Raw genomic sequence first — 72,089 nt, 5'->3', positions numbered from 1 at the left:
TATATTTATTATATGTTTTGTATATATTAATTGTATGTTTTGTATGTATTAATTATATGGTTTGTATATATTAATTATATGATTTGTATACAGTGATGATCATATTTATTGGCACGGTAAAATAAAAGTTAAATTTTGTCTAATAAATTCTAAAAAAGGGATTAAATTAAAGAAAATAATAAAGTATATTATGTATTTTTAACTGGCCTTTCCGATGCAGCAATCGGATTTTAGAAAAAATAAATTACAAAGGAACAACAAACATAATTGCAAAAAAACCTTGTTCAAAATTATTGGCACGATTTATTTAATAATCAATTGTATAGCCTTTGGCCTTGATTACCTTTCTTAGTCGCTTTTCATAGTTTACAACCAAGTTGTTGCACTCTTCAGTAGTAATTTTAGCCCACTCTTCCTGACAATAATCCTCCAATTGAATAAGATTCTTAGGCTTCCTTTGCATTACCCTCAATTTTAATGTTCTCCATAAATTTTCAATTGGATTAAGGTCTGGGCTTTGTGATGGCCACTCCAAAACATTAATATGATTGTCCTCAAGCCATTTCTTAGTCAGTTTAGCCGAATGCTTTGGGTCATTATCTTGCATGAACCACCAACGACGACCAAGTGAGAGCTCTTTAGCAGAGTCTTTCAGGTTTTCATCCAATATTTTAACATAATCTTCCTTTTTTAACAAGTCGCCCTGGTCCAGAGGCAGCAAAGGATCCCCAAAACATCAAACTGCCTCCACCGTGCTTCACTGTGGGTATGGTGTTCTTAGGCAGGAAAACTTCGCCAGATTTTCTGTAAATGTAAGACACTTTATTATGGCCAAATAACTCTATTTTCGTTTCGTCAGTCCATAGAACACGTTTCCAGAATGCAACATCTTTATCAATATGACGTTTTGCAAAGGCTAGCCTTGCTTTCAGGTGCATAGGCTTCAATAAGGGAGTCTTTCTCGGACGACATGCTTTTAAACCAGCTCTCTTCAAAACTCTACCAACTGTATGTCGAGATACATTCACTCCAGAGGTGCTCTGTTCATCAACAATCTCCCCAACAGAGATCCTTGGGTTTTGTTTTACTTGTCGAACAATTTTCCGTTCATCTCTTGGGGAAAGAATCCTTTTTCTCTCTCTACCCTCTAAACTCATAACGTGGCCTTGCGATTTGAACTTGTTTATTATGGCTCTAACAGTGGATTTGGGAAGGTTTAGCTTCTTTTAAATCTTATCATAGCCCTCCCCATTGGTATGGCATGCTACAACAAGCTTCCTGACGCGGTGTTCCTTAGTTTTAACCATGGCGATTGAAAATTATAATTTAGTCACTTATAATAGTTTAAATAAATCGCTATCTAAAAATTATCTGAAAAAAATTATTCACTGAATTAGCGTTAAACAAGCATAATATGGCTATAAAAAAGTTCAGAAAGCACGTAAACCGGAAATTGATTGATATTATACTGATACTTAAAGAAAAACAAAGCCGTGCCAATAATTTTGAACAAGGGTTTTTTGCAATTATGTTTGTTGTTCCTTTGTTATTTATTTTTTCTAAAATCCGATTGCTGCATCAGAAAGGCCAGTTAAAAATACATAATATACTTTGTTATTTTCTTTAATTTAATCCCTTTTTTAGAATTTATTAGACAAAATTTAACTTTTATTTTACCGTGCCAATAAATATGATCATCACTGTATATACATTATATGTTGTCTACATATTAATTATATGTTTCGTATATATTAATTATATGTTTCGTATATATTAATTATATGTTTTGTATATATTAATTATATGTTTTGCATATATTAATTATATGTTGCGTATAGATTAATTATATGTTTTGTATATATTACTCATATGTTTTGTATATATTATTATATATTTTATATATATAAATTATATGTTTTGTATATATTAATTGTATGTTTTGTATATATTACTAATATATATATTTATTATTGTATATATTACTGATGTGTTGTTTATATATTAATTATATGTTTTGTATATATTGATTGTAGGTTTTGTATATATTAATTATATTTTTGGTATATATTATTGTATCTTTTGTATATATTACTTATACGTTTCGTATATATTACTTATATGTCTTGTATATATTACTTATATGTCTTGTATATTTTAATTATATGGTTTGTATATAAAATAATATGTTTCATATATATTAATTATATGGTTTGTGTATATTAATTATATTTTTTAAATATTATTTATATGTTTCGTATATATTAATTATATGTTTTGTATGTATTACTTATAGGCTTCGTATATATTATTTATATGTGTTGTATATATTAATTATATGTTTTGTATGTAGTAATTATATGTTTTGATTATAATTATTGTATGTTATTATGTATTAATTATATGTTTTGTATATTAATGATATGTTTTGTATATATTAAGTATAGTTTTTATGTATATTAATTATATGGTGTGTATAAATTACTTATATCTTTCGTATATAATTATTATATGTTTTTATATATTAATAATATGGTTTATATGTATTAATTATATGTTTTGTATATATTAATTATATGTTTCGTATATTTTTTATATGTTTCGTATATATTAATTATATGTTTTGTATATATTAATTATATGGTTTGCATATATTAATTATATGTCTTGCATATATTAATTATATGTTGTGTATATATTACTTATATGTTTTATATATATTACTCATATGTTTTGTATATATTAATATATATTTTATATATATAAATTATATGTTTTGTATATATTAATGTTATGTTTTGTATATATTAGTTATATTTTTTGTTTATATTACTTTTATATATATATTACTTGTATATATTACTGATGTCTTTTATATATATTAATTATATGGTTTGTATATACTGATTGTATGTTTAGTATATATTAATTATATGTCTGGTATATATTATCGTATCTTTTGTATTTATTACTCATAGGTTTTATATATATTAATTATATGTTTCGTATATATTCATTATGCTTTGTATATATTAATTATATGTTGTGTATATATTAATTATATGTTTCGTATATATTAATTATATGTGTCGTATATATTAATTATATGTTTTGTAAATATTAGTTATATGTTTTGTATATATTAGTTATAATTTTTGGTATATATTAATTATATGTTTTGCATATATTAATTATATGTTTTGTACATATTAATTATATGTTTTGTATATATTAATTATATGTTTCGTATATATTAATTATATGTTTTGTATATATTAGTTATATGTTCCGTATATATTAATTATATGTTTTGTAAATATTAGTTATATGTTTTGTATATATTAATTATATGTTTCGTATATATTCATTATATGTTTTGTATATATTCATTATGTTTTGTATATATTAATTATATGTTTTGTATATATTAATTATATGTTTTGTATATATTAATTATATGTTTTGTATACATTAGTTATATGTTTCGTATATATTAATAATATGTTTCGTATATATTAATTATATGTTTTGTATATATTAGTTATATGTTTCGTATATATTAGTTATATGTTTCGTATATATTAATTATAGGTTTTGTATATATTAGTTATATGTTTCGTATATATTGATTATATGTTTTGTATATATTAGTTATATGTTTCGTATATATTAATTATATGTTTCGTATATATTAATTATATGTTTTGTATATATTAATTATATGTTTTGTATATATTAATTTTATGTTTTGTATATATTAGTTATATGTTTTGTATATATTAATTATATGTTTTTTATATATTAGTTATATGTTTTGTATATATTAGTTATATGTTTTGTATATATTAGTTATATGTTTTGTATATATTAGTAATATGTTTTGTATATATTAGTTATATGTTTTGTATATATTAATTATATGTTTTGTATATATTAATTATACGTTTCGTATATAAATTATATGTTTTGTATATATTAATTATATGTTTCGTATATAAATTATATGTTTTGTATATATTAATTATATGTTTTGTATATATTAGTTATGTGTTTCGTATATATTAATTATATGTTTTGTATATATTAGTTATATGTTTTGTATATATTAGTTATATGTTTTGTATATATTAATTATATGTTTTGTATATATTAATTATATGTTTCGTATATATTAATTATATGTTTATTATATATTAGTTATATGTTTTGTATATATTAGTTATATGTTTTGTATATATTAATTATATGTTTTGCATATATTAATTATATGTTTTGTATATGTTAATTATATGTTTCGTATATATTTTTTATATGTTTTGTATATATTAATTATATGTTTTGTATATATTAATTATATGTATTGTATATATTAGTTATATGTTTTGTATATATTTGTTATATGTTTTGTATATATTAATTATATTTTTGTATGTATTAATTATATGTTTTTATATATTAATTATATGTTTTGTATATATTAGTTATATGTTTTGTATATATTAATTATATGTTTTGCATATATTAATTATATGTTTTGTATATATTAGTTATATGTTTCGTATATATTAATTATATTTTTTGTATATATTAATTATATGTTTCGTATATATTATTATATGTTTTGTATATATTAATTATATTTTTTGTATATATTAATTATATGTTTTGTATATATTAGTTATATGTTTCGTATATATTAATTATATGTTTTGTATATATTAATTATATGGTTTGTATATATTAGTTATATGTTTTGTATATATTAATTATATGTTTTGTATATATTAATAATATGTTTTGTATATATTAGTTATATGTTTAGTATATATTAATTATACGTTTTGTGTATATTAGTTATATGTTTTGTATATATTAATTATATGTTTTGTATATATTAGTTATATGTTTCGTATATATTATTTATATGTTTTGTATATATTAGTTTTATGTTTCGTATATATTAATTATATGTTTGTATATATTAGTTGTATGTTTTGTATATATTAGTTATATGTTTTGTATATATTAATTATATGTTTTGTATATATTAGTAATATGTTTTGTATATATTAGTTATATGTTTTGTATATATTAATTATATGTTTTGTATATATTAATTATATGTTTCGTATGTATTAATTATATGTTTCGTATATATTAATTATATGTTTTGTATATATTAATTATATGTTTCGTATATATTAGTTATATGTTTTGTATATATTATTTATATATTTCGTATATATTATTTATATATTTCGTATATATTAATTATATGTTTCGTATATATTAGTTATATGTTTTGTATATATTAATTATATGTTTTGTATATATTAGTTATATGTTTTGTATATATTAATTATATGTTTTGTATATATAAATTATATGTTTCTATATATTAATTGTACGTTTTATATATATATTACTTATATTTTTCGTATATATTACTCATATGCTTTCGCATATATTCCTCATGTGTTTCGTATATATGAATCAAATTGTGGAAAAGTAACACACAACAGACAGGAACACGACTGTTCAGACATTTCAAAAGCAACGTCTTTACCCTTGGGAAATGTCATCCAGTCTGTAGTGGAATACGGGCATAAATGAACTGTTGTAACTCTTCATGTTACGAAGACTAAGCACCATTCTTTCAACAATACATGGTGGAACAATAAAATGTCACCCTAAAGAAAACAACACTACAGTTTTACTTTAAAACTTTTATTGAAAAAATCAGTTCGGTAACTTGATTATTGTAGTAAAGCTGTCATTTAATCAACGTAGCTGACTTCAGCCTCAATCACCGTTTCGATATAGCTCTGGAACTGGGAGCATGCCTTTTCCTCAAGCACCAGCGGGAGTTCGGTGAATACTCGATGGATGGCGGCAATTAGACTGACTTTTGTGTTGTGGTAGGTCATGTTGGTGATGTTTTCGGCGTATGACAAAATTAAGTAAGCCAGTGGGTTCAGGTCGGGGAAGAAGGAGGAGCCAGTGAAAGAATAGTACAAAGTCGTAGCACTCCTTCTCAAACCAAGACTGGGTCTCTTTGGACTTGTGGGACGGCCACATAATTACACCAGGGGATCACCACACTCTTCAGCGCATCCGGGTACACGGGTTTTTACTTTCACGCTAATTTCGAAGTCGTGGGATTGCAGGATGTGGCTCTTACTTGAAACAACACCAAAGACGAAAATTTCGGTGAGCTGTGCTCTCAAGCTTTGAACCGTCAGAATTTGCATTTTGAGAATGTTAGCAATGGTCTTGTTTCATAACTTGGATCTGTAGAGAGCATGAGTTGTACAGCGGCGCATCTCTGATCTCACTCGTTAAAACATTGTCTCACTTTCAGAAATTATAGAAGGCTTCTATCGGTCTTTGGATTTTTACACAACTGGCTAAGTTGTAGATGGTCTGCAACAAAGAAAGAAAACCGATTTTCATGAAACGGAAATGGAATCGCGTCGTCTTTTCTATGTCGACAATTTTATCCTTCCTCTCCTGTACAGATCGCCATGACTAATAGCGCTCTAGCTGAGAGTTCATGATTCAAACCTCCGTCTAAGATTGATAGCTGGAACAAATGCTTACAAGACATTGCGAAAGTTTTCGTAGAGAAGAGAACTCTCTACCGCGCTAGATAACTACTCTAACCTGCAAGTATCCCATAACTCGATTTTACTCTCTATGGCATTTATAATCTATCATTGGTTTGTTTTGTCCAGTGATCATGTGTCTACTTGCGACGTTTCCTTTTTTCATTTAATACAGAATATCTGACGAAGCATGTCGTACGATTTGTCTGTGTTTGCCGAAGCAAACTGTAATGCTCTTTAGATCTACTTCAGTATTGAGCACTTTTTGATCCTTTTTCTGAACACCCTATATCGGATTTTACCTTGGATTATATATTTGTGTCGATTTCTACGTATGAGGTTCCAACAGCTTATTTAAATTAATTTAAGCTTCAGTCTCTGAAAAAGGACGGATACGAACTGCCCAATTGGTCACACGTTTGTGCTAGAACGACCATCTGCCATCAGGTTGCCACTGTGCAGAGCTCCAGCTAGATAACTGCTCACACCTGCAAGTATCCCATAACTCTACATGGACACCATTCACCCTTGCATAAGGTATTTCTTCCATACATGGACTGGTACAGTAACCATGAGTCTTTTTTTATTAGAAAGGTTTCGCAAAAGAGTATCCAATAAAACAACTCATGCACTGTCAACCAAGCTCCAACAACTGTCCTATCGCCACGAAGTTGTTTCTCTATTTAATGTGTTCTGATGAACTCGTAATACTGGTGCCATCTGTATATAAATATCACGACTAACTCAATAAGCAGCAAAAACCCAACGCGTCATTGTAGAGTTTTAAACTTCGGAATTCCCTTCCTGTTTCCTGCTTCTGTCACTATACTAATATGCATAAATGTAAATATAACGTGAACAGAAATATTGCAGTGCATGTCCCTACTTAGAATGACCTCGTAATTCACAGCCCCTTACGTCTTATTAGCAAGGTGCCTTGTTTGGTATGAATATTTTTAAATACACACATAAAATGGAATAAGGATATTTTATTGCAGTATTTCATTAACAGAACAGCAATGTAGTAACTTATGAAAATATATATACATCGCATTTTAGCCTGAAGATACTCTACGGAGATGAAACGCAGAAGACTGTAGCTTAGTTGTCATATATTATTATAACTTACTATACATATGTGTGTGTGTGTGTTTTCTGCACTCAAAGTCGGCAAAACTGATTTTTTGTACTTATCCTCTCTCACAGATAACACGTGTTCATATTTATTTGGTTTTCCGTATCGTTGTCACTATTTATTTGAATAATGTAAATATATTGTTGAAAAAATACTTGCAGGTGCACGAACCTATCGCTCAAGAATGTATTATTATATTTATATATACATATATATACCTACATACATACATATATATATATACATACATACATATATATATATATATATAGTAATGCATCATTTGTATGTGTTTATATGTATACATATATACACATACAAATGTATACGTATATATGTGTGTGTGTGTGTGTGTGTGTGTGTGTGTGTGTGTGTGTGTGTGTGTGTGTGTGTGTGTGTGAATATCGAGTGAACCAAAGCACTTATTCCTCTGAAATTTTAAAAGGATTGTCTAGGCCTAACATTAGGTTACATAGGATATATCTATATATCTGCAAACGTGAAATTGATTCTGTGTGTGTGTGTGTGTGTGTGTGTGTGTGTGTACACGCAGACACACACAGACAATTTCACTTTTACAATATATATTGAGCTTAGGCATTTGGACGATGTAAAAACATCGTTAATTCACTACCCGCAAAGCAGCAGCCGTATAGCGTAATGGTGAGGAGCGTTGACTGTCGTTCAGGCGGTCCAGTTTCGATCCTGGTTCGAGATAGTTGCTTGTCTAGCAGCAGCACTTGCGTAATATTTGCGTAAAAAGATTACAGTAAACACAAACCTCTTTCTATATATATTCATGCATGCGTATATATATATTTGTTTTAAAAATGTTGCCTAATAAATTCCTCTGTAAATTTTTGCTCTCCAGACATGAAACTTAATATATAGGGTATTCGAACTCATGCGAAACTTTATATTTGGGTTTTAGCTGGGCAAAATCGATGCAAAAGTGTGAAAATTAAAAAAATGAAATTTGCCAGGTGAAGGTCGAACGGCGGCCTTCCAAATATGCATACGTAATGTAATAGCTATTGGTTCATGTTTTAATTGTTAGCCTTGCAGCAAACATGTCGTCATAGTTCAAGCATTAACGTCAAAGGATTAAGTAAATCGTAAGCTAAACGTTTCGGTTTCGATTCTCAGTGGTGGCGAACGAGTCATTTTTTTTTTATTTTTTATTTTTTATTTATTTTTTATTTTTTTACTTTTTAAATCATTTCTATGTATTGAGTCCAATATAATAAAATAAATACGAAATCGGCATTAATCAAAATATCGTTTTTATGCGTATTTTACGACCGAACAATGCCGGACGGCCTGCTAGTATATAAATAAATTTATTATATATATATATATATATATATATATATATATATATATATATATATATATATTTAAATAAGGGGTAGTCACCAACAATGTGTATTTTTTTAACATTATTTTATTACTCCGTGTCTTTGTTTTTCATTGAGAATTATGTTTAGATCATTGTAATAATGTTTTTAAATCATTGAAATCGTTTTTAACGCGTTTCAGACGTTCTGTGAGGACGCTTCGCAGAACGTCTGAAACGCGTAAAAAACTATTTCAATGATTTAAAAACATTATTACAATGATCTAAACATAATTCTAATTGAAAAACCAAGACACAGAATAATAAAATAATTTTTAAAAATACACATTGTTGGTGACTACCCCCTTATTTAAATATACATCTTTCTTTCGTTGGAACTTCTTAACCCATTTTATATATATATAAGTATATATATATATATATATATATATATATATATATATATATATAGAGAGAGAGAGAGAGAGAGAGAGAGAGAGAGAGAGGAGATAAAATTTCTATATTTAAATTTAGATATTAGAAAATACCTCCATAATAGGACACAGTGCCAACGCAACATGTAAGAAATATGAGCCAAAAAAAATTGTCTCCAATTTTTATGTTTTAATTTATTATTTTCGACTAACGTTGGGTTTCTTTGCTCGTCATAAATAAATCTAAAATTACTAACTTTTGAAATTATCAAAATAACAGAACCGCATTAGTTACGTCCATATCAGTAATGATATCCAAGATAAGAGTATTTTAACATTCTCTGAGCTTCGCTGGAATCTGCCGAAAATAAAGAAACGGCTCGTCTGTCAAATGCATAAAAATCTGAATACACAAAAAAATTATGTACAGATAAATATTGATGGCGCATGCATATGATACGTCCACTAACCTCAATGATTGCTGCTGTTTTTGCTGTTGTCTTTCGGAATAAATATCAGATTAAGGCAGGGAGACACGGCATTGCCCGAGATTGAGTTATAAAGCATATGCGAAAAGCCTAGAACACCATATTACTATAGTAATTGTCTGTATTTTTTAGATGAGGTGTTTTCATTGATTGAGATTGTCGGACTGACTTCCTCATCTTGGTTGTTATTGTCATAACGTTTCGGCCGTTTTGCCCTCCGGCCTTCGTCAGGTGTTTTGTAATAATAATAAATTAATCGGACAATTATTCTCATCTTGTGTGTTATTAGCACAACGTTTCGGTCGCTGTATCCTGCGACCTTCTTCGGGTTTTAAATACAAGTTTCCTTTTCTCTACTAAGGGAAAGGAGGGGCTAGCGCTGCATTGCAAGAATTCGAACCGTGGGTTTGAGGGTAGGTCCGTAGATTATAAAGAAAGTTCAATCTTCAGGGGTCACTAAAATATATTTTAGCGTTTAGGGTTACTTCAAAAAGAAAACGTTTTCCCCCTTGGAGTTGTCTTCCTTGCATTGTGTTTTGTTTGTTGTTGTTTTTTTCTTTTTATTGAAAATACACTTGGGCATCGACCCTCCGTTTCGTAAAACACTTTTTGTCACTAATATTAACAATTAGAATAGATATCCCGAAAAACTGAGTCATAGGAAAACCCTTAACAAATATCTTAGTGACCCCTGAAGATTGAACTTCCCTTGTTAATTAATTAATAATAATAAAAATATATATTTAGTGTTCCATGAAACTACAAAATGTTGGCGACCGCTGGTCATGATAATGGACTCTCTCTCTCTCTCTCTCTCTCTCTCTCTCTCTCTCTCTCTCTCTCTCTCTCTCCACACACAGATGATAAAATGTAAGTATAAATAGATAGATAGATAGATAGATACGGACTCCTTCAGTCTTTGACAGTAATTGTGTTACATGATAAGGGCTGTCCCCTTTTCATGTAAGTATAAAAAAATAGGGAATTAGTTAAATGTAACTATGAAATAGAATAGTCAAGGATTCGAACTTGCGAAGCTAGATTTGGAATTGAGAATTCCAATCATAAGTTAAAATAAATACAGAATCTTATTGAAAATAAGGAATGTGGAATTGCAATTGTTTAGCTCATACAAAATAGTTAGATATCTGTTTATCGAAAAAGGAATGTAATTATGAAATTTTTTTCTGCGATAATAAATGAAAATTAAAATAAGGAATTTAAAAACGGACAATGGAAAATGTTATTTGTAAAATGGGTTACGAAAATTAGGTTAGAGGGTCGGCTTTGTAGAACCATGTGAATAAAAATGCATGCTTAAACACGGAGGCATGTCGTGCCATGTGTTTTCATATGCACGTGCTTAGTCATGCAGTGACGTCATGAGTTATGAATTTAGTCAGATAAGCCAGAGAAAGGAGTCAGATCAGAGAAGCAGAGGGGATCAGACCGATTTTCCGTTAGAGTCAAGGCACCCTCTGGAAGCGAGAGGGTTTAGAGATAACCATGTAACAACTTTAAATCCCTGAAATGCAAAATCATGTCCGACCGGTCGAAGAAGAAATAAACGTATCATCATGTGTTTTTATAACTGCCGTCTTGTATTGTGTTATTCTACCAAAACAAAATTAAAGTGAAATTGTATTAATATGAACTTTGTGTTTATAAAAATGTACAACTGTCAAAACGTAAATGCCAAACACACTATCTATCGGTCTATCTATCAAGATATTCATAAATCTCCTCTCATTGAATTACATGCTAGGCTCTCGTGTAGTAATATGTATACTACCTGTCTGTCTCGTTATATATAAGAAATGTCTCTCTATATATACCCTGTTTATGTCTCCAATATGCTATCTCCAACAACATGAACACTCTAAGACTGTCTCTATCACTCTAAGACTCTTACTAACATGAACAACAACAAATATATAAGTCGTCATCTAAATAAGAACAACGAAACATATTCGCATATTGTGTACTTCAAAAATGATACCAAGCATTACATAATAAAATAACTATTTTATCTAAAATGATTAATATATATATATATATATATATATATATATATATATATATATATATATATATATAAAAGACTGGTAAATTTAAAAATATATCTATTCTGAATTTGGAAACAGATGAATCTCACATATAAAGAATTCATTTTTATAACAAGAATAGGATAGCCAAATTAATTAAGAATATGAAACTAGATCTAATATCTCTAACATTTTTCTTCTTAAGATTAAGGGAGGTGGTATTTGATCAACACTGCTGGGGAGCCATGATTTAATATACTGTTTCATTTTTAAATCCCCAAAACAGAGTCTCATAATAAACAACTGATGATCCCTTAAATTAACATAAGTACTAGAGTGAATTTGAAATAGCAAGTTGATGCATTGACTTCAGGTAATAAAATGACTCACTGACTAAATAGTTTTCTAATGAATGATAAAAAATATAAAAATTAAATAAGTTTTCTTTTGATATAGTTTTATATATATACAGTGCTGTCTGTCTCTATATATATACCCTGTTTATGTCTCCAATATGCTATCTCCACAAACATGAACATCCTAAGACAATATGAACACTCACAATGAATATATATAATATCTAGCATCTCAAAACATGATCACACACATGAACACACGAAGACTCTTACTAACATGAACAACAACAAATATATAAGTCGTCATCTAAAACATACTCTCATATTTGGTACCTTCTAAAATAACACACATCACATAACAATTGTATTGGAATCGGGAAAAATATTGGAATAGTCCCATGACTAATATATATGTATATATATATAAACAACGGCTTCTTCAGTCTTTGACAGACTATGGATACCCACGAAGGGGTGCCTGCGCGTGAAATTTCTGTTGCAGGAGGTGCGCAATCTCCAACCACACCTCTCCTGAGTCAACATTTTTAAATACAAGTGGCAAGTGAAGTGTATTTACAGGACGACTGGAAACAAATGACGAGATAAGCGGGAAGCACATACATCATCTAGAATTCTTAAATGGTCACCCATCTGGTACTAACCAGGCTCAACGTTGCTTAACTTCGGTGAGCTGACAAGAACCGGTGTGTCAACGCGATTATGCCGTATATATATACCATACTATTTTTAAGTAGATAGATAGATAGATAGATAGATAGATAGATAGATAGATAGATAGATAGATAGATAGATAGATAGATAGATAGATAGATAGATAGATAGAATTAGGCATTTTTATGGAAATCGTTTGAGACAAGGCAAGAGGCTAACAAGAACGAAAGCGGGTTTGTATTACTGTACACATAGATTCGAAAAAGTGATAAAAATATAAATATATAGCAAATAAATGTTATCAAAGGCAAGATAAGTTACTTTTCTACCTAACTGGATATATTTTTGTGTTTTTATTCAATGTAACATGTTTATTCAGCTCGATAAACATACAGTGTTTTCCGATGTATTGGAAAATTTAAAATGGCGGCCGATTCTTTCTTTGACACAGTAACTTTGGGAAAACGAGTTAAAAATAAAATAAATATGCAAAATACTGTTAAACACCCACCGAATATATCTCCGCCTATGTCACGGTAACATATATTGAGCGAGTTTCTAACAGCATTTTGTCTAGTTTTTATTTTTAACTCCTTTTCCCAAACTTACTGTGTCAAAGAGAGAGTCGGCCGTTATTTTAAATTTTCAAATACATCGGTAAACACTGTATGTTTTTCGAGCTGAATAAACATGTTACATTAAATAAAAACACTAAAAACATATCCAGTTAAGTAGAAAAGTAACGTATCTTGCCTTTTTTTAACATCTATTTGTTATATATTTGTTGTTGTTTTTTTTACATCTTTTTCGAATCTATGTGTACAGTAATACGAACACACGAAAGTTAATTGTTGTAAAGACAGGAGATGCCTATTGACCTTAGTCTTAAAAGAACCGGTGTAGGTAGTAGAAAATTAGTGAGCAGGAAGAGAGTTCCACAACGTTGCAATTCTTGGAAAGAAACAACTGGAATAAGAAGCTGTATCAGAATGAGGTATTAATACAAAAGTGAGGGAAACCACTAGACAAACGAGTCAAACGGGCAGAGACAAAAGAAGCAGTGAATAGAATTGACAATTATGACAATTAGACAACTATGGAGATCACGTGTCGTAATAGTATTTATAAAAAATAAAGACTGAGACTAGCAACATTAGTCTTCATTATATAGTACAGGCTGGTGTATAGATAATATAAAGAAATTAAGACAGAATGCTAAATTGACGAAATAATCGTGTGTGATATTCGTTTATTTCACAATTATACAACTATTTGCGGCTGGACTTTTATGCGCAGAGTTTGTTTATCTATTTTTATTTATTTATTTATTATTTATTTATTTATCATTTATTAATTTGTTTTTATTTATTATTTGTTTATTTATTTATTTGTTTATTTATTATTTATTTGTTTTTTATTTATTCATTTGTTTATTATTCATTTATTTATTTAGTTATTATTTATTAATTTGTTTTTATTTATTTATTATTTATCATTTATTTATTTGTTTTTTATTTATTTATTTGTTTATTAATTATTTATTTATTTTATTTCATATTATTTATTTATTTGTTTATTATTTATTTATTAGTTATTTATTTATCATTTATTTATTTATTATTTATTTATTATTTATTTATTTATTTGTTTTTATTTATTTACTTTTTTAAATTTATTTATTTGCTAATTTATTAATTATTTATATATGCTTTATTTATTTATTTGTTTCATTTATTATTATTTATTTATTCGTTTGTGTATTATTTATTTATTATTTATTTAATAGTTATTTATTTTTTATTTATTTATTCATTATCTATTTATTATCTATTCATTATTTATTATTTATTTATTTATTTATTTGTTTCATTTATTATAATTTATTTACTCATTTGTTTATTATTTATTATTTATTTAATAGTTAGTTTTTATTATTTATTTATTATTTATTTATTATCTATTCATTATTTTTTATTTATTTATTTATTTGTTTCATTTATTATTATTTATTTATTCATTTGTTTATTATTAATTTATTATTTATTTAATAGTTATTTATTTTTTATTCATTAATTTATTGTTTATTTATTATTTATCTATTATCTATTCATTATTTTTTATTTATTTATTTGTTTCATTTATTATTTATTTATTCATTTGTTTATTATTTATTTATTATTTATTTATTATTTATTTAATATCTATTCATTATTTTTTTTTATTTATTATCATTTATTTATTCATTTGTTTACTATTCATTTATTAGTTATTTAATAGTTATTTATTTATTTATTATTTATTATCTATTTATTATTGTTATTTATTTATTTATTTTTTATTTATTCATTATTTATTTATTTATTCATTTATTATTCACGTCCATAACAAAGCATATTGCCACTTAGACGTAAAGGGCTACTATTTGGAACCATGCCTAGGAAAGATTAACAAGATGTTGGTTTACATTACATTTAAACTTACGCATATCAGTACAGTCATTGAAGCAGGTAGCAGGAATGGGAATTCCAAAGTCTTGCTGTTCGAGGGATGAAACTATTAGAGTGGAAATTTTTCTGGCATTTAGGGACCTCAACGGTAAAGGGGTGAGATTTTGTTGCTAAACTGGTATGTACGTCGCGGGAGTACAGGTGCAGCGAGTTCATCAGAGCACATTTCATTAAAATATTTGTAAACAGACACTGAGATGAACATTGTGGCGATGAGACAGGGGTTGCAGCTTAGTTGACAAAGTGGGACCTATTAGATTGAAAACTCTTTTTTGGACAACTATCCAAGAGGCAACAATAATTGGGAAGCGTTGAACCTAGATCAAAGCGTGTATTTCACAATCACCAGGTGAAATCTTATATGTTTATAAATATGATGTGTGTGTGTGTGTGTGTGTGTGTGCGTGCGTGCATGATTGTATGTATAAATGTAAGAATAATTATAAAACATAGACAAATATTTGTATAGATGCTATCTATTGTGTTTATGCGTTAGGATTCGTGCAACGGTTTAACATAAACCTTGTTAGCTGATTGCGCGAAGCGTGAAACACGGTTTATAATTCAACACATTTAATAACATCTACAATAATATTTATTAGATTATTTATTTATTTATATTTAATTAGCAGGGAGACCCGATGTTGCTCGGAATTGGATTAACACCAACGAATATTCCACAGTTTCAATATCTTTATTTTCGTCGAAATTGATGAAATCATCCATTTTTCAATCAAATCGATTGATTGTCTGCTTTAGTCGGGAACCCACCGCAGTGTTTCGGTAAGAAGCTTCACATGGCTCCTCGCAGTCCACAAAACATTCTAGCCTACAGACATCATGGTGCAGTTGTGTTCTAAATAGAAACATTCAATTCGAACGCACCCCTACCTTATCAAAGAACCTACTATTAATTTTATACGCCGCCGGGACCTTCTGCTTCTGCGGTGATAAATCTCTTCAAATGCCTTGTGGTGTTAGGCTGTATAAAGGTGTTAACTTTGGTCAAAATCGGACTGTTACTTCTTTAATCGGATTTTTTTCGATTTTCGTAATTCCGACATAATCATAAATTAACAATAGTTGTAAAATGTGTGCTAGACTTAAATTGTCACCGGAATCGATAACTGAATTAGAATAACGAAAAGCCAAGCATTTCAGGCTGACCTCTAAAGTAGTTACGCGTTCGGGCGAAGAAGGATTATAGTGCTTAAGTGGAGAAAATAAACCTTCAAATGCTGCAAGTGTTTCTTCTTTATGAATTAAAAGTCGGACAAACACAAAAATTCAACCCTTTAGACAATATATATATTCTTTTTTACATGGAGGTCACCACTTATCAAGGCCCGGAAGCCACTCGGGGATAAGGGTTATTGAAGTCTCAACATTTTAAAGTACAAGATGAGTGTCGCATCTGAATCGAGACTGGTGCTACAAGATCAGGTTGTCTGAAGATATTGGCTTCCTGAGACAAAATACATTTAACATTGATGCTTTTTGTTTTTCTGCTTCCTTTTGTAAACCTTAATTATGTTCTGCAAAACCAAAAACAAAAATAACAGCCCACTCCCCCCCCTTTTTTCCTTCTCCTCATTTCTCCATTCTCTTTCTATCTCGCCCACTTCCTAACTGGTTTCCAAACTTAAAATGTACGAAACATTAATGCTGTAACCCTTTTCCCTCTTCCATTGCAAAACTCATTCATGTTCTGCAGAGCAAGGAACAAAAACGATAAAATCCACTATAAAACAACCAAACCAAACACTACAAAATAGCGATTGAATATGCAAAGAGCTTGAAGAATAAAAACCTTCTTCAAAATAACTGGATGCAACATGAATACTATTTCTAAAATAACTGGATTTAGCATTAAATTATCCGAAAGGGTTGATATGCCGTGAAACACGACAATCAAACCAAACTAAACTGAATCGAGAGCGGACAAGCAAATCAAGTTACTTATCAAGTTTACGAGAAATCCATTGTCCAAGGAAAGCTTCACTATTTTCCAAATACTTTGAAAATTGAAAGAAATCAAAATAAGTCCCGAAGTCTAATTTTGACAGAGAGAGATGGACCTAGATTTCAAGTAACGATCAAGTTGCCTGCCTAATTTGTTTATTTCATTTTAGATAAAAAGCCCGTTCTATTGTAAGACTTGGTCTAACCTTGAAAAAAAGAACTCGTTTGCTAATCATTCAAACAGTACGATGTTTGACTATATGATTAACTGTTGGTTTTGCTCATTCAGAACAGCTTTAAAGCTTTACCTATCACTCATGTTGCGACTAAATGTCAAACAATGTTTACAGTTCATGGGTCACCTTCTCAGCTATATTTTGAAAAAAAAAATTTCAATTTTCGTTCTGTAAAACAAAAGTTATAATAAAATTACTGTGTTCGAAAATTCTCATAATTTGTGAGGAACGAAGCGACGGTTTTGTTTTCTGATTGGCTGTTGGTTACCATAGAAACCAAATCTGTTACGCTACCTCAAATCGGCTGGAAATGGCGGAGATGATGACGTAAGAAGATATAAAAAAATGTTGCTAATAATTCACCGCTGTTCCGATCTCTCGCTGAGCTCTGCTGTCGCTGATAATTCACCGTCGCTGTGCTCATAAGCTAAACGACCTTTCACCTTTGCTCGCCGGCAAAAAGTGACTGCTGAATGAACGCCACAATCCATAGAGAGAAAACGAGAGATCAACGATAGAGAGAGAGGGGGGGGAGAGAAAGAGAGAGATAAAGAAAGGGGGGTTAACAAGTGAAACAGAGAAGAAAATATTATTTCAAAGCAAAGTCTGGAGAAATCATGGATTACATAGAAAAATAGGAGCATGAAAATAATATGGTTAAGATTAAACTTAGAAAAGTAAAAGGACTAGTTGTTAAAACTGAAAAAGAAAAAGACAAGATATTCTAGTAAAAAATATAATCCATTTATAACTTACAATATCGCAGTATTAATTAAGAATTGATTAAACTGAATTTTTAGAAACATTCTTAATGCTGGATATATTTTTTCACTAGAATATCTTGTCTTTTTCTTTTCCAATTTTAACAACTAGTCCTTTTACTTTTCCATGTTTAATCTTAACCATATTACTTTTCATGCTCGCATTTTTCTATTGTAATATTAAATGGAAAGACGTTTCCTTAAGAAATGAGCAGAGAAATTAAATAGATACTTTTATAGGTCTAATTTTGATGCTTAAAAGCGTAAAGTGATTCATTTCTTTTATATGGTCAGTGCTGTACCAACTTCCGCAAATATTTAAATAACTGTTTTACCGTACAAAAATTTATATATGGCTTTAAAAATAAAGAACGGAGAAACCCTAAGAGTCCCTTTCCCTAGCAAAACCATGATTTAATCGTTGGATACGAATTAACAAAAAAAAAAAAAACTAAATAAATTATCACGTAAATAGCAATGGCTATGGGGATATGCTTTTATTTTTTCATCAAGGAGAAAAAAGATAATCATTTAAGGATTTTAAAGTCGGTCTCGATGCTTTCATGTAAACCTTCTCTCTGTCGACAGAAATAATTTATTCAAATATATTCTTTCCACTTAGAAAATGGATCTCGGATTTCTTAGCTGAGATTTTCTTTTGGCTGATCATTCAGCATAAAAGGTTTAATACCTCCCCACTTTGCCCAACCTTACGTGTCTTCTAACTTTATTAAACATTTGTCAACAACTAATTCAGGTTAAAATATTCCCAATTTTACGTCATTTAACGAAACCTTCAAATATTTTTTCCTCTACTTTTTATGCGTAGTTCCAATTATTTTTATAGGAATCGCTCCAGACAAGGCATGGAGCCACTTGATGTAAGGAGCTAAAAATAGTGCTTCAATGATAAGAGATGGATGGAATAGATTCTAACCCAGAAAACAGCAATTATTCCCTCTTTGTCAGTTACATCTCTTCTGGAATGTGAGAACTAAAGGATAACACTAGGGAAGCGAGTTATGCGGCTGCCGAAAAAAAAGATCCACATACCAATCGTCTTTCTTAACTCGAAGTTCCTTCTTGGCCACTTATACTAAATAGACGACCACACATAGGAATTTGTACCACACTTAAATCTGAGAGCATATTACCGCCAAGTAAGATAAAACCAACAGGGATCGAACTTTGATAAAATTTGGCATTAAAAGTAATGGAAGCGAATCGGAATAAATTGGATATGTGACGCTTAACAATCTTCTAAAATAAGATGTGTCCAATATATTATCTTTAATTTTAATTTGTTGGCTTCATTCTTCATTTCTCTCCATGTATCGAAAATGAGGTGTGTGTATATATCTTCATATGTATAAAGTAAGGTGCCCACACACACACACACACACACACACGCACACACACACACACACATACACACACACTAGGCGCTGTATGTGCTCTCCACTTATTTTGACATTTGTATCCAGTCGTCCCGTACAGACACTTCACTTTCCACTGGTATTTAACAATGTCAACTCAGGAGAGGTGTGGTTGGAAATTGCACACCTCCTGCCACAAAAATTTCACGCGCAGGCACCCTTTCGTGGGTATCCATAGTCTGTCAAAGACTGAAGGGGCCGTTGTTTATATATATATATATATATATATATATATATATATATATATATATATATATGTATGTATGTATGTATGTATGTATGTATGTATATATATTAGTGATGGGACTATTCCAATATTTTTCCCTATTCCAATGCAGTTATTGATTCCGTACTAAATTGTCGATTCCAACACAATTACCGATTCTGATTCTGATTCTTTACAAATCTCTAAATATTTAACTATAAAAGTGTTATTTTGTCCCGATTCCTGTCAAAAAAAAAAACGCATCTTAAATGTCCCTATATTTTCTCAAACGTAAAAACATACTTGTGAGGGGGGGAGGTCTAGAGATTTTAGTCTTACTGGAAGTTTAAATCAATGAATATTATTTTAGTATTACTACAAGCAGTGGAAGATTTTTCTTCAACCAAAATCAAATTAACAAATATAATTTAAGGAATCGGTTTTGGTATCGGAAAATAGGCTCAAATTTTTCCGATTCCGATACCCCAAAAAGCTCCGATTTTTTCAATTCCCGAATCCGATTCCGATTAATTGTCCCAACACTAATATATATGTGTGTGTGTGTGTGTGTGTGTGTGTGTGTGTGTGTGTGTGTGTGTGTGTGTGTGTGTGTGTGTGTTGTGAAAGAAAAACCGAAAAATTTATAAAATTGTGATCAACGTTTCATCCCTATTTCAGGGAACATTATCAGGATATCAAAAGGAAATTGCAGAAGAAAAAACGATCATAGACCATACGCGAGTGAAAAGGAAACAATATTAAAATCCTACCCATTCCGGGCAGGAACTATAAATGTGCGTGTGGGAAGGTTGGATTATTCAATGTATATATATATATATACTTTTAAAAACCTTATTTAAATACACATGTATATATATATATATATATATATATATATATATATATATATATATATATATATAGAGAGAGAGAGAGAGAGAGAGAGAGAGAGAGAGAGAGAGGGGGGGGAGGCTAAAATGTAGAAACCTTTGTTTTTTTGTTTTTTTTTTTTTGCGTGAGGTTAGTTGGTCGGTGAGATAAGAGCGTAAGGATCCGTAGCGTGGATCTCAGGTCAATTGTTGTCAAATTAGTGGTACCGTAGAATAAGATTTCAACAGTTGTTAATTGAACTGGAATAACGGTTTCATGATTTGATAAATGAAAATTCGAATAATTACGGATGAAAGTTTTTTCTGGCTGTGTTGGTTTTATACCACTCAAATGCAGTTAAAAAAAAAGAGTAAATTTTATTGTTGGGAGTAAAACCCGTCATAAGAAATTAAAGAAAACATGAGTTGTCATCGTATCGGACAGCAACGGTTTGTAATTAAAAAATGGCGGTTGATTGTCCCGCCTTAATTAACCGTCAAACATGGTGGTAAGGCGATTAGAAGACTGCAATGAGAAAGAACAAGTGTGAATCACATTTCGAAGTACAATTTCTGACAACTTTTATTCATTAAATTTATTTGTTGATTTGTCTATTATAGAAATTTGTACATAACAGTTAGATCTCCAGAAATGTTATTACGAGTAACCCCAATCACTCGATTTGGGATAGAGACTTAATGCATCTTAGAAGTGATAAGGAAACGATCTACACATATCTTTATTGAAGAATTCATAAATAAAACAGTCATGTCTGCGGTTAAAGTAGATATCTACGAGCTGCCTTCAAAAAGATTAATGGGAACTTTTATTGATAGTACACACATAAAAATCTAGTACCCTTTCTAAGTATTATCCTCCGACGGCAATGCATTCGTTGTACCGTTCCAACAATTTCTAGAAGGCGCCATGGAAGCCCTCTTAGGTGATCGTATCAATAACTTTCATCACAGCAACTTTTCATCTCTTCAATTGTCTCATAACGACAGCCTTTAAGGTTTTCCTTGAGCTTAGGGAATAACCAAAAGTCACAGGGAGCAAGGTTTGGACTATAGGGAGGGTGAGGAACTGTCTTGATGCCAATCTTGCTCAAATAGTCTTCTTTTTTTTTTTTACACAGTGATCACCACTTATCAAGGCCCGGAAGCCACTCAGGGATAAGGGTTATTGCAAGTACATTACGTTAGTGTGGAGATTTGATGAAGTGTTTACTTAAGGGGGTGGTTCATTAGGAATTTGTTAACATTGGACTTGAACACATCCAAGTTGTAGTCCGGTGGGAAGCAGGCAGACGGAACAGAGTTCCACAGGCGTGCAGTTCTAAGAAAGAAGCTTTGTTCATGGAATCCACGTTTTGATTTAGGCACAGATAAAGAGTGGGGGAAATTTTTCACAGTGGATTCGGCTAGACGGGTGTTTTTCGTGAAAGATTGGCGAGGGCGGACCAGAGATTGGAATTCAGACGAGCACCTGCCATGGAAAAGTCTGTGACAAGTATGGAGTTGTAGACTGGTGCCTTTGCGCAAATCTTCCGCATCTTTAGTTCCACACAAATAATTGTGGGTACAGTTTCCACATTGATGTAAAAATGTGCATTTATTATTTCTATAGATACCCGACGGCCCTTATCTATGAAATTCTTTATTTGGCCAATCAACTCTGGTATTCTGACTTCCTTACTCCTCATACACCTCTCATCATCCTTTGCCTTCCTTGAATCTCTTATGCCACTGGAAAACTGATGTTTGATTCATGTATGATGGTCCAAAAGCAGTCTGAAGCATTCCGTACATTTCTGTGACATTTTTTCTTAGTTTAAAACAGAATTTTATTGCATACCGTTCTTCTAAAAAATTTTTTTTTTTTTTCAATTTTCACCCCAAACAAGGCACAGTGCCACTTTGAAGCAGGGGGCTACTATTAGGGACTTAATTAGCGGGGTCATTATGAAGGGAGATGAGTAGAAAGATGTTTGTTAACATTACACTTGAACTTCTGCATATCAGTGCAGTTGGGAAAGCAGAATCCCGGAATGGAGTTCCAAAGACCCGCAGTTCTGGGGAAGAAACTATTGGAGTAAAAGGCTTTCTTGCACCTAGGGATCTCTACTGTAAAGGGATGAGACTTAGTAGCTTGTCGGGTTTGTCGGGGGTAGTTACGTCGGGGAGGTACAAGTGTTTGCAGTTCGTCAGAGCATTCACCATTAAAGTATTTGTAGAACAGGCAGAGGGATGCAACATCTCGTCGATGGGACAGAGGCTGAAGCCTAGATGACAGTTCAGGATCTTCACGTCCAGATTGCATTTTTGAAATTCACCAGCTGTGACATTGTGTGTGTGTGTGTGTGTGTGTGTGTGTGTGTGTGTGTGTGTGTTGATATTCATATTAAAAAAACTTTTTTCTAAAAAGAAAATACAACTTTGTTATATATGGGTCGTGGAATTGCATTCATCTGCAAAAGATCTAGCTAATTTGCATTGTTTTAAACATACACTTTAATTAATTCCCCATCAGTTTTTTTTTTTTCGGTTTTCTTATGGGATGATTATCTTTAGTTAACTGTTACGTGTAATTATATTCATGCAGATATTCCACATGATTTATACTTGCGTAATATTTGCGTAAAAAAGGTTATAGTGAATACAAACCTTTTTCTAGCCGGGGATATCGATGCAAAAGTGTGAAAAAATTAAAGAATGGAATTTACCAGATGAAGGTCGAATGACGCCATTACAAATATGCATGCGTAATGTAATAGTTCATGTTTTAATTTTTAGCCTCGCAGCAAACATGTCTTCATAGGTTAGGCATTAACGTCAAAGTAAATAGTAAGCTAAACGTTTTGGTTTCGATTCTCAGCGAAGGCACACGAGTTATTATTTTTTTTTTAACTTTTTAAACTATTACTATATATTCGGTCCAATATATTATAATAATAAATTCGAAATCTGCATTAATCAAAATATCATATTTGAACGTATTTTACGACCGGGCAATGCCGGGCGGCCTGATAGTAACTACTCAACTACAAATTCTCCTTCCAGCTCCTTGTAAATATATTCTAAGTCATACACTAATACTGTTGGCGAAGTATGAGGGCCCAATCTATTCAATCGACTTTTTGACTTTTGGCAAGCGACAAAATGAAAGCAGTTATGTGCTAACGTGTCTTCAATATTAAAAGAAATATAGACACAGTCAGTAAGAAAATACTTCTTTAACGGTGATGACAATTTCTTAACACCAGTATCTTTTCTGATACTACGTTTAATCTAATTTGATCTCTACTATTAAAGAAGAAATCTTTCTAAACTGAGGCAAACTTTTATTTTTTATCCCAATTCAAAGTGTTATTTTATTATGTGCTTCTCCACATTAAATACTGATCTTGTGTCTAACTCTATCCTCGTAGTAAGGCAAGTAAAAAGGAATGAAATTTACTCGAACTATGGTTGAAATACAGGTGGAACGATAAAAATTGTCGCACTAGAAAAGACGACATGATTCCATTTCGTTTAATGAAAATCGGTTTTCTTTTTTAGTTGCAGACCTTTTTACTAGTTTGCCAGTTGTGTAGATATCCCGAGAGCGATAAGAGCCTTCTATCATGCCTGAACGTGACACAATGTTCAAACGAGCGAGATCGGAGATGTGCCGCTGTACAACTCATGCTCGCTACCGATACAAAATTATAACAACAGGACCACGGCCAGCACTCTCAAAATGTAAATATGGACAGTTCAACGTTTGAAGGACATGCCTAGGCTGATGAAAACAAAGTTTCCGATCACGGTTATGGTCTTTGGTGTGGTTTCAAGTGAGGGCCACATCATGCCACCTCACATCTTCCAAGTCGGCTTTAAAGTCAATACCAAACTGTACATGGATGCGCTAAAAAAGTGTGGTGATCCCCTTGTGCAATCAGGTAACCGCTGGCAACCCCTAGTTTGCACAGCAGGACTTGGTGCCGGTCCACAAGTCCAAAGAGATCCAGGCTTCGCTTCAGAAGGAGTGCTACGACTTTGTACCTTTCTCTCTCACTGACCCCTCCTCCTCTGTCGACCTGAAGTCGCTGAACTACTTCGTTTGGTCATACGTCAAGAACATCACTGATATGATCTCTCTAAATACCAAAGCCTGATCGCCGCTATCTGCCGAGTATTCGCCAAGCTCCCGCCGGCGCTTGTGGATAAGTCATGCTCCCAGTTCCGGAACCATATCGAGACGGTGATTGAAGTTGAAGACGACTACATTGAGGTCAGCTCTACTACATAAGTTAGCTGAATTGATTTTTTTTCAATAAAAGTCGTTTTTTTTAATAAGGCTGTAGTGTTGGTTTCTTGAGGGCGACAACATTATCGTTTCATCATATAATAACTTTTCTTTGATTAATCGTTTAAAATGAATCATCTACCATGCTAATTATACTTCGACATCAAATCATTGACATGTCGTAAAAAAAACACAAATGAAGCCAATTTCTTCTTTTCTTTCATAAGAATTTAGTTCCCCCCCCCTTTTTATCCTCATTCGATTCCAATTAGAAAACTTTGAATTACTCTTATGCCAGAAAAAAAAAGTCGGTTACTTAATTTCGCGGACATTTTTCACACTATGTGACCTACATTTGCAAACACGGACGTACACACCTCAAAACTTTAACATCTCTTGAAAATCCATCTTTGTACTTGACACGAACGTATTTTTGCCTAAAAATAAACGTGTAGAAGTGAGAACATTGACATACTCACACACATAAACATACACATGCACACATACACACACATACACACATACACACACATATACATATACATATAAATTACTTCATGAAACCACGTAAAATTATATACAGGGTGTCCGTAAAGTTACTATACAGTCTTATTGTTTTATTGCATTATATTTGTATTAATAGTTTATGGATCGGCAGGCGAGGGCCCATTGAATTTCCTTCACGATCTCCAGACATAACGCCAATGGACTTCTTTGTCTGGGGAGTCATCAAAGACTCTGTGTATTCGAGAAAGCCAAGAAGTGTTGAAGATCTTCGACAATTTGTTATTGATGCATTTGCCAACCTTGATCGTGACTTGTGCACCAAAGTTTGTCAGAGTGTGGTGTCACGTTGTCGAGAATGTATTGGAGTTGAAGGCCTCCAATTTGAATATTTGTCATAGAAATTGTTTGCCTTGATTGTTACAGTCTTTTCGGATGTAACACGTGTATTTTCTGAGATTTTTATAAACATAAAGGTGTTATTTCTTTTTATTTCTTTTGTTACAAATGAATATTTTAATACAATATCTTACTGTACTGTTAATGTATTACAGGGTGTCTGTATAGTAACTTGTAAGACTGCATAGTAACTTTACGGACACCCTGTATATCAATTACCAATATATACTTTAACAGAGCTGAAGAGGTGAGCAAAGCTAGATAGTACGCTTTTGAAACATATTTATGACAGTTGCTATACAGAATTTAATGCAATTAGTCTTAACGCGTACTTTTCTATATTTATGCAGTGCTAAGATTATATGTGTGTGTGTGCGTGCGTGCGTGCGTGCGTGCGTGCGTGCGCGCGCGCGCGCGTGTGTGTGTGTGTGTGTGTGTGTGTGTGTGTGTGTGTGTGTGTGTGTGTGTGTGTGTGTGTGAGAGAGAGTATGGGGATTACAGTACAGCTACATTCCTAGATTTTATTATTCTTATGTTTTATTTTTATTTATTTATTTATTTATTTATTTTTAGCAAATCAAAGTTCCATGTGTTTATAGTAATTGTTTCGTTGGGTAGAACAAATCAGTTAAGTGTATGTCAATATAACATTTAGTCATTGTAGACTTTTCAGAAAATAGAAATTTATTTACCTTAGAAAGAAAAAAACTGTGTTAAAACAAGGTTTAAAGGTTTTGATGTTTGGTATAGTGTTTGTAGCGTGTGTGTGTGTCAGATGATAGAAAATCCACTGTTGATATTGGAATATGAGTTTAAAATTTAATGGTTTAAAAATCTACTGTTTATTAATAATAATGTTGATATTGGAATACAAATTATAAATTTAATGGTTTAAAAATCTACTGTTTATTAATGATAATGTTGATATTGGAATATGAGTTTAAAATTTAATGGTTTTTTAAAAAATCTACTGTTTATTAATAATAATGTTGATATTGGAATATGGATTTGAAATTTAATGGTTTAAAAAATCTACTGTTTATTAATAATAATGTTGATATTGGAATATGAGTTTAAAACTTAATGGTTTAAAAAATCTACTGTTTATTAATAATAATATTGATATTGGAATACAAATTAAAAATTTAATGGTTTAAAAAATCTACTGTTTATTAATGATAATGTTGATATTGGAATATGAGTTTAAAACTTAATGGTTTAAAAAATCTACTGTTTATTAATAATAATGTTGATATTGGAATATGAATTAAAAATTTAATGGTTCAAAAATCTACTGTTTATTAATAATAAGGTTTATATTGGAATATGAATTAAAAATTTAATGGTTTAAAAAACCTACTGTTTATTAATAATAATGTTGCTATTGGAATACAAATGCAAAATTTAATGGTTTAAAAAACCAAAAGCGTATGCAGTTATTTTTTAATAAATAAAACTAACATGCGAAGACCTTCTCAAGTATTACATATCTACAGAATGACATATAAAAAATCTTGGATTACTCTGACGAAGGAACTTTACGAATCGAAAGTTTTGTTTTAATAAATAAATGTATTTATTCATTAGAAACCAAACGTGCGCTTACTTTTGGTCTTTTAAATCGTTCAATTTAGAATTTGTATTTCAATATCATCAATGCTTATTAGTTAACATTATTGGTTACATATGTGCATACATGTTTCAGTGGAGTTTCAATTAAGGGACAACATTTTATCAGACCAAAAAGAATTGATATCAGTTCTTTTTTGGTCTGATGTAGTGGTCTCCCTAAATTGGGACTATACTGAAACATGCATGCAGATATGTAACTAATAATGTTTGCATTGGCCACTTTTTAACAATCATTGGATTTACATCTAGGAAACCAATCGATACAACCAGTATATAAAGATATATATATGTGTGTGTGTGTGTGTGTTTCACAGCTCATCAGTGCGGCTAGACAGGCAACTGCTTCAAACCAGTATCGAAACACGACCGCCTAGATTAGAGTAAAGGCTTCTCACAATTGCACTATACGCCTGCTGCTGTGTGGGTAATGAATTAACGATGTTTATGGGACGATTCCAATATTTTTTCCGATTCCGATACAATTCATATTCGTGGTAAATTCCCGGTTCCGATTCTTTATAAATCCCTAATTAACTATAAGATTGTTATATTCCCCGATTTTCGTAAAAACACACGTTAAATGTGCAGATATTTTCCTAAACGTCGAAATACACTTGTGGAGGATGATCTATCGATTTTAGATTTACTGGTTGTTTGTAATCAATAAATATTTATTATTTTTTCATTATTACCAGCAATGGAATGTTTTACTTAAAAAAAAATAAATAAAGACAATTAAAAGAATCGTTTTGGCATCGGAAAATAGTCATCAATTTTTCCGATTCCGATACCGATTCCGATATCCCCAGATCTCCTTATTTTTCCGATTCCCGATTCCGATTCTGATTAACCGTCCCAACACTAATATATATATATATATATATATATATATATATATATATATATATATATATATATATATATATATAAGAGGTGGATGTAGTTTGCTTGAAGCATTGTATAGTACTAGAGTTAAATAGAATGTGTAGAAGGCGGTACAATGCAGATGTAACGGAAAGACACAAGCTGAAGCAGGTGAGAAAGTTTCATTAATACAACTTACAAATACATGTGTACATATTCATATATTTCTTATACACATTATATTTATATTTGCACATTGGTCACCTGGGAAAGTTGGTCTGGTGGTATATCCGTGTTATATAATATTTCAAGAAAGATCTCTTCGTCAGATATTTATTTGACTTTGGTCCAAACGTGCTGTTGTAAACAGTTTACAACAGCACGTTGTTTTTTTTTTATTTCCATCAGTGAGATCAGAGCGTTGGTGGTGTAGATGCGAAGACGAGAAAATGTTTAAAAGAAACAATATACAGTTCTGCTTTTTAGAGGAGATATCAATGTTTATATTGTTTAGGTTAATCGGAGAACTGTTATAATCTTGAGTGTTATTTGCACAACGTTTTGATGCAGCCGCTAGTTCCTAATAAAAGAAAGGGGATGAAGATGCAAACACGTGAAACTCTAAATATGTGAAGTTGTGTTCGCTCCTTAAATCTCAACGGCGTTGTTAATGTGTGTGATTAGCCGTAAATTTATAATAAAGGTTTTATATGTTGTAGATTTTAAACTTATGAGATTGTATTTTTTCTTATTATACTTAAGCATGGTTTACATTGAATTATTAAGTTCCACGCTGGAGCGACCTAAAATGTTCTTATAACCAAGCATATGCGCCGCCTCTTTGATGCGTCTTACTTTCCATCGACTATTTCTGTCTATAATTTTTATTTCATCTCACAATAAGAGGTGAGCGCCTTTTTCTCTATATATGTGGTCTGCCATACCTGATTTTTCTAGTTCTCCGTGAATTACGGCTTTTCGGGGTTCCTCTAGCCTTACTTTTAGTACCTAGTTACTATGCCTCCCCACGGGACAGAGTTAGACACCAGGGTCGTTTTTTAACGTGGAGAAAAGGTACAAAAATAAAAATTTTCTCAGTCGTGAAGGATTTCTCCTCCACCGAAAGAGAACAAGAAATAGAAGTGCAGCATCTGAACAACAGATACTACACTTTGATCTTGTCCCGAAGGCCAAGAACTTACTTTTAGTAGACGACACGTCACACCTTTGTAGAGTTTTCCACATTTACTCGAAATTTCATATACAGTTTTTTTTTTGTCATACTACGGGGCTTAGCCCTGGTCGAAAGCAGCAGAAACTATAAACACATGTGAATTAGTTTTGTGTGTGTTGTCTATTTATACGGCATCAACATGTTAATCCACCGCTTGCCCTTAGATCATCGAATGGAAACATCGTTGAGCTTGGTAAGTACTAAAATGGGTGACCATTTGGGAATACCAACTGCTGTATGTACTCTCTGCTTATCTCAGCATTGTTTTCCAGCCTTCCTGAATTTCTTCTTGCCACTGGAATCAAACAGGAGAGGTGCTGTTGAGTGATTGCACAACTCTTGCTAGACAATTCCGCGTGCAGTTACCTTTTACAGGAGGTATCCATTGTTTTTCGAAACTTACGTGAGAAAAAATAAAAAAGAGTATCTAATTACTTTTTTCATGGCTGTATATATATGTGTGTGTGTGTGTGTGTGTGTGTGTGTGTGTGTGTGTGTGTGTGTGTGTAAACATATATATATATGTTTATACACACACACACACACACATATATATATAATATATATATATAATATATATATATATATTATATATATATATATATATATATATATATATATAACAATAGAAAAATGCGAGCAGGAACAGTAATATGGTTAAGTTTAAACATGGAAAACTAAAGGATTAGTTGTTAAAAATGAAAAAGAAAAGGACAAGATATTCTAGTATAACATATAATAAATTTATAACTTAAAATATTGCAGCATTAAGGATTGATTATATAGTGTTATAAATTGAATTTTAGAAAACCAGAATGCTTCAATATTTTAAGTTATCAATTTATTATATTTTTACTAGAATATTTTGTCCTTTTGTTTTCCAGTTTTAACAACTAGTCTTTTACTTTACCATGCTACAGCTTAACCATATTACTTTTCATGCTCGAATTTTTCTATTTTAATCCATGGTTTTTCCAGGCTTCCAGTAAATTCACTTGTTCTATGCTAAATTTAAGTCGTATTTTCCCCCTATAAACATAACATACACATATGTAATAACAATGTACGGTACTCGTCTGCTTTCAATAAATTATCTCCCTTTTATTCTTTCAATCTCTCTGTTTCACTTGTTACTTCTCTTTTCGCGACAGCAGTGAATTAGTAGCAACACTAGTCGCTGAAGCGACGTGGTTTCTATGGGAACCAGTCATAAAATATGCCGTTCACCTCCTTATGTTTTCTTATGATTTTGAACATCAGTAAATTCATCATAACTTTTGTTTTACTGAACAAAAGTTGAAAATTATTTTCACAATGTATCGGAGAAAGTTATCTATAAACTATAATAATTGTTTGACATTTGGTCGAAAGATGAGTGAGAGGTGAAGCTTTAAAGAAGTTTTAAACGACTAAAACTGCCACTTAACCATACATTCAAACACGGTAGTGTTTGAATGATTATATAAATATATTTTTTCTTTTCTTGTTTTTTTTTTTGTTTTGTTTTTTTACTGTATATTTAAAATTGTCAAGTACGTAGAAGTGGACCGTCTTTTTCGTTTTTAAACATTTGATTCTTGGATGATTCATACACCAAACCGTACCCCCTATCAACACCTTACATCAACTCCTAGCCGCTATAGACGCGCGTAATGCATATACTTACATCCGCTTCCGGTGTAAGACTGCTAAATCCACACCCAAACCCTATATGCATGCGAACATATATGCACAATCACGATATACAAATGCAGGCTGCGCAACAGTCCCCCCCCTCTCTTCTCCCCTTCCGACCAGGCAATAAAATGAGCAGAGGCCATTCGTATGCGTCATCAGCGCTTCGGTGACATCATCAGCTCGGGGAAGACACGTCAGTGCCGCGTGCAAAACGTGGGGGACTCCCTTTAACAGAATGACCTTGTTGATGACGTACACGACAGCGAAGATTACGTCATACACCTACGTAAAGAAAGAAATGCGTACGTTGAGATAAAGAGAGGTCTTTTCTTATCTATTTATACCCTTCTGAATGACATTTCTATATTTTGGAAGATAGGTTTTCCTTCTTGTTCTAGAAGGAGATTCCCTCTCATAAATAAATATAGATAAATGAGAAATTCTCAGAAAAAAACTAAAAAAAAGTAAATGACAGAAATGTATGAAAAGAAAACATTGGAAACTTTGGAAAAAAACTTATTTCATTGATATATATATATATATATATATATATATATATATATATATATATATATATATATATATATATATATATATATATATATATAATGTAAGTTAAAAAAAACTTATTTCATTGATATATATATAATGTAAGTTGTAAAAATATATAGGACACTTAAGTTACACAGAAGTTTAATGCTCGTGAAGAATCGTCAGGCTATTACATATACATATATATTATATATAATATGTATATATATATATATATATATATATATATAATCTTACTTATTTATAAAATCCTTTCATATTTTATCCAAAAATAATATTTAAACAAACAATTACTTTTGTCCATCACAGTATAATTACAGACACACACACATATATATACATATAAAATATATATAATCACACACACACACATATATGCATATATATATATATATATATATATATATATATATATATATGCATATATATATATGTACATATATATGCACATATTTGCTCTGCAATAGGATTGAGCTCTCTCTTCAGGTTTTTACTAATTACCAATTTTCCTGTATATATATATATATATATATATATATATATATATATATATATATATATATATATATATATACCGTATTTTGGGATACGTGCGCCAAATCCGGGGATAATTGCGCCAATTAAAAAAGTGCTCTTTATATGCGTGGTTGCCAATAGAGCACTTTTAGCTAGTTTGCGCAATTACCCCAAAGTACGACATATATATATATATATGTGTGTGTGTGTGTGTGTGTTAAAGAGTAGCTTTCAATGCAACCAGAAGTATAAGTCACCTGAACTGGTCATATTATGGCCAAAATGATAGCTCTGTTCCCGTCGTAACGTGATGTAATTTGCTTTCATATATATATATATATATATATATATATATATATATATATATATATATATATATATATATATATATATAAAAGAAATTGAACCTAAACTCTTGGAATAGAATTTACAACAAAATTTTAATTCGACAAGGAAATACGAGTTGAAGACTAAAATTCAACTCGCATTCTTTGTCGAATAATAAATTTGTTGTAAATTCTAATTACAACTCGTAACGGATTGTCGATGTCAAGTATATCATACAAAGTAGAAAACATGTTCATAAACGCCACTAAAACCATTTTTGTAAGTTACTCTGATGACACATGAGGCAAACATTATACGGAGAGGAAGAGCCAATCGACACCATTTTGAGATGTTCGATCTCGATTAACCCCAACCAGAGCAACAACGGTTGAGAAATATAAAATTCATTGATCAACTGAATATCGACTTAAAGCAGAAAAGACATTAACAAGCCTTTTTGCAGTGGAAAAACAGGCTTGGGGGAATTAACACAAGATATGAATTCTGCCGAACTGTATAAATAGACCATGAAGTACCGACTCTCGGACTAGTTTGTGTACTTTCGTAGTACGACATCTTGGTCGGACGTGCTACGACTGTTGTTCGTTGTATATTCTGTTTGTTTATATTGATCCTTCCGGGCCACACACACACACACACACACACACACACACACACATATATATATATATATATATATATATATATATATATATATATATATATATATATATATACGGACACATTATTTGCGGGCATCGCTTCCATGGTCGAGTGGGAGAACTGCCAACTGTCAACACGACGGTTCTAGGTTCTCGGTTCAATTCTTGGCTTGGGGGAGGTGCTAGTCTAGCGGCACTGATGAGTTGTGATACAACGAAACAGGACTGTATGTCGATGACTACAAATATATTTTAAGCCCCCCTCTTTGGGTAGAGCACTGTCCTAAATAATCTCACCCGTTACTTAATTGGCTGAAAAATGCGAAGCTCGCGGTTTGTTTGTTTACAAACAGGCGGTTTGAGCGCTGTATAAGTGGTGGACGAATATTTGTTTAAATAGACATTCGGACAGGTTATTTGCGGGCATCGCTTCCGTGATCGAGTGAGAGAACTGCCGACTATCAACACGACGGTTCTAGGTTCAATCCTTGGCTTGGGAGAGGTGCTAGTCTAGCGGCACTGATGAGTTGTGATATAACGAAACAGGACTGTATGTCGATGACTACAAATATATATATATATATATATATATATATATATATATGTGTGTGTGTGTGTGTGTGTGTGTGTGTGTGTGTGTGTGTGTGTGTGTGTGTATGTGTCACAATTTAATGTTTATATTTATGTATATGTGTCACAATAAAATATTTATATTCATATATTATACATATATTGGAAAATTCATCAATATTTATCACTACTTTTACTACTAATAATACCATAAATAATAATAATAATAATAATAATAATAATAATAATAATAATAATAATAATGTATCTGTTATACATAGAATAAAGGATCCTGAAACAAGTAAAACGCAGAAAGAACACAGCTATGACATGGACGACTGCAAAAAGCGCACGATATAATCCCTCAAATATGGACAGTTAAGTGTTTGAGATGTATCAAATGTCCGACAAGACTGCCACTATCATTAAGAAAAATTATCACTTTTATTTAGAAAGCAGTGTAAACGTAGAGATTAGAGCTGGCAGCTGGAGGACAACACCTAACTAAGAAATAAATATAGAGAGACGGATCACTACTACTATCGCTACTGTTTATTACTGAACAATATACTAAAGTAAAGTGACGTTATATCCAAGTTTACCGACAGAGAACAAAGAATAGTCTACCTTATGTATATGGACAATGGCTATTAGCAAAAAGATAATATGGAATTGAAAAAGCAGTAAATATGCTCAGAATATTAATCCAGGAGATTTAAATATAATTTGGAATGGAAAAATGTTCACTGCTAGAAATGGAATGGAGAAGGCGTGGGGAGGCTTGAAATTTCACAACGAGAGGTTGTGCGGGTAATTGATGAATATGATACCTGTCAAAATTTGGGATTTCTAGAAGCAGAGACGATAAAATCAACAGAAATGAAAGAGAAGATTGAAACAAAATACCCGAGAAGATAAAGAAAACTCTTAGAAACTAAATTATATAGACGAAAGCAGATAAAAAAACATCAACACCTAGTTATTTTTTTTTATTACATTTTCACCCCAAATCAAGGAAAATTGTCACTTTGGTGTAGGGGACTACTACCAGGGGCAACAACTACTGGGGTACTATGTAGGGATTTGGGCGCAAGATGTCGGTTCACGTTACACTTGAAGTTCTGCATGTCAGTACTGTTGGGGAAGCAGGGACCTGAAATGGAATTCCAAAGTCTAGCGGTTCTGGGGAAGAAACTATTGGAGTAGAAAGATCTTTTACATCTAGGGATCTCTACAGTGTGGGGGTGGGATTTAGCAGCCTGTCGGGTTTGTCGAGGGTGCTCACGTCGTGGGGGCACAAGTGTCTGCAGTTCGTCAGAGCATTCACCACTAAAATACTTGTAGAACAGGCAGAAGGATGCAAAATTTCGTCGATGGGACAGAGGCTGAAGCTTAGATGCCATTTCAGGGCCTATCAGGTTTGCGACTCTCTTTTGAACCTTGTCAAGGAGCGAGAGACTAGTAGCAGATGCACCAGCCCAAATGTGACAGCAATACTACATACATGGGCGAATGGTGGCCTTATAGAGGTACAGGATGTTTTCGGGTGTTAGTAGTTGTCTAGCACGGTAGTTAATATCATTAGTAAGATATTCTGGTTTATTCATAGGCTGAATAAAAGAACATAAACATTTTCACTAGAAGATTAGCATCATGAACAATGCAGTATAATTGATCGATGATATTAGCCAATCCTACGTAACTCGAGAGAAAGTAAGTATAAAAGACTGTGTGGATGACATAAACAGGATTGAAAAGATACATAACAGAGAACACAGAAAGGCCGCAAGAGATGCGATCAACACGAACAAAACTAGGAGCAGCGAAACTAGAAATGAAAAGAAATGGGAAGATAAACAGCCGCATGGATGAGTCATAAGATGGAGAGAAGTGACTCACAAAACACCTGGGCATTGAAATAGCGAAATAGAATCGCCATTGACAGCTAGCCAGAACAATGTGATTAGAACGAACTATACCAAAGCTAATATAGACAAAACATAATAAAACAGTAAATGCAGACTCTGGGTAAAAAGAAGAAACGATAAATTAGATAATCTCTATACATAATAAAACATGCGCAATATTTTCCTCCTAGACAAAAAGCGTTGTAGGTTTACAACCGCAGACGTCACTTATAAATTCGATATAGCAACTATCTGTTGTCGTTTTTGCGCAACTTATCATTCCCTTTCTTCTGTTATCGAATAATGCTATATTATATCCTAGGAGCGTCATATTCCAAATGAAAAAATGTTTAACGGAGGGAGCACGATTTTCATCTATTAATTTTTTTTCCGCAACGTAACCGGGAATTCCTCTGCATTAGGAACAGTTTCAGATACGACACCGTTCGTGTTCAGTTGTTATTTCCATACATTTCAGTATAGTCCTTCCCACAACACGATTTGAAATGATACCCTTTTCTTTTAACAAAATACAGTTACTTCTGATTGATTGTTAGCATACGATTACTGGGAATTAACGAATATTGAAATACGTAAATTCCGAATGGATAGACACTCAGCGTTGCCCGGTTGTACAATACGCTCAAACATGATATTTTAAGTTATGCAGATTGGGTATGTATTATTATAGAATCAATCCCCTATTAAATATTATATATTACTGGTGGACAAATTCGCAAAAAAAAAAATGATAAAAAAATATAAAAAACTAAAAATGATAATATCGTTCATCAAATTCCCTCTGTATTTGTTTACAATATCATGTCAGCTGATATTTGGGCTTGGAAAAGTCACTTTTTATTCGTGTTTAGTTTTAAAATATGTAAACGAAGAAATAATTTGCGGCAATTTTAAATGGTACCTCTTCTTTTATTTTAAATTGAACTAAGTAATTAAAAAAAGAAATGAAAATGGTGAGGTACACTCGGGTTCGAACACTTTACCACTATGCTATATATCCAGATGAAAATTATTCCTCGTAACATATAATAGCTTTGTTTTTTTAAGAAGAAATGATTTTCTGAGAATTAAATCTGCCTGCTTTGCTGAGAATTACCTCCCTTCGCCGAGTATTACTTCACTGCTTTAAAGAATAGTCACCATGGATTTTACCGCGCAATTTGGATCTGAATTTTTATATCCTTTTCTTCAATTTCCCTTGCTATATGACTTCTGATTAATCAATTATTTTTTACTTTGATTTTCTATGTCTCACTGACTTTAGTAAATAGGGTACATACCTTTATAAATATTTGCTAATATTTTCTCCTCTGAAGAGATGATAGACATCGAAACCCTATAGGATAAGGAGATACAATTTCTAAAGTAGTATTCTTTGTCTTGCTTAGAATAATAAAAACCTTGCATATGAAACTCAAGTTTCACTTCAAAAAAGTTTTTTTTAAAAATTCATTGAATCACTATAATTTAATATATATATATATATATATATATATATATAATGAATTTCAAGGCAACAGGGGAGACAATCGAAGGAGCAACGCTGAAGCTGGCTTGCCAGGACACTATATATACAAATGTGGGCAAATTTGGGCGGATTTTATTGGTTTGAAACGATAGGTAATTCTTTTACTAATTGTCATTAAATTTTAACTATAGAATAGTAATATAATCTTTAAAAGAAACGACACATTTTCACGTGATTTCGTCCCATAGAACCAAAGATATGAGCATTTTAATATTCAGTTTGGCTATCAGTACAAATACATCTATGGGGGTATCGAATTGGAAAAGGGGAAAATTATTCACAACTCGCAGTTAGGTAAAAATGCACTTTCGTATAAATACTTGAATTCAATCAAAAGTATGGTAAACAGAAACAAATAAATAACATCTACATAAAACGCGAGACATGACATCTACATAAGTCGCGCGAGATTGCCCAGGAGTAGAGGTTTAGGCGATTTCGAATCTTGCTAGATTCAGCCACACTGATGAGTCGTAGACGACGAAACACGTGTCAGTAGATAATTATATTTTAAACAATATATATATATATATATATATATATATATATATATATATATATATATATATATCATGTCAAATATCGCTAATTCATTACCCCACAAGCACCAGCCGTATAGTGCAATGGTGAGAAGCCTTGACTGCCATTTGGGCGGTCGGGTTTCGATCCTGGCTAGTCATCCATCTACAGTACTGTTTCGCTGTTTCACAGCTCATCAGTGCGGCTAGACAAGCAACTACCTCAAGTCAGGATCGAAACTCGACCGCCCATATGACAGTTGGAGCTTCTAACCATTGCGCTGTTCGGCTGCTGCTATGCGGGCTGTGAATTAACAATGTTTTGACATTGTCCAAATACCTAAGCTCAATTTGTTCACACACACACACACGTTCATATATATATATATATATATATATATATATATATATATATATATATATATATATATATGCGGACTGTTATCCTCAGCTTCATAGTTGTTATTGTTTCACCACGTTTTGGCCAACTCATCCTTTGGCCTTTTTCGAGTGGTGTTAACCGCGACGGGATAGGAATGCTGAGTCTCTTAACTGTATTCTCAGTAATTACTGCCTTCCATCGTTGTTGCCGACTCAGCATTCTTATCCCGTCGCGAAGAAAGACAGAGGAATAATTGGCCAAAACGTAGCGAAACAACAACAACTATGAAGATAAGGATAACAGTCCGTAAATAAATAAATAAATAAATATACAGATTACTCATCTCAAAGGATTCCAATAAAAAAAATATTTATGTATATACATACGTATATACACAAACATATATATATATACTATATATATGCATATGTATGTGCGTGTTACGCCAAATATAAACTGTTAGTGTATATTTGTTTCTTTTGAAGAAATAACGAAGGAATCGTCCACTTTATCAAGGAATGTAATTATGGGAAGGGCATTCTTATCTCACATATTTATTTTATTTTTACTACATTTTTGATTTTCCCTTTTTTCTTATTTTCTTCTTTCACTTCTACGATTGTTACTGGCGTTCTCTTTCCTCTTTTATAATTGACCTTATTCTCCTCATCTTCCTCCTCTTCCTTCTCCTCCATGTTGTTATTCTTCTTTATCTTTCTTTCGCTTCGTTTCCCTTCTTTTTTTTTTCTCTTCTCATCTTTTTCTCTTTTTCTTCTTGTTCTTTTCCACTTTGCATGTTGATTTCCTTCTCTGTCCTCTTTTTCTTTCGCCGTTCTTATTCGAATTTCTTCCATTTTGACTCTTTGCTTCTTCCTTCTCATCTTCTGTTTCTTTTTCTCCTTGTATTCATGCCACTTCTGTCCCTTTGAAAAGACGACATGATTCCATTTCCGTTTGATGGAAACCGTTTGTCTTTTGTTTGTTTTTTGTTTTGCTTTTGTTTTTGTTTGTTCTTTTGTTTTTGTTTTGTTTTGTTTTGTTTTGTTTTTTGTTTTGTTTTTTGCTTGTGTGTGTGTTATTTTTATTTATTTATTTATTTATTTTATTTTTATTTATTTATTTTTATTTTTTTTTATTTTTTTTTTTTTTGCAGACCATCTGTTAGTTGGCCAGTTATGTACAAATCCCGAGAGCGATAGGAGCCTTCTATCATGTCTAAAAGTGACACGATGTTAAACGAGTGAGATCGGGATGCGCCGCTATACAACTCATGCTCTATACCGATCCAAGCTATGACAGCAGGACCATTGCCAGCACCCTCAAAATGCAAATCCAGGCGGCCCAACACTGGATGGCACAGTTCAACGAAGTTTCTGGCCACAGTTACGGCCTTTGGTGTGGTAAGAGCCATATCATATCATTTCGCATCTTCGAAGTCAGCTTGAAAGTTAACACCAACGCGTACCTGGATGTGCTGAAGAGTGTGGTTATCCTCTAGTATAATCAGGTGACCGCTGGCAGACTCTGGGTATGGCAGCAAGACTCAGCGCGTCCCATAAGTCCAAAGAGACTCAGGTTTGGCTTCAGAAGAAGTGCTACGAAATTGTACCCTTCTCCCACTGGCTCCCCTTTTCCCCCGATCTGAACCCGCTGGATTACTTCGTTTGGTCACACATCGAGAACATAAACAACACATTCTTCCACAACACTGAAGCCAGCCTGATCGTCGCCATCCGCTGAGTATTCGCCGAGTTCCTGCCAGCGTCTGAGGAAAAGACATGCTTCTCGTTCCAGATCCGAGTAGAGGCGGTGATTGAAGCTGAAGGCGGCTATATTGAATAGATGTCAGTTTTACAACATAATAAAGTTACCTGAATTGATTTTTTCATTAAAAGTTTTAAAATAAAACTGTAGATTTTTTTGTTTTTTTTCTTTAGGGCGACAATTTTATCATTCCACCCTGTACTTCTTCCTCTCCTTTTGATTTATCCCATTCTTCTTCCTTTTGTCTTTCTTCACTTTTTTTTTCTCTCTCATACTGTTGCTACTTCTATTGCTGGTAATGATGATGATTTTTGTCGCTTATTTGGTACTTTGGAGAATACGGACCGCGTTATCGTCGGCAAATTCCGGACAGTTACGTAGACCGCCAGAATATTTACGGGAATTGCTCGAAATATGCCAATGATAGCGCGATCAGTATTCTGTATAAGAAGCGCTTACTTTTCCCCTTCCTATTCCCCCACCATCACCACCACCCCTCTCTTTCTCTTTCTCTCTCTCGCTCTCTTTCTCTCTCTCTCTCGCTCTCTCTTTCTCTTTCCCTGTCTCTCTCTCTCTCTTTCTCTCGCTCTCTCGCTCTCTCTCTCTCTCTCTCTCTCTCTCTCTCTCTCTCTCTCTCTCTCTCTCTCTCTAGCTACCTACCTAGCTACCTAGCTAGGTGTCTTTCTCTCCTCTCTCTTTCTTCCTCTCTCTCTCTCTCTCCCATATATATATATATATATATATATATATATATATATATATTGTTATGTTTCCCATACCGTGCTGTGTTCGAATTATCAGGGCCATTGTATCACTTCACTAATCCTATTGAAAAAGGTATGAACCTATATGTTCTACTTCTAGCAAGGGATGAAATAATAAAATAAAATAAACTCCAGGCTTGTGCATAATTTGACCAAGCAGATAGTTGTCACGTGACACACTCAGTAATTTCTTTATCTTTCTATAATCCACAAACACTAACTTTCTTGTCTCGGCAATAGGAACGTATTTACTTTATATCTTGAAAATCAGCGTTAAAATGCTATACGTTTCCCTGAGATGTAACAATGCTCACTGATACTGACAATGAGCAGTTTCCGACAACTCTCCTTTAAATGCTATTTTTCTTTCTGAAGGCATTGTGTGTTATGCTCAATCAATCACTGATGCCCATCGGCAATTATTAACGCGTGTTCTACTCACATGCACTAGTTAAGTGAGTTACTCCGCTTTGTACATTTGTGTATATTACAAGCGGCCATAATTTCATTCAAGTTCGCAAGCGACCTTCCTGTTTTTATTCTCTTTAGTATACGCAAACAGATTATTACGCACATGTGTCTCCGTCTTTCGTGCCATATGGTACCAGCTGTCACTGTACAAACTGCCATGTCTTTTGTAGGAGTAGGAGCAGTTGAGACGTCTATGCTACTTGCCGTGTGTGTTTGGAATGCCGATGGAACTACGCTCCAGTTAAAACAAAAATATCTTCGGATTTTAAATATTCAGTGACTGCTGTCATGGAAGACGGCATGTGACAGTGAGTCAGGCCATTAAGCACACCATAAACTGCACCATTTCCGGTATTCCTCGGGTTTCAGCATTGGCACCTTTGTTGTACTTTAATATTTATATATATATAGAGAGATTTACGTAATAATACAAAATCAAGACAGAGTCCAAAAAAGTGTAGGGGAAAAGAAGTTGGGTCCTGTTTTATCATCCAAGCTCCGATCTCTATCCTATTGCCGCAATGTTGCATCCCCGTGCCTGTTTTGCAAGTAATTTAATAGAATGCGCTCTGATAAACTCCTACTTGTCCCCTGGACGTATACACCCCGATTATTGCAGTCCTTACATGCCATGTGTTCTACACTAATAGTTTCTTCCCAAAATCTACTAGACTTTGGAATCCTCTAGTTGCTTCCCTGGCCTTATTAACTTGAAGAAATTTAAACGTAATGTGAACATACATCTCACTGCTCAACCCAGTCTCCATGTAAACACAGTCCCAAATATTATCCCCTTCCTTACGTCCAAGTGGCTATACGCCTTGTTTGGATTGAATTATAGCGAATATATATATATATATATATATATATATATATATATATATATATATATATATATATATATATATATATGAAAGTGAGAATATGTGTGAGGACACTTCTCAGTCTATATATTATACGAATTTTTAATCTACAGACTTGAAATTTAGTATATAGGATATTCAAACATGTGGAAAACTTTTTAATCCGTTTTCATCCGGAAAAGGAACGGCTAAGGGGTCAAAATGGACAAATTGGTACATGGGAGTCATCGGATTATTGTTTGCTGACTGTTTCATGAATGCGCATGCGTGAATAATTTGCATGACAGATTATTTGTTTTCAGAGAAAGTATTTTGAAAACACATTTTAAAGATCGTGTCACGCTGGTCTAATGCTCATCGTACTTGATTCATTCCTTTAGAAACAAGGCCGATAGCCATTAGTCGCGTGCTCTCGTGTAATGAATGAATGCGTGAATGTAAGATTGACATGAAATTCTTGAAGATAAAAATGACCGAAAAATGGACTGAAATGACTTAAATAAATAAAAAGTAAATGACTTAGAATGACTTAAGAATGAATTGAATGACTTGAATGGTTAAAAATAACTGGAATCTTTCAAAAACAACTTGAATGATCTGGAGAATGACTTGAATGGCTTTGAGAATGACTGGTTGTAAAGTGGGTGATCATTTTACATTAAATTAATACAGAAAAGTGATCCCTCACTTTATATTACAAAGTTACAAACATAAGTACAGCATGTAGTAAGAACATATACTACACTTTGATCTTGGCCAAAATGCCAAGGAAAGGGTATTTATTTTCTCCCCCACCGAGCAAATTAGGCACAAGATAAATTTTTAATGTGAGGAGTGAAGGGGAAATGAGGACCAACTCCCCGAGGAGTAGGGAAGCTGGATAGTGACAATTGGTATGAAGAGTTTCCCCTACATTGACCTAGGTCTTATATGTGGGGTTGCCCCCATATATGGTCTTTGTTTGCAGTATCTGCCGGAACAGATACTACACTTTGATCCCAGTCCGAAGGCCGAGAACAACAGGGTGTTCATTTGCTCCCCCACCGAGCAAATAAGGCACAAGGCCGATTTTTAATGTGAGGAGTGAAGGGGAAATGGGGACCAACTCTCCACGGAGTAGGGGAGCTGGATAGTGACAATTGGTATTGTTACATGATAAGGGCTGTCCCCTTTTCATGTAAACATAAAAATAGAGAGATTTAGTTAAAATGAAAATGAAATAGAATAGACGAAATTCGAACCTCGTAATTTAGGTTTAGAAATAGATTACGAGAGAGAATTAGCAAATGGAATGTGAAAACAAACCATTGTTTAGCTTAGAGATAAAATAGTTTTAAGAAAAGGAATGCAACTATAGGATGATTTAATAAACATGTTTTTAACATATTGGAAATATAGGTTACTGGAAATATAGGTTAAAATTCCTTTTGTAAACAAAGGAAAAAGTTTTGGACACGCATTTCCAGAACACGTGAAAGAAGACACGTGTTTTAACATGTGTATGACGTCATGGAAAATGGGAAGTTCTCGATATAGTTAGAAACTTTAGAGTTAAGCAGGGGTAGTCTGAGAGGGAGTCTGAGAGAGAGCCTGAGGACGAGAGACGACAGTCTGGAGTCCAGACATGGACAGCAAAACGTCTGGAAGCGAGACGATCACCTTTGAACATAGAATGTAAAACTTTGAATTCTTGACTAAGAAAACCACGACCGGTCGGAGAAGAAATAAACCCATCATGTGTTTTTATAAACGTCATCTTTGTGTTGTAATTCTACCAAAAGGTAAAGTGATTATATGTCTTATATATCATGTGTTTTAAAATGTCTTTACATACACAATGTCTCGACATCACATATCTATAATGTGAACTCTACATCTCATATCTACAATGTGAACACTAAGACTGTCTCAACACTGTCTCCTCACTCAAAGAGCTTCTACACTTCTAAGTATGAACATTTTATATATATGAATCTCTTCATGACACGAACATAGAACGCAACATCTCTCTTAATAAGACTCTCTAAGACTCACTTTTAATAAGACTCCCTATAACAACAAACAATAACACCAATAACAAATAACAACAATAATAACAACGAACAATAACAACAAAAAGAAGAAAGATAAGATAACAATAATAATAATAATAATAATAATAATAATAATAATAATAATAATAATAATAATGAATCCACTATACAACAGTATGGTCTTTGCTTGCAATATCTGCCGGAACAGATACTACACTTTGATCTTGGCCAAAAGGAAAAGAAAAGCTGTATTTATTTGCTCCCTCACCGAGCAAATTAGGCCCAAGGCCGATTTATAATTTAAGGAGTGAAGGGGAAATGGGGACCAACTCCTCGGGGAGTAGGGGAGCTGGATAGTGACAATTGGTATGAAGTTGCCCCTACATTGACCAAGGTCTTATATGTGGAGTTGCCCCCACATATGGTCTTTGCTTGCAGTATCTGCCGGAACAGATACTACACTTCGATCTTGGCCCGAAGGCCACAAAGGTCCTCCCTAAAGAGGGAGGTGGGCTGGAGTAGTCACACAGGCAATCAACAAAGATTTCTTTGAGAACAACCTGAGGATTTCTGTGGAGTCTGAGTGACAACACGTTACTTTCTTCTTCTTCTTCTTCTTCTTCTTCTTATTATTATTATTATTATTATTATTATTATTATTATTATTATTATTATTATTAGTTTATCATCATCATCATCATCATCATTATTATCATTATTATTATTATTATTATTATTATTATTATTATTATTATTATTACTATTATTATTATTATTATTATTATCATTATTATTGGCTCGCAAGGACATTTCGCACAGGTTATCAAGAATCTCTCCCTGAAAACTGCCTGTGATGTTCCCTGGAAGCTGTGACAACAAGTCTCCTCAGATTTCCAGTGCTCTCCACCTCTTCCGATACTATTTGCAAATAAATTTGCATTATCGCAACAGCCGCTTTCCATTGATTTCTCGTTGGAAGCGGCTATTGGTCTTCACTGAAATTTAGTGGCAATAAGCATCCCCAACGTCCCAGTTCTCCAGTTCTCTTCGCACTTGTCCAACGGAGATCTGGTCAGTGCTCTTTCCTTGGTCTTTCCTCCTTCGTTGACTCTACTTGGTTTTTTTCTTTTTTTTTTTCAGGGTGTGGGTTCTGTGTGGGTTAGAGAACTTATAGATATGCCGCTTCAATATACTTGGCCAAGAAAAGCTTACAAAGCTAAGAACAGCATCTATTAACAACAGACCTTTGATCTTAACAAAAAACGCCAAACACAAACGTGTTACGGACAGTCTGACCGACCGACCGACCGACCGACCGACCGCTTGCACGCGACTAAAAACATAATACTTGCGTGAACTTTTGAATTGCTTTGATTATTCAAACAATTATTCTCATCATCAGGTGTTATTGGTACAACGTTTCGGTCGTCGTTACCTCTGATCTTCGTCCGGTGTAAACTCCATATTTTTCTCAACTAAGGAAAAGTGGTTAGCTCTATATTGCAAGAAATCGGGCCTTGGGTTTGAGGGTGTGTCAGTAAATTATAAAAAAGGTCAATTTTCAGGGGTCACTATGGTACTTTTTAAGAAGTTTCTATCATTTAATTTTTAATTGAATTCTTCTGCTAATTGTCACTATTATTGAAAAAAAATTACGAAACTGTGAATAGAAATCTTATGTGTGTTTTCGTTTTCTCTAGAAAACAGTGCAAGAGAGGCGACTCTAAAAAAAGGATTTATCTCCCTTAGGTTGGGCGTATTTAATGGAACGAAAGAAACTTTTCTTTGTTTTTTTCTCGTATTTCCCAATATGAAATTCCAAATGTGATTAAATTCAATACTTGGATGGCTTATGTTGTTGTTGCAATCCAGCATATATAATATATATAATATGTGCTGTTTTCTATCCCTCCATCTTTCTTCTATATCTAGTATTTTAAAACCATCCCACATTGTGGAGTGAGTGCTTTTTTCTCTTCATATATGGTCTGCTAAGGCTGATTTTTATTTCTCAACGTATGCCAGCTTTTCGGTGTCCATCTAATCTTACTTTGAGGGGGGCGGCATGTTTCTCCTTTGTAGAGTTTTACATGTAATCTCATAAACGCATTTTTTAGTCATAATTTTTTTTAGTTGGGGGAGTTTACTCGCACAAGTGTTGAGTTGCTCCTGAATACTGTCTTAATGTCATATCATTTTTTCATTTTTTTTTTTTTTCGGATAGACCTTTCAAGTATAGTGTGCAGACTGTGGTGGATTTGTTAGGTGGTGTCCTTTGATGTTTGATCTAGATTTTCTGTAGATGATGTCATGCTCTCTGGGTAGTTATTCTAGTGGAGGGTGTTCTTAGATTGGCTATCTCTTCTTGATATGTAGTATTGTTATTACATGTAATCCTCGTTCGATGTTGTAGGCATTGGACTATATCTTTCTTTACAGCACATGGATGGTGTGAGTTAAAGTTAAGGTATTGTCCTGTAAAGGTTGGCTTTCAGTATACGGATGATATAAAACTCTGATCATTGCGGGTTATCAATACATCCAGGAAAGATAGTTTGTTGTCATATTCTTTTTCCATGGCGAGCTGAATGGGTGGGTATATTGAGTTCTCATGTTCCAGGAGTACTTGAACGTCCTCCTGGTGAGGCCAGAGTAGAAAAATTACCCTAGTGACCCCTGAAATTTTTTTATATAATTTATGGACACACCCTCAAACCCAAGATCCGATTTCTTACAATATAGAGCTAACACCCTTTTCCTTAGTTGAAAAAAAAACATGGAGCTTACGCTTGAGGAAACGTTGTGCTAATAACATTTAAGATGAGAATAATTGTTCGAACAATCAAAACAATACAAACATTCATACCTCATCTCAAAAATTCAGAATTGCAAGAAATAATATATTTAGAAAAAAAAAAACATAATACTCGCATACACGTTACGCTTAATACCGGGCAACGCTGATCACATTTGCTAGTTTATGTATATATATATATATATATATATGTGTGTGTGTGTGTGTGTGTGTGTGTGTGTGTGTGTGTGTGTGTGTGTGAATATATAAGTGAAATTGTCTGTCTGTGTGTGCGTGTGTCTGTGTGTGTACATTTCCCTGCAAAACTACTCTGTCAATTTTCACTCTACAGGGTACTGAGATTTGGGAAAATCTTTTTAATCGGTTTTCGGCGACAAAATTGGCTGTTAAGGGTTAAAAATCTACGATTTGGCCTTTGAAAACTCTACCAAACGCCTCCGCCAATTGGTAGAACCAATTTTGGTCTACCCACTTGACATTTTAGATGTAGGTTCCTTGGGCATAGATCAAGCTTTTTAATTTGATTTGAACCCAAAACAATAAATGTTAAGGAGGTTAAAATTGGGGTAAAAGTTAATAAAAGATTAACCTCTGCGATCTTTACCAAATTACTCAGCCAATTTTGGGTCTAAGCATTTAAAATTTTATATGAAGGGTATTCAGACATGCAGCAAGCATTTTAATCAGTTTTGGGGTGAGAATCTGGCTGCAATGTCAAAGTTTACAGAGTTGGCCTTTGCAGACTCAACCAAATTTCGCCAATTTTGGATCTAAACACTTGAAATTTTAGATGTAGGTTACCTGGACATGAGTCAGACATTTTAATATATATATATATATATATATATATATATATATATATATATATATACATATTTGTAGTCATCGACATACAGTCCTGTTTCGTTGTATCACAACTCATCAGTGCCGCTAGACTAGCATCTCTCCCAAGCCAAGGATCGAACCTAGAACCGTCGTGTTGACAGTCGGCAGTTCTCCTACTCGACCATGGAATCGACGCCCGTAAATAACTCGTCGGAAGTAAAGTTATAATAGGGCTCGAGCGAAGCGGGGCTGAACTTCGCGTATATATATATATATATATATATATATATATATATATATATATATATATATATATATATATATATATATATATATATTGGCTAAATTCAGACCAACCAACATAATAATTTAAAAAATAAAAAATGAAAATAAAGGTTAGCTAACCAGGCTTTGCTTCGTTCCTCGCTCAACATAGCTAAATCGAGGAAAATACGATTTTAAAAAAAGTCATGAATATGGCAGGGGGGGCGGAGGAAAAAATTACATAGTGACTAAATTACGTCCTAAAAGATTTTCTTTTTTTCTTGCAAAGAAAAGGTCTCAAAGACTTAATAAAAATAGTCTCTAGAATTTTTAAATTATAGGGAGAGTGCGACTTACTCAAGGTAGTAAACATGTCAGCACTGAAATTCGTGGTACAAGGTGGTCGGAAATCGCAGAACCATACGTATTATTCAGAACATCCGAGGGTTAAAAATTTGCATAACGAATCTTTGATAGTACATGTTGTTTCAAACGGAAATCTAATCTTTGCGATGTCCAGATTAGATTCCGTTTGAAACATGCACAACTATTTTTATTAAGTTTTTGAAACCTTCTCTTTGCAAGCAAAAAGAAAATCTTTTAGAGCTTAATTTAGTCTCGATGTAAATTTTCCCCGTTTATTTTTCCTGTTTTTTTCCTCCCCCACCCCCATCCCCGCCATACTCATGGCTTTTCTTAATCGTATTTTCCTCGATTTAGCTCTGTTGAGCGAGGAACGAAACCTGGTTAGCTAACCCTTATGTTCATTTTTTATTTTTTAAATCATTATGTTGATTGGTCTGTATTTAGCCATTATTAAATTCTGTACCCCTCGAAAAATGTTCATTCATATATATATTTGTAATATATAACCTTAGGATGAAATGTTTTACTAAAAGTTGATTTAATTAAGCTTTTCAAAATATAATAAACGGAAATCTTCTGGAGGTTGAAGGTTCAACCGTTTGCGCAGGCAATACTAAGAATATAATAGAAACTTACTCAGGGCATCTACCCATATATGGCTGACGAAACGAGAACATGGAATGTGAAAACAAACCATTGTTTAGCTTAGAGATAAAATAGTTTTAAGAAAAGGAATGCAACTATAGGATGATTTAATAAACATGTTTTTAACATATTGGAAATATAGGTTACTGGAAATATAGGTTAAAATTCCTTTTGTAAACAAAGGAAAAAGTTTTGGACACGCATTTCCAGAACACGTGAAAGAAGACACATGTTTTAACATGTGTATGACGTCATGGAAAATGGGAAGTTCTCGATATAGTTAGAAACTTTAGAGTTAAGCAGGGGTAGTCTGAGAGGGAGTCTGAGAGAGAGCCTGAGGACGAGAGACGACAGTCTGGAGTCCAGACATGGACAGTCGAACGTCTGGAAGCGAGACGATCACCTTTGAACATAGAATGTAAAACTTTGAATTCGTGACTAAGAAAACCACGACCGGTCGGAGAAGAAATAAACCCATCATGTGTTTTTATAAACGTCATCTTTGTGTTGTAATTCTACCAAAAGGTAAAGTGATTATATGTCTTATATATCATGTGTTTTAAAATGTCTTTACATACACAATGTCTCGACATCACATATCTATAATGTGAACTCTACATCTCATATCTACAATGTGAACACTAAGACTGTCTCAACACTGTCTCCTCACTCAAAGAGCTTCTACACTTCTAAGTATGAACATTTTATATATATGAATCTCTTCATGACACGAACATAGAACGCAACAACATCACTCTTAATAAGACTCTCTAAGACTCACTTTTAATAAGACTCCCTATAACAACGAACAATAACACCAATAACAAATAACAACAATAATAACAACGAACAATAACAACAAAAAGAAGAAAGATAACATAACAATAATAATAATAATAATAATAATAATAATAATAATAATAATAATAATAATGAATCCACTATACAACAGTATGGTCTTTGCTTGCAATATCTGCCGGAACAGATACTACACTTTGATCTTGGCCAAAAGGAAAAGAAAAGCTGTATTTATTTGCTCCCTCGCCGAGCAAATTAGGCACAAGGCCGATTTTTGATTTAAGGAGTGAAGGGGAAATGGGGACCAACTCCCCGGGGAGTAGGGGAGCTGGATAGTGACAATTGGTATGAAGTTGCCCCTACATTGACCAAAGTCTTATATGTGGGGTCGCCCCCACATATGGTCTTTGCTTGCAGTATCTGCCGGAACAGATACTACACTTCGATCTTGGCTCGAAGGCCACAATGGTCCTCCCTAAAGAGGGAGGTGGGCTGGAGTAGTCACACAGGCAATCAACAAATATTTCTATGAGAACAACCTGAGGATTTCTGTGGAGTCTGAGTGACAACACGTTACTTTCTTCTTCTTCTTCTTCTTCTTCTTCTTCTTATTATTATTATTATTATTATTATTATTATTAGTTTATCATCATCATCATCATCATTATCATTATTATTATTATTATTATTATTATTATTATTATCATTATTATTGGCTCGCAAGGACATTTCGCACAGGTTATCAAGAATCTCTCCCTGAAAACTGCCTGTGATGTTCCCTGGAAGCTGTGACAACAAGTCTCCTCAGATTTCCAGTGCTCTCCACCTCTTCCGATACTATTTGCAAATAAATTTGCATTATCGCAACAGCCGCTTTCCATTGATTTCTCGTTGGAAGCGGCTATTGGTCTTCACTGAAATTTAGTGGCAATAAGCATCCCCAACGTCCCAGTTCTCCAGTTCTCGTCGCACTTGTCCAACGGAGATCTGGTCAGTGCTCTTTCCTTGGTCTTTCCTCCTTCGTTGACTCTACTTGGTTTTTTTCTTTTTTTTTTCAGGGTGTGGGTTCTGTGTGGGTTAGAGAACTTATAGATATGCGGCTTCAATATACTTGGCCAAGAAAAGTTTACAAAGCTAAGAACAGCATCTATTAACAACAGACCTTTGGTCTTAACAAAAAACGCCAAGCACAAACGTGTTACGGACAGTCTGACCGACCGACCGACCGACCGACCGCTTGCACGCGACTAAAAACATAATACTTGCGTGAACTTTTGAATTGCTTTGATTATTCAAACAATTATTCTCATCATCAGGTGTTATTGGTACAACGTTTCGGTCGTCGTTACCTCTGATCTTCGTCCGGTGTAAACTCCATATTTTTCTCAACTAAGGAAAAGTGGTTAGCTCTATATTGCAAGAAATCGGGCCTTGGGTTTGAGGGTGTGTCAGTAAATTATAAAAAAGGTCAATTTTCAGGGGTCACTATGGTACTTTTTAAGAAGTTTCTATCATTTAATTTTTAATTGAATTCTTCTGCTAATTGTCACTATTATTGAAAAAAATTACGAAACTGTGAATAAAAATCTTATGTGTGTTTTCGTTTTCTCTAGAAAACACAGTGCAAGAGAGGCGACTCTAAAAAAAGGATTTATCTCCCTTAGGTTGGGCGTATTTTGTGGAACGAAAGAAACTGTTTTTTCTCGTATTTCCCAATATGAAATTCCAAATGTGATTAAATTCAATACTTGCAATCCTGCATATGTGCTTTCTATCCCTCAATATAATATGTGCTGTTTTCTATCCCTCCATCTTTCTTCTATATCTAGTATTTTAAAACCATCCCACATTGTGGAGTGAGTGCTTTTTTCTCTTCATATATGGTCTGCTAAGGCTGATTTTTATTTCTCAACGTATGCCAGCTTTTCGGTGTCCATCTAATCTTACTTTGAGGGGGGCGGCATGTTTCTCCTTTGTAGAGTTTTACATGTAATCTCATAAACGCATTTTTTAGTCATAATTTTTTTTAGTTGGGGGAGTTTACTCGCACAAGTGTTGAGTTGCTCCTGAATACTGTCCTAATGTCATATCATTTTTTCATTTTTATTTTTTTTTTCGGATAGACCTTTCAAGTATAGTGTGCAGACTGGTGGATTTGTTAGGTGGTGTTTGATGTTTGATCTAGATTTTCTGTAGACGATGTCATGCTCTCTGGGTAGTTATTTCGGTGGAGGTGTTTTTTGATTGGCTATCTCTTCTTGATATGTAGTATTGTTATTACATGTAATCCTCGTTCGATGTTGTAGGCATTGGACTATACCTTTCTTTACAGCACCGTGTGTGTTTGTGTGTGTGTATGTGTGTGTTGGGGTGGAGAGGGCTCCCGTAAGCTATGGTGAAGGCAACCTTTCTAGGAGAAGCAAATCTCTGATTTAAAAAGCCATAAAGTGGGAGACCAGTACCCGCATTAAGCTGGTCTGCAGTTTAATTGTTGCTGGCTATCTTGCTCTTGCTTGTTGTTGGATCTCAATATTTTGAACCGAGAGAGAGACTTAGCTGTCGTACAAAGCTAAGGCTCTGTAACATCATCTGTGTATAGATACTCCCTCAGGCATTTCTATTAAAATGGTCCTGTAGCGATGGAAGTCATTTTTGGGCTCATGGACTTTAAGTGTCTGAAGGTGTGGCACTCGTCTGACAAGACGTTGCAATCATCATGTATATAAATATATATATATATATATATATATTATATTTTGTAGAGGGAATTATACCTGAAGTCTAAATAGCAGTTTTTTTTATGTATTAATAAATCTATCTATATATCTATAAAAATTATACCTGAAGTCTAAATAGCAGTTTTTTTATGTATTAATTAATCTATCTATATATCTATAAAATTGAACGTGTCTGAAAGTCTGTCTATGTACATTGCCCTACACAATAACTCTGTCAATTTTCAGTCTACAGACTCGAAATTTGATATACAGGGTACTGAGATTTGGGAAAATCTTTGTAATCCGTTTTCGGCCAGACATCTGGTGTGAGTTAAAGTTAAGGTATTGTCCTATAAAGGTTGGCTTTCAGTATACGGATGATATAAAACTCTGATCATCCAGGAAAGATAGTTTGTTGTCATATTCTTTTTCCATGGCGAGCTGAATGGGTGGGTATATTGAGTTCTCATGTTCCAGGAGTACTTGAACGTCCTCCTGGTGGGGCCAGAGTAGAAAAATTACCCTAGTGACCCCTGAAAATTTTTTATATAATTTACGGACACACCCTCAAACCCAAGATCCGATTTCTTACAATATAGAGCTAACACCCTTTTCCTTAGCTGAAAAAAAAACATGGAGCTTACGCTTGAGGAAACGTTGTGCTAATAACATTTAAGATGAGAATAATTGTTCGAACAATCAAAACAATACAAACATTCATACCTCATCTCCAAAATTCAGAATTGCAAGAAATAATATATTTAGAAAAAAAAACATAATAGTCGCATGCACGTTACGTTTAATACCGGGCAACGCTGAGCACATTTGCTAGTTTATATATATATATATGTGTGTGTGTGTGTGTGTGTGTGTGTGTGTGTGTGTGTGTGTGTGTGTGTGTGTGTGAATATATAAGTGAAATTGTCTGTCTGTGTGTGCGTGTGTCTGTGTGTGTACATTTCCCTGCAAAACTACTCTGTCAATTTTCAGTCTACAGGTACTGAGATTTGGGAAAATCTTTTTAATCGGTTTTTGGCGACAAAATTGGCTGTTAAGGGTTCAAAATCTACGATTTGGTCTTTGAAAACTCTACCAAACGCCTCCGCCAATTGGTAGAACCAAATTTGGTCTACCCACTTGACATTTTAGATGTAGGTTCCTTGGACATGGATCAAGCTTTTTAATTTGATTTGAGCCCACAACAATAAATGTTAAGGAGGTTAAAATTGGGGTAAAAGTTAATAAAAGATTAACCTCTGCGATCTTTACCAAATTACTCAGCCAATTTTGGGTCTAAGCATTTAAAATTTTATATAAAGGGTATTCAGACATGCAGCAAGCATTTTAATCAGTTTTGGGGTGAGAATCTGGCTGCAATGTCAAAGTTTACAGAGTTGGCCTTTGCAGACTCAACCAAATTTCGCCAATTTTGGATCTAAACACTTGAAATTTTAGATGTAGGTTACCTGGACATGAGTCAGACTTTTTAATATATATATATATATATATATATATATATACATATTTGTAGTCATCGACATACAGTCCTGTTTCGTTGTATCACAACTCATCAGTGCCGCTAGACTAGCATCTCTCCCAAGCCAAGGATCGAACCTAGAACCGTCGTGTTGACAGTCGGCAGTTCTCCTACTCGACCATGGAATCGACGCCCGTAAATAACTCGTCGGAAGTAAAGTTATAATAGGGCTCGAGCGAAGCGGGGCTGAACTTCGCGTATATATATATATATATATATATATATATATATATATATATATATATATATATATATATATATATATATATATTGGCTAAATTCAGACCAACCAACATAATAATTTAAAAAATAAAAAATGAAAATAAAGGTTAGCTAACCAGGCTTTGCTTCGTTCCTCGCTCAACATAGCTAAATCGAGGAAAATACGATTTTAAAAAAAGTCATGAATATGGCAGGGGGGGGGCGGAGGAAAAAATTACATAGTGACTAAATTACGTCCTAAAAGATTTTCTTTTTTCTTGCAAAGAAAAGGTCTCAAAGACTTAATAAAAATAGTCTCTAGAATTTTTAAATTATAGGGAGAGTGCGACTTACTCAAGGTAGTAAACATGTCAGCACTGAAATTCGTAGTACAAGGTGGTCGGAAATCGCAGAACCATACGTATTATTCAGAACATCCGAGGGTTAAAAATTTGCATAACGAATCTTTGATGGTACATGTTGTTTCAAACGGAAATCTAATCTTTGCGATGTCCAGATTAGATTCCGTTTGAAACATGCACAACTATTTTTATTAAGTTTTTGAAACCTTCTCTTTGCAAGCAAAAAGAAAATCTTTTAGAGCTTAATTTAGTCTCGATGTAAATTTTCCCCGTTTATTTTTCCTTTTTTTTTCCTCCCCCACCCCCATCCCCGCCATACTCATGGCTTTCCTTAATCGTATTTTCCTCGATTTAGCTCTGTTGAGCGAGGAACGAAACCTGGTTAGCTAACCCTTATGTTCATTTTTTTATTTTTTAAATCATTATGTTGATTGGTCTGTATTTAGCCATTATTAAATTCTGTACCCCTCGAAAAATGTTCATTTATATATATATATATATATATATATATATATATATATATATATATATATATATATATATATATAACCTTAGGATTAAATGTTTTACTAAAAGTTGATTTAATTAAGCTTTTCAAAATATAATAAACGGAACTCTTCTGGAGGTTGAAGGTTCAACCGTTTGCGCAGGCAATACTAAGAATATAATAGAAACTTACTCAGGGCATCTACCCAGATATGGCTGACGAAACGAGAACATGCTACCCTCGTTGATTAAATAAATGGTTTCGTTTGGAATTCCGTGCATATTTTCGAGATTTTACCGCAAGATTTCCAAGTGTGAAAGATAAGATACACCTGGAGAAGGTCGGAGGTTACATCGGCCAAAATAAAAATAGCACTCACGATGAGAGCAATAGTCCAGTTAATATAAAATAGCAGGAAGACTCGATGTTGTCCGGGATCAAATGAGGATCATCAAATGTTCCACCCTCTCATACTTTTATTGTCATCGAAATCAGTGAAATCGTCCATTTTTTTTTAATCAAATCGATTGACTGCCTGTCGGGGACCCATCGCGGTGTACCGGGAGAGCGCTTCACATAACTTGCCGCAATAACTTAGTCCACAATACAATACATTGTAGTCTACATTGCACTGTATAGAATCTAATGTTGAGTCTATAAAATTATCTGTAAATAATGGCTTCACTTGAAGTTTAAAGTACAAAAGTCAAGTATCATGGTTCATTTGGAACGCGCCTCCGTCTAATAAAAGAATATAGTTGATTTTATAGGCTTGGTTTTTCCGCTCATGCAATAATTTAAATTCTTAAATACACTTATTATGTTAGGTTGTATAAAAGTGTTAACTTTGGTCAAAATCAGACTTCCTTCTTTAATTGGATGTTTTCGATTATCGATTTTTGATGCTTATCAGACGCATTCTGATACAAAGCCCACGTAGGAACACTCCCAGATACATCATACCTTCGTGTGAAATTTCAACAAATCGGTATAGTCGTTTCCAAGTCCATGGGGAACGAACTCACACACACACACCACGCACACACACACACACACAAGGTTTCTTGTACAATATAAATATCACCTGTCTGTTTAAATATATGTATGTATGTATGTATGTATGTATGTATGTATGTATGTATGCATGCATGTGTGCATGTATGTATGTCTGCCTAAAACTTTCGACAGAGGCGACGGATTTTCACGAGATCGGTATGATTTTGAAGTTCGATTTCTTCGAATGACAAATATCGAAAAATTGGCCAAAACCTCAAAGATTTCTTCACCCTCAATTAGCCAGTTTTCTACAAGGAGGGGTCGATTTTTTTGTGAGCCATTTTTGCAAGTCATCGTACTGGGTTGGTTGACTTTGTCTAATTTTAATGTTTCGAGCTTCCGGCCGCGTCATGGAGTAACGGTAAGACGTCAGATTTTCTTTCACTTTCTTTTCCGCCTTTGCGTCACGGGTTCGAGACTGCCTGCCTACTACTACTTTTTTTTTTTTTTTTTTTGCTCAACACACACCTTAAAACAGCTGGGTAACGCCGGGAACCCAGGCTAGTTTTATATAAAAGCAGAGATAATACAAATTCGAGTCAATATTTCACCGAATTTGACCCGCACTTTCGGGTAAGTGTGATCGTTAAAGAGGGTTTTATTATACTAAATATTCAAACAATCAAACAAGTTTGAAGTAAAAAATGTATAAAGAATTTTATTTTCCATTCAAAAATGTGTTTAGATGATTGTCTATAAAAAGGCACTTGTGTAAAGTTGCAGTTACAAAAAAATTAAAAAAAGAAAAAACAAAGGAAAGAAAGAAATAAAATCCGGGTCAGTATTTTTTCTCTTTTGTGAACAAAAGTTTTTATTGCACGTTACTCTCCCTTCTCGACACCATTTAAAAAGTGTCTCGCTGCCTCATGTCCACCTAGCCTGGTAGCTTTTCTTTCTCCTCCGACCGCAAGCCTGCTACAGCCGGCCCATTCTCGTACTCGACTTTACACATCCATTTTCTTCGACCGCACTTTTCTTTTTCGACCTCACGCCGGCCGTAGCCAACCATTTCTCACATTCGACTTTACACGTCCATTTGTTCGACGTTGACTTTGTTTCTCTCCCGAGCATGTGGTGTCCTTTTTCTCTTTTTCGACTTTTTCTTCCTAATTTGTATATACGTATTTTTCGGCTACTGCTGCTGCTTCTAATCTCTTCTCATGCCGGTCATTCTTGCTGCTGATGCTATTTTTCACGCGTTCATATGCACAATGTTACACTTGGGTAATTTTTGCTGATAACCTTTCACAAGACCCAGCAAATTTATTGGCCTTTTAGCTAGGAGAAAAGTGTAGTATCTGGTCCTGGTACACATTTTATGGCATCAGTCAGTGACGGAGAAATCCTTCTAGATTGAAGCGATTTTAATATTTGACTAAATTCAGAGTGCCCCTTTTTAGACGCTGGATTTTTCCCACATTAAGAAACGCTAGTGTGGTAACCATAGCGACCCAATAAAGGAAGCCATATTTTTTATTCTACTTTGAACTGACCAGTTGTAAATGGAGTTGCTATCTGTTAGCGACAAGATCACAGACCGGTCAATGAGTGCTATTTGGGATGAAGGGTGCTCTCAAAATTGGAAAGAAAATCCCACCAAAATTGCATATGAAATCTGAACGTTTCAACGCATAACTGAAATGTTTTTTTTTTTTTTTTTTTTTTAGGAGGTTGTTTTTTTTCTGGAATTAAGAGATTACTTGCCAACAAAGTATGGATTAACATGTTGCAAAGAATATTCACAAGCGCTTCAATGAGAATCGGTATTAAAAAGAAGCAATACATTACACATGAGTTTGCTGGAGATAAGAGAAAATACGCCTTACATACAAGGGTTAGTCAAATGTTTGCAATATTTATATTTTATTAATTTATTTTTGTGGACTATTATCCTCATCTTTCTTAGTTGTTGTTTCACAACGTTTCGGCCAACTATTCCTCTGGCCTTCATCAGGTGGTAACCACGACGGGATAGGAACATCCGAATCTCCTAACTGCATTCTCAGCAATTACTTCCATCCATAGTTGCTGTCGTCTCACCACGTTTTAGCCAAGTAAGCCTCTTATTATGGATGGCAGTAATTGCTGAAAATGCAGTTAGGAGAATCGGAGTTTCTATCCCGTCGCGGTTACCACCTGACGAAGGCCAGAGAAATAGTTGGCTGAAACGTCGTGAAACAACAACTAAGAAAGATTAGGCTAATAGTCTGCAATATATAAATTAATAAATAATACCCATCTCAATAATGAATTTCGATCTGTTTTAAATTTTGTATGGAACTTTGTTGTGATAAAGTGCAGCGAACTAAGTAGTATGGTATCCGTTCAAGGCAAAGTTAGAGATTAATAGAGATTAGTATTCAACGCCAAAATCAGCAAAAATTTAACCATAATCAACCATCAATTTGTCATAAAAATCTCATTCTAAGTCAACGGGTCATAACTTTTTCCCGTTTTTAATGGACTAAAGTCTAATTATTAATAATTCAATTGTTTGTATTATTTGGATTATTCGAACAATGTTTCGGTCGATGTAACCTCCACTCTTCTTTAGATGCGGGGGGGGGTCGAACTCAGCAGTCTTCATGTTCAAGTCGTATTTCTACGCGGAATTCTTCATCCAATTCATGGGAGTGGTTTGTTCTCGTTCCGCCAGCCACGACCGATCAGCAGTTTAAATTAATTGTATATTATGTTTTTATATCGCCTGTGTAATTATGTTTTAATATCACCTGCGTAGAACCTTCAAATGTTCAGATGACTAACATTTAGGATTGATTATTATTTAGAGCTGATATAAGGTTTTTCTCTTATTTCTTTTTATATACACAGATTAGTATATACTTTTTTGCATGTCCTATTATCTTTTATTTATATTTTCATTTTTGCGTGTGTGGGGAGATGATGCAGATATTACCTTTTTTTACAAGGTAGTCACAACTTATCAAAGCCCGGAAGACACTCGGGAATAAGGGTTATTGTAAGTACAGTACGTTAGTATTGGAGATTTGATAAATTGTCTTATTTAAGGGGGTGGTTCATCAGGGAATTGTTAGGTTGGACTTGAAGACATCCAGGTTGTAGTCAGGTGGAAAACAGGCAAACGGAACAGAGTTCCACAGGCGTGCACTTCTAAGAAGGAAGCTTTGCTCATGGAATCTACGTTTTGGTTTTGGCACAGATAAAGAGTGGGGAAAATTTTTGACAGTGATTTCAGCTAGACGGGTGTTTATCGTGGAAGAGTGGCGAGGGGAGACCAGAGATTGGAGCTCAGACGAGAACTTCCCATGAAAGTAATGATAAAACAAAGACAGGCTCGCAACGTCTCTCCCGTGGGAGAGAGGTTGCAGGGAAGAGAAAATGGCATTTTCCACTAAGCCACGAAGCATTTTCACACATTTCTATTTCAAAAACTTCTTTTTGATTATTTTTACGTGTTCAATAAGAGCTCTGCAGGTAGGCTTAAATACTTTGAGGGGCCAGATTTGGCCCACGGGCTGTTGTTTGGAGACCCCTGCAATATCATAAAATAAGACAAATTTTAAACAATTCTATTAGCCAGTCTTCCCAGCTTATTAAGAGTATCTGTCTCCTGTGAATGCAATCTTTGAAGATCTCGCTCATTTTCTTTAGATCATCTTTGCCGGAGTTAATGATGGTCCGTATTACGTTATATAGAGAGAGTATGTTCAAAGCGATGGAGTACGACGGCCTTCTTGCTACTTTCTTCCATTTTATGATAAAAGTGTCCTCTTGTCTTTTGACTGCTATGCCAGGGTAGCTAGCAATGTGTTTGCCTTGTCTCTAAATTTAAAGTATTTCTATGTGTGTATAACCTCTTTTTGAATGTGTTGGGTTGACTCGTGATAGTCACTTTATACACAATAGATTCCACCTTGCAGTTTCAGTCTAGAGCATAATTATCTTTGGATTTGTGTTTTTTTTTTTTTACTTGTTTGTTGCGTTTTTTTTTTGTTGTTGTTTGTTTGTTTATTTGTTTTTGTTTGTTTGTTTGTTTGTTTGTTTGTTTGTTTTGTCTTCTTTTTTTTTTGCTTTTGGTTCTGTAGATAAAATATTCTCCATGGATGGTGTGTTGGAGTAAGTTAAATTATTTGTGTTTCTATTTAAAAATTTGTGTAGTTTATTTTGTGACGAAACGTTTTTATTTCGTAGCTTAAGAAAAATGTGGTCTACCTTTGTCTCAGTGTCAAATGAGAATTATCTTTGGATCTGCGTTTTTTGTTGTTGTTTATTTTTTTGTTGTTATTTTTTGTTTGTTTTGTTTGTTTGTTTTTTTTTGTTTTGTTTTTTTTTGTTTGTTTGTTTTTTTTGCTTTTGGTTCTGTAGATGAAATATTCTCCACGGATGGGGTGTTGGAGTAAGTTAGTGTTTCTATTTAAAATTCGTGTAGTTTATGTTGTGACGAAACGTTTTTATCTAGTAGCTTAAGAAAAATGTGGTCCACATTTGTCTCAATTAGAATGAGGTGAGAACCAAATAATTTTCTGTTTTCTGTTGTTGGTCTACAAAGAAAGAATAAAAATAGTAATATGGGTTTCAGGGTGGACGTAGGACTATCTTTATTTCAGGGTAGACGCTGAACTTTCTTTATTTCAGGGTGAACGCTGGACTTTCTTTATTTCAGGTTAGATGCAGAACTTTCTTTATTTCAGGGTGGACGCAGAACTTTATTTATTTCAGGGTGGACGCAGGATTTTCTTTATTTCAGGGTGGACGCAGGATTTTCTTTATTTCAGGGTGGACGCAGGATTTTCTTTATTTCAGGGTGGACGCAGCATTTTCTTTATTTCAGGGTGGACGCAGGACTTTCTTGATTTAGTCAAAACAATGGGATCCACTGTGGACACACAGTTGTGGCAAAGCATGTACGTAAAAGTTCGGATTTTGATTATGATCAGTTAATTAGTTTAGTTAATCCCGTAAATCACATGAACATATACACATGTTTAAATTTGGTACTTGTTGCACGTCCTACACATGTGAAAATTATATCTAAAATCAAATGACAAGAAAACTATTCGATATACTTACATATAGAATAAAACTAGGCATCTTCATAAAAATTTACGGAAAATTAATTGCACTAAAAATTACGGAAAATTATCGAGTAGAATTTTAATAAAAAATTAAACTCATTTATCGTAGATGCCTGATTGTACGTGATTATTATTTCACTTGTGTATGACGGGAAACAAACCTTCTCAATTTATATAGAGATATATAATGCACTGATAATGTATATATACTCCCTATCTTGGGTTGAACATATTGGCAAGTGATATACAAATTACTCTTTGTGTAAACAAATTGAGCTTAGGTATTTGGGCAATGTCAAAACATTGTTAATTCACTTCCTGCATAGCAGCAGCTGAAAAACGCAACGGTTAGAAGATTCAGGTTTCGATCCTGGCTTGATGTAGTTGCTTTCTAGCTGCACTGATTAGCTGTGAAACAGCGAAACAGTACTGTATGTTGATAATTATATATATATATATGTGTGTGTGTGTATATATATATGCATATATATGTATATATATACATACACACACACACACATATATATACGTATGTGTATATATATGTATATATATGTATATATATACACACACACACACACATATATATATGTATATATATATGTATATATATATATATATATATATATATATATATATATATATATCGAAACAAATTATCGTGGAAATCCATAATTTGCAGTCGATTTATCATTTCTTCTTCGCTATACATATAGTTCTCTACCAAATGCAGCCAACCTAATGGCATATAGTGATTCAGACCTGTGTTTTTGATATAAACATGGTTGGGGTACCTTGCGACATGTACTATCTACATTCCACAATCACTTCAGGTATTGGAAATAATTATGGAGCTGTTCAAAACACAGTGTGTGACAGCAAACCAGAACCCTGTTACAGTAAAGGAACCCATAATTCAGTTTCGCAAAGAGTGTAAATGCACTGTGAGGAAGGAAAAACTTCTAATGTGAAGCTGCTTAATAGAGCCAATGATAGGACAATTTCTGTGGACCTTAAGGACATCTCTACTAGTTCTAGTCCACATAATCCAAACAGAAAAGCGGCCAGATATTGTAGCATCGTTCGATTCAAAGAAAAGTGTCCTCCATATAGAATTGACAATCCCTTGGGAGGAAAGCCGAAAGGAGGCACACCAACGGAAGAAACCCCGATAGGAAACACTGCGTGCTAACTGCGTAGAAAAGGCTTAGAGATGCCAGGTAATTTCTATTGAGGTTGTCGTAGATTTCTAAGACACACAGGCATCTCGTTTCTTAAAAAATAAAATCACGAGCCGCAATCTGAAAGTTGCCTCTGATCGCCTTCAGAACACAGCTCAGTAAGCAACAAGCTGGACTTAGTAGAGAGCGAAAAGACTTTCGCATGAACAAACGTTATAAGTTCTCTTTGTAGATCTGTTTCATTTATTTTTTAGGGGGGGGGGGTGTTATATATTTATTTATTTATTTCAATACCCTGGCAAAAGTTGCTTAGTAGCATCAGGAGTGACAGTACCGCCTTTAACTACCGAAACTGTGTTGTCATCCTGTTTGGCGGCTGATGAAGGGCAGGGTATCGCATGTTGTATGTTATATATATATACATATATATATATATATATATATATATATATATATATATATATATATATATATATATATACACACACACACATATATATATATGCACAATTATATGAATGCAACTTTGTCTCTCTGTGTGAGTTCGTTCTCCGAAACGGCTGAACAGATTTTCTTTAAACTTTAGTGAACTTTAGTGTATAAGCGTGGGATTAATCTTAGTTAAGTTTTGTCTCAGAATACCCCCCGATAATCGATAATCGAAACCGTTATTTTAGTTTATCTATCATCGGTAAAGCCATTTGCCCATGTCATTGCTTATGAACAATGATAGAACAACGAGCCGCGAAAATTCTATTGTGGGTGAGTTGATAGTCTGTGTTTCTTTTAGGCATGACGTGGTCTGTAGGTTCAAACTCCGCACGTAAATTTCTTCTTTTTTTTTCATTAACTGCAAAGAATTTTATAAGACTTGAAAATTTACGTGTTTTTTTTATGTTGTTGTTGTTGTTTTGTTTTTGTTTTGTTTTGTTTTTTGCTTGTTTTTTTGTTTTTGTTGCACGACGTGATCTGTAGTTTCAACCCCCACACGTAAATTTCTTCTTTTTTTTTTTTTTCATTAACTGGATAAAAATTTGTATAAAATAATTTTATGAAAGAAACAGTAGGTTATCTGGAGTGCAACGTAAGACAACATATATTTTGGACTAAGTTACTGCATGGATGCATGTGAAGCTTCCTCTCGGGCAATTTCACGGATTTCGATCACAATAAAATATATAGGAGTGTGAAATATTTGTTGATGATTATTCAATCTCGGGCAACGTCGGGTCTTCCTGCTAGTATATACATTTTATTTATATATATATATATATATATATATATATATATATAATTTGCATAATGGGTTACGGATTATGGGTTAGGATTTATTGTGATCATTTGTGCATGAATCTAAAAATTTGTTTGTTTAATCTTACAAAAAATATATTGCAGACCTTAAGGTTTTGAATAACCAGTCGAGTCTATTTCGCCCTTTCCTTATCTGCATTTTTGCAGACGGAATGCCCACTTAATAAATTAAAGTCATAGGAACGCGTGTGTCAAAACCCTCTTCCGCCATTGTTTTCAGTCTACACACAAAAGTTTATTACTTTTTGGCTTGGTTTGGTTCGCTTCTTGTTGTTTTTATTTATTAATTATTTTTTGTGTGTGTTATTTATTTATGCATTTATTTATTTTCCTACTTTCTGCCATTTTAGCTTGCCGAATGAGAAGTCAAAGCGTCAAAATAAAATAAAAAGGGAAAAAGGTCGATGCTAACTCCTCTACCGGAAATAAACTTTGAATATTAACAACGTTTTTTTTTTTGTTTTGTTTTGAAATGTCAGACGGAAATTTGATTACTCATTTTGCGTCTTATCAACGAATTGGATTCTAAAGTTTACGATATTTACCCCTAAAACTATAAATAGTTATAGATTTGTGCTGCTTTATTTATATTACGCCTTAAAATCTATCTCAATTTATTTGTAGCCATCTAAGTTATACGAACGCTCTCTCTCTCTCTCTCTCTCTCTCTCTCTCTCTCTCTCTCTCTCTCTCTCTCTCTCTCTCCCTCTCTCTCTCTCTCTCTCTCTCTCTCTCTCTCTCTGTATATATGTGTGTGTGTGTGTGTGTGTGTGTGTGTGTGTGTGTGTGTGTGTGTGTGTGTGTTTCATTAAATAGAATAGACGTTTTTGTCTATTAATTCTATTTTCAATTCTTTCAAACTCTAGAATAACAGTCTTCATGTCTGGCAGAAATTTGCTGATGAAATCATTATGTTTCTCATAAGGCCGAGTACCTTCCAATCCTCCAGGATTCTCTGTCAGAGATAAATTAATCTAACTGGTTTTGAACAATTTTTAAAGTTTTTTTTTCTTTCCTTTTTTTCTTCGATGGTCAATTATTTATCCTTTTTTCCATTGGTTAAGATTAATAGCATCCTATATATATATATATATATATATATATATATATATATATATATATATATATATATATATATATATATATATATTAAATTTATTTATACAAACATTAATGGCTACATATGTGCATACATGTTTCTGTAATCACCCGCGTTGGGGGATTACGTCTTCAGGCCAAGAATTACCGTCGAAAATTTTCTTGGCCTGAAGACGTAATCCCCCAACGCGGGTGATTACAGAAACATGTATGCACATATGTAGCCATTAATGTCTGTATAAATGAATTTAATATACCTGCTCTGTTCACTCATTGAGCACTCTTTGGTACACACATGTTGTTTCATTGGATGTACTTCTAGGAAACTAAACTCTACTGGCTATATATATATGTGTGTGTGTGTGTGTGTGTGTGTTGTGCGTATATATATATATATATATATATATATATATACCGAAAAATATAACATATATATATATAAATATATACATACATATATACATATATATAAACATATACAGATATATATTTTCATATATATACACATATATATACATATATATACTTATCTATATATATATATGTATGTATGCATATACTATACATATATATGTATATATGTACATATATGTATATATATATGTATATATGTGTATATATATGTATATATGTGTATATATACATATATATGTATATATATACATATATATATATGTATATATATGTATATACATACATATATATATGTATGCATACACATATATACATATATATACACATATATACATATATATACATATATGTACATATATATACATATATATGTGTAGTATATGCATACATACATATATATATAGAGAGAGAGAGATAAGTATATATATGTATATATATATATATGTATAGCTGGTTGGATGACCGCGTCCCTTGTTGAGACGAAGTAGGTTCATTTCACAGTCGGATTTCGGCGCGGTTTGCTTGTTCTGTGTTGGTTAATTGAAATTCTTGTGTGCAGGGCGTTTGCTCAGTTGGTAGAGTGCTTGCCTTGCATGCAAGAGGCTCGAGTTTCGAATCCTGAGTTCGGATGTGTCTAACTGATGAGCCCAAGTGAGGTCGAAATTCGAGTCTTGGACTTCCGGTTCTTTGCCTGTCATGGCTCTTGTGGGCTGCGACGTTGTTTGGCTGTGGAATTTATTATATATATATGTATATATATGTATATATCTGTGTGTGTGTATATATATATATATATATAGTAATTTATAAAATATATATGGCGATTAAGCTACACTGAATATTCCACTCTAGGATTCTTCAGGCTTATGCGCGAATTTTGTGGTTGTCTGTCTTTTTTACATATGCACCTTCTATTTAGATTTTAGTAAGCCAATCAGCTTTCTATTATCCACCGCGCCCTTCCTATCAGCCAATGAACATGCACTTATAGGACAAAGGCCCATTTGACATCTTGTTGACCTGATTCTTTGTGTGTGTTCTGTTTAGCCTGGATATCTAGTTTCTAGTGTCTTTGTCCTATAAGTGCATGCTCATTGGCTGATACGAAGAGCGCGGTGGATAATAGAAAGCTGATTGGCTTACTAAAATCTCAATAGAAGATGCGTATATAAAAACCTAGAGTGGATGAAACACGGAATATTCAGTGTAGCTTAATCGCCATATATATTTTATAAATTACTAACTAGCTCTACATACGCATTGAGCACTTTTGAAGTAAATACTTAAAGTTTACGTATAAATTTATACTTTTGTATATTAATTTTATGTGAGTAAATGAAGTAGTCATATATATATATATATATATATATATATATATATATATATATATATATATATATATATATATATATATATATCCTAAAGCAGCTTTGAGTAAAAAACAAGTGAAAATAAAAATGAAGAATACAGTTTTAATTCCCGGAAGAAATAATAAATTTAACCTATCGCAAACTTAGCACCAACATAATCCGACTTCTAAAAAGTTTACAATTACAATAGATAATTCAACTATATAAGGGTGGGAAAAGTGTGTGTGTGTGTGTGTGTGTGTGTGTGTGTTACTTTGGTTAACCTTATGAGATCAAGGGGCTCCGTCGTGGCGCTCACACTTGCTTTCATTAGGATTTGAATTCATATCCGAGGCCTCTTTTAACAATAGACACTGTTCCCTTTATTGCTGCTATCTGTATGACGTTAAAGCTTGGTCTTGTAGGGATTGCTTCCAAGTATTTCTTAAGATTTTTATCATTAGGCCAGTTACTCCTATCACAACTGGTATAATGTGTATTTCTTTCAGAGACCATGTTGTTTTTAAAACGTTTATCAGGTCCTGACATTTTGTTTGTTTTTTTTGTTTTGTTTTTTTTTTTTTCTGTATTTTTATTTTTTTTTTTTTTTTTTTTTTTTTGTTGTTGTTTTTTGCATTCAGTTCTATTAAAGCCACAGTCATTTAGCATGGTGACATCAATAATGAGCACAGTTCTTTCGGGGTTGTTTTACATAACAATATCTGGTTTAATGGCTTTGTCTTTTATGGATCTGCCCGTCTTTATGTCTTTGTAATAGAACACTGTGACCTTTCCGATATCGGTTGTGGTTCATGTTTCCAGATGTTCGATGATCTGCCAAGTTGCATTTCTCCACCGATCTTCAAATGGAGGCATTTACATACTTTGTAATGGCTAACAATGTAAAGGCCATATGCCAATAAGGTTTGGCATCCAAACATTAGGTGACTTGGGCTCTCAATCGCTGAAAAGCAGAACCTGCACTGGCTATTTGCTTGTAGCCCAGCCATTTTTTTTATTCTACTTCAGTCAAAGTTCTCAGAAATCAAGGGACCCCCGTACCTGGGGCAAAACACTTGAACTCTATATGAGATACATAGATATTCAAATGTTTCATTAAAGTTTTTTATCTCTCAAACATTGAGTTAATGTATTCATCATTAAATATTCATTTCCACCTTTCTCCCACAGCATGGAGGTGGAGAGCGAGTATACGTCCTTAGATTCTGTTCAAGTGTAGCCAGCTGGAGAAATCTGATTTCATTGAGGAAGTCGCTAGTTTTATAGGTTTGATTAATCTGAGATAGGCTTGTTACTTTTGGAGTTTAGAACGATTTCCATTGGTTGAAAACATTTTGAGTTAACACTTTCCTGTGAAAATTAATTTGCTTTTGGAAGTGAGGAGAGAGCGAATCCCAACAAAGCAGAGAAAGAAAGAGGGTAGCTATTCGAGCCATTTGCTTTGTAGCGTTCGTCCAACTCGCATCTGGACACAGTCACTATAAAGTAAGGCCGAGATTAAACTTTGGTCCATCCGAACGTTTTCACACGAATGTATATATATATATATATGTGTGTGTGTGTGTGTGTGTGTGTGTGTGTGTGTGTGTGTGTGTGTGTGTGTGTGCGTGCGCGCGTGTGTGTGTGTGTGCATAGATCATCGTATAACGATTAGATCACTGTCTGACTGGCGTAAAGAACATTTAAAATTAAAATGTTTAAATTCAACGTTATTTCACGCGGTTGATGGTAGCCGAATGGATACGGTCTTTGCTAATCGAGCCAGTTTGAATCTGTCGACTGATGTTAATCGTGACACCCTGCACTGGTGATTCTCGAAAGTATGAAACACTAGTGTCTGTAATTGTGTTTAATTATTAAAGTAAAAAAAATAATTATATATATATATATATATATATAGTGAATAAATGACAAAAATCTATATTCCAAAATTCATGATGTTGACCATCTTATAATTTATTCCTTTAATTAATTGGACACTTACAATTCTTGACAGTATCTTTCTAATTTTCGGGTGTTAATCATGTTAAATCACACTTTATTTTCATTTAATGGATTGATTGTTGGTAGTTCTTCTGACGAGTTAAGGGCATAATAGATTCACTGATTGATATAACAATTAAGTGATTGATTTTGCGCTACGAAACAGATAATGTCAAGAATTGTAAATGTCAACTGAATTAAAGGAATAAATTATAAGTTGGTCAACATCACGAATTTTGGAATATAGTTTTTTTCATTTATTCACTATATTGCTCTGAAACTACATTGAGCTTTTTAAATAAGGATTGGTGTATATTATAAGAAAATATATTTCTATAGAATATATATATATATATATATATATTTACGGGTCCGGAACTGGGAGCATGCCTTTACCACAAGCGCCGATAGGAGCTTGGTGGGAGATCGGCGAATAATCGGCAGATGACGGTGATCAGGCTGGCTTTTGTGCCGCGAAAGGTACTGTTGGTGATGTTCTCGACGTATAACCAAACGACGCAGTCCAGCGGTTTCAGGTCAAAGGCGAAGAGGGGTCAGTGAGAGAAGAGTATAAAATCGTAGCACTTATTCTGGGTCTTCCAGGGTCTGTCAGCGGCCATCTCATTGCACAAGGGGATTACCACACTTTTCAGTACATACAAGGTCAATTTGATGCTGACTTTCAAGCTGATTTCGAAAATGGGAATTAGCTTAACGTGGCCCTCTCTTAAAATCATGCCAAAGATCATAACCGTGAGTCATCCGCCACTTTCAGACATGAGAGAAAACCCCTATCGCTCTTGGAATTTGTACACAACTAGCCAACTAGTAGATAGTATGCAACAAAAAAAACGGGTTTTCATCCTACGGAAATGGAATCATGTCGTCTTTTCTAGGGCAATAATTTCATCTTTCTGCCCTGTACATGATAGATATGATTAGTACTAGTATATATATATATATATATATATATATATATATATATATATATATATATATATATATATATATATAAAGTTATAAAATATATATGGCGATTAAGTTACACTGAATATTCCGCGTTTTATCCACTCTAGGACTCTTCAGGCTTATGCACGAATTTTGTGGTTGTCTGTCGTTTTTTATATATGCACCTTCTATTGAGATTTTAGTTGGCCAATCAGCTTTCTAGTATCCACCGCGCCCTTCCTATCAGCCAATGAACATGCACTTACCGGACAAAGGCCTATTTGACCTCTGGTTGACCTGTTTCTTTGTGTGTACTCTATTTAGCCTGGATATCTAACTTCTTGACCTTTTATATTATTGTTTTGGGCTCAAATCGAGTTATTAACTTAGATCCATGTCTAAGGAACCTATATCTAAAATTTCAAGTGTTTAGACCCAAAATTTTCGGAGGAGTTTGGAAAAGTTCTCAAAGGTTAAATCGTTGAACTTTGACCCCTTAACAGACAAATTTCTGGCCGAAAACCGATCACATGGATTTTTCCCGAATCTCAATACCCTGTATATCAAATTTCGAGTCTGTAGACTGAAAATTAACAGAGTTATTGCGAAGGAAAATGTACACATACATGTAGACAGACACACACACACACAGACACGTTCACTTTTATAGATATATAGATTTAGGTAATGATTTTCTGTAAAACAAGATTTGGATACGTTTATATTAATCAGAAAAAGAAAACAATAAATGCTTACGGGGTAAACCAAGAGGAGAAAGTGGTGTGTAAAAAGAAAGTGAACTAACGTTACTGAATTCAGGTTTAGTATAATAAACTAGCCAAATAATAATAAACTAGCAAAATAATAATAAACTAGCAAGTAATAAAATAGTTTAAAAATCTCAATAGAAGGTGCGTATATAAAAACCTGTATTGTGAACGAATATATATTACACTAATCACATCGGAGTCGATAATGTTAGTATGACAACGAAATAGCGGGTAGAGGAGGTAATACCTAGGATGGTTATCACTATAATAGAAGGAGGGTATGCTTGTGACTATGATCTTATTACAACAGAACAAATATTACATAGTGCCCTTACCGTCCTTTAAAAGGGAAATGTAATATCTGAAGAAATTACCCACCTGCCCAGTAAATATGGAGATGGTAATTCCTGGGTTGGTGACTTCATAACGTAAAAATTAATATTACAATAAAACAATATAATTATAGATTAAATCAGTTTTTACATTTGTTTATATTAAATACATTATGTTTTTGCTATGATTTCTTAGCTTTTTGGCAAAGTAAACGTATTTATAAATTGTCAATGAAATAATTTACACAAAAAACAAATGGAAGAAATAAACAAAGAAAATCTTACCTGTGACGTAAACTAAAAATCACGTATAATCACCGAGTAGTATAACTTTTAAATAATAAATAAGGCGCTTCTACAGTATAGTACCTATATGAAATATAAACTATTAGCTGTTACGTACGGAAAAATTAGCACAACCGAAAATTAGGTAAAATAACCGAGTAGTTTCATTTTCAAATAAGAAATAAGTACAGTAATCAACTTGTACAGTAATCGACCTAAAAACTTGTATTAAGCTCATAGCCTGGTGATTCCAAGCTAGGATGAAATATGGACGCCCGTGTGTGGCTTTACTACCACAGATGTATTTTGATACTATATATATACTGGGAGCCCGGCGTTGCTCGGGTGTTTGTAGGTGTGTGTTGAGAAAAAAAAAAGTGATAGTATGCAGGCAGGCTCGAACCCGTACTGCGTCGATCACCAAACCGGAAGTGATGCAGGTTTAAATTAAAGCTAGTCAATCAAAAAGTGGGGATGACTTTCGAAAATATCGGCGAAGAAAGTGACCCCGCTGTAGAAAAGTGCCAAGTTGAGGGTGAATAAATTAATGTTTTTAGCCAATTTTTCGATATTTGTGGTCCGAAGGCTCGAGCTTCAAAACGATACCAATTTCGTGAAAATCTGTCGCCTCTGTCGAAAGTTTTAGGTAGACATACAAACATAAATACATACATACATTCATACATACATACATTTAAACAAACAGGTGATATTTATATTATAGATGTGTGTGTGTGTGTGTGT

Source organism: Euprymna scolopes, chromosome 8, assembly GCF_053919585.1.
Source record: "Euprymna scolopes isolate OS-2025 chromosome 8, ASM5391958v1, whole genome shotgun sequence".
Lineage (NCBI taxonomy): Eukaryota > Metazoa > Mollusca > Cephalopoda > Sepiida > Sepiolidae > Euprymna > Euprymna scolopes.
Note: the sequence above shows the minus strand (reverse complement) of the source record.